The following is a 71,692-nucleotide window of genomic DNA, read 5'->3' on the forward strand; positions in this document are numbered from 1 at the left end:
GAAATATCATAGCACAGGATCGGGTCCAGGGCTCCTAGTTCTAAGCACTTGTTAGTACGCTTCTGGGCGTCCTTGCTCAGAAGTAAGTCTCAGCGAGGCCATGCAGCGCAGTCCTAACCACGTATACTCAAAAGTAAGTCTGGCTGAACGCAATGGGTCTTACTCTCAGGTAAGTGGGGTTAGGATTGCTGACTTGGAAAAAAAACTCCCTAAGTTCTAGTGGGGAGCATGGCCCTTGGGATCAATGGAGCTTACTTCCTTGTAAACACTATTAAGAACCAAAAAGGTTTAGGGTTCAATGATATTCTGCACGATAACTCAGGAGGCTTTAACGCCACCATGATCCCATTGAATTTAGCGAGACTTACTCCTTAGAAAAACATTGCTCGGATTGGCCAGTGGGCGGGAAACAGCAACACAAATCACCCTTTTTTATATAGAGAGAGGGAGACTGCTTTAGGACTCATTCCTTCTGGGATCTGATCAATTTCAGCGGGATTGGTGTTCATTTCGATGTGTGTTTTACAACCCCAGAGACATAAAAGCTCTTCCGTGGATTATCATTGTTTGTTAGTTAGTTTATTTGTTCGTTTTAACAATGCTGATCCTCCCCAAAATAATGCCCTTTTCTTCTCATGCCCTTACTGTTCTTTTCCATCCCCTTTAAAATGCGTTGGAATCTCTATGCGTCGTGTGAACTTTCCTGGGAGAATCCGGTAGGGCTTTTATCAGGCCAGAGAAGGCCGATCTGATGTCTCTTTCCTGAGAGGATATTATTCGGGGGCGGACACGGGGGTGGGGAGATCACACACTAAATCATGCAAAGGCTCTTTTGGACTTTAATGTAGCCATATTTTTCGTTGACTTCGAGCTGCCTTCCAGAGAGGTTGAGCGACGTGGGGGCGTCTCTGGCGCGCCTTCTGAAGTGGAGTTGAGAGGAAAGCGCCCCGGAACGTAGTCGGTTCCAAAGCTGTAAAAAAGGAGAGGTGGTAGTCAATGTTGGTGTTGTATAAACGGTATCTCAAAACGTGGAAGAAAGCGATGGTCTGAATGGAAGTGGTCCTCCTCCAATCTTAAATTCAGTTTAAGACATGTAAAAATTACAGTAAAAGACCCCCAGACCAAACACAGATTTTTTTAATTTTCTGTCGACGCAACTGGATCTTTCCTGGTCCCTTAGTAAAGCCTTCTTGGTTTCAAATGAACGGGCATCTCGTTAAGAATCCTGAATTGAGAATTCACCACCAGAGTGTCAATAACTTAAACAAACTAGGTTGGAAATTTTCCCGATTTTATTTTTCATTTTATTTTTCGGGGAAACAAGTTCCCTTGACATTCTTGGGACTTTCTATCTTTTCCAAACCGACCGTGTGTTTGTTATAGGTGTGTGATTGATGCCACTCTGGGTTCAAAAAAACATCTGTGCAAATGAAATGTGTGGATACAAAAATAAATAACTAAATAAATACATTTACTTGTCGGAGAATGCTTTGTTCATAAGTTCAAATTCAGGATCAAAATCATGGATTTTTCCTCAAGTATTATTAGCACCGTATGAACCAGCCACTGCCAATAAACACAGCCAAATCGTATGCATTTACTTGGAAAAAAGTCTCACTGAGTCCAGTGGGATTTACTCCCAGGTAGTTATGTATATGTGTAGCTTTAATTCTTACACAAACCACGAAGCATCTACCATCCGTTTACAAAACACCAGCTAAGGCTGGAATCCAAGACGACTTAGTTGGGGCCAACTCCAGTCCGGGGGATTGTTTTTTTTCCGAGTAAAAATTCCGAGCTGCGAAATTCAACCCTCGCTTGCTCTTTTAAGAATACAATAATCAATAGGATTCTTCTTAATCTTTCCAATTTAGGCCAGATAGAGTGTCGCCGATTATAGAAAATGTTTTGCTGAGGAAAAGGTAATGACGCCAAATGGTTTTTTTTTGGGGGGGGGATTGTTAGAACAATTTCAAAGAGCTTAAGTTTGTTTTTTTAAAAATCGCTTGCCTGGCTTTTGCTGAGCCCTTATATAATTATCCTTTTTCTGTGAAAACACGCACACACTAATATTTTTTTAAAAGAACTTTTATCAGCACGCATAAAGGGAGACAATGATTCAGCTAATTGTGAACCTAAAATAAGCAGTTTTTAAAATGCACCCAACTTCACACACACACACACACACACAAACTCGATCTCCCCCGCACGCACGCACACACCGCATTGCTAATAACCCTATTTAGAACTTCATCAGTGGCGTAATGATAGGAAACAGGGTGGAAATTGCCGGTTAACAGTTGGATCTGGGCTGTAATTAATTCAGTGTCTCTTTTAATCAAACCGAGGAGCGATCAAGTTTCCTTGGTGTGTGGCATGTGTGTGACATCACCCTAAAAGCTGGCCAGCCAATCAGGGGAGAGGCAGTGAGGCACGTGAACTTGGGTTCTCGGTTTTTAAAAAAAAGTAGAGGAGGAGGAAGAAGGAGAAGAATTCCAAACTAAACCCAGCAAGTTGAGAGGTGTGAGAGCTGATTAAAAAGGGAAGCACTTTCCGCGGGGCGGAGCTGAGCTGAGCTTGGTCCTGAAAGCAACGCGCCGTTCCTACTTCGGCTCCAACATCAGGGACTTTTGCTGGCAAGGCGGCTTCGGAAGGCGACCATGGGAAGCAGTGGCGCGGCCGCGGTCCCGACCCTCCAGTCTAGGCGCTTTCAAAGATGCTGAAACGTCCTTCCCACCTGCCGTTTTTAATGCGTTCGCCTTCTTGAGCAGAGACGGACCTCGAACAGAGATCGCCTGCGCTGTCCGCGGTCCTGAAACCTCCCTTTCCTTAGGCGCTGGTACGAAAAGGAGAGTTTGCTCTTCGTTCTATAATCCGTGCCTCTCGCTTGCCTCATTCACTGCTCTTTAAAAAATAAGATCTTGTTATGGACTCTTTAAAAGTTCATTGTTTGGTTAAGTCATTTCCTATAATTTAGGGCTGATGGATCTATGGTTAGCGGTGGCGATTGCGAATAGTTCAGATTAGGGATCTTTCTCCCTACAAGCAAACTTTCACTTTCGTCACCCCTACTCTGGCTCCTGTCTTTCCTTCCCCTCTTTCTCTCCCTTGTCTCCTTCCCCTCATCCCTGCAGCTAGCTTGACTGCAGGTTTTCAAGAAGGACAGCGCCTTGGATCGCAATACTGACCGGCGATTGTTGCTGTACTAACTTTGGATCCGAAGCCCTGCAGTTCCAAGGTCGCTCTTCTTTTTCTCGAGCCTAATCCGGACATCGGCTGGTCAATGTCACCCTGAAAGGCATGGAAGGTGCCAACGGATTTGGGATCGATTCCATCCTGTCCCACCGAGCCGGGAGCCCCGCCGTGCCCAAAGGGGAACCGCTCATGGGGGAAGGACGCTCCCCCTTGGAACTTAGTCCCCGCTCCGAAATCAGCAGCGGCTGCCCGTCGCCCCACTCTCCCGGGAGGGAGTGCTTGGAAGCAGTAGCCCAGAGACAAGGTGTGGCAGTGGGGCTGGAGTCTCACCTCCAAGCGGGGCAAATCTTGGCCCCTTCACAATCCAGAACAGTGACCTCCTCCTTCTTAATCAGGGACATATTGGCCGATTGCAAGCCTTTGGCGGCCTGCGCCCCTTACTCCAGCAGCAATGGACAGAGCGCGCAGGAGGCACCGGTTCGGATTCCCCCCAAATCCGGAGAGGACTTCCGGGAGAAGATAGACAAGAACAACAGCAGCAACTCCTCTTCGGACACAGAATACAAAGGTAAGGAGAGTTTATCCTGACTCTATACCAGCGCCTCTTAATTTCTGAATGAGCCCTGTATTTCTGAACGAGTAACACTCGCGCGCACATACAAATACCGGTAGGGTTTTCCCTTCCCGTTGTGGTATCTCCTAAGAACCAAAGCTGGTCGATCTAGCTCACCAGCGGCTTCCGGACAGCAAACCCGTGTATTGCTAGTCCTCGAGATCTGGTATTCAGAGGTGCATGTGGACATGCAAGTTCTTATCCCCACACCCTCTCTCTTTCTCTCTCAGAAGGTTCGACGACGAAGGACAGGATAACTTTCGGTTGGCCTGATTTGGGATATTTCCTCTTTTTCTGTTTTTCCTCTTTTTCAGTTTGTTTCTGTCGTCAGTTCAATCTGTCAAGCTCTGAATTCTGCTAAAATTATTATATTTGAAGGGGAGGAAGGTAATATGAGAACCTGGCGGAGATAAATACGAAACTTCTATATTTGCGCATTTAACTCCGCATAACCCAAACACTTGCCTGTTTAGATTGTTATTTCCATCTATTTTGCGCCAGCGATCCTCCTCCATGTCTCAGAAGCAAAACCCATTGAGCTCAATTGGATATAGGCCTGCTCTCAGGAAAGTGGGTATAAGGATTGCAGCCCGAGTGTTTCTACAGTCACCAGGATATTCTGGTCTGCATTCTGATTTAAAGTAGAGTCTACTCTGGAGAAAAGGCATTCCGACCCCACCCACCCCACTCCATATACACTGGATTTACTGGAATGAGATGGACGGGGTACCAATATTATCACATTCGTTAGGTTGCGGCACGAATGATTTTTGACACACAGATCAATACAAGTTGTCAGGCAGATAAGAAGGCCAAACTTCAGTGCAGAAGCTTCGCCTCTTCGCCTCTATCAGATTTCCTATCATTCGTAATCATCCCTTGAATGATCGGTGGTTCCCCTTGAGTCTGCCCCCCCCCGAAAACTTTTCGACGAGAGAACTCGTAATAACGCCAGCGGCGACCTTCAAGCTCCTGGTTCACTGGGTCGAGGAGGCTTTGAATCGCGCCAGTCCCGTTAAGCAAATGACAACTTTTGAAAAAATTCTGCTAAGGGAAATAGCTCGGAATTAAATACATTGGTGTTTGCAGAGACGTCGAAAGCAAAAGCAGATCTTCAGTTTAACAACTGGTGGGGGTGCTCGCCAGAGAGTGACTTTCCCTCTGATAAGAATTGTTTTGTTTTTACTTTCTTTGACAAATACGTTTTTCTAACGGCAAAAGCCACCCTGTTCAGGTCATTTCTTGCCCCGCCATTTGCCCCCCCCCCCGCCATGAAAAGTAACATCCTCAAGAGATTTAAAGCCTCGTTCCTCTTCAGGTTTACTTGGAAGCAAACCCCCCATGACGTCAATGAGTTCAATTTCCCCTCCGTAAGACTTTAAGTTCCTTGTGGTTAGTCGCGTGTAAGTCCAACTGAAATCCAGGGCGGTGGAGAATAATTTACGAGTGAAACATCCGTAAGATTGGACTGAGTTGGAGTTCATTGACAGCACAAACCTATCTACGCCTACTCAGAAGTAAGGTCCTATTGAGTGGGGGGGGGGGCTTACTCTCAAGCATTGCGGTTAGGCTTGTCGCCTTAGACAGAAGTCACTGAAAGCAGGAAGAAAGCCTGTTCCGAGATACAGAAATATATATATACAGAAATGCCGGATAGGAACCGAAACAAACATAGTTGCGTGGAACGGGAAAAGGCACAGCTTTATTCTGGAGCAAATCGCACTGAAATCTAGGAGGCTTGATACCGAGTAAACAACGCGGCCCAGGATGAAAGTTCCAAACGGAAGCTCTTTTTTCCTCCAGGCCAGAATAGGATCTGCAACGAGCTAGACCTCTGCAGTTCCTGGTGGGTTTTATGTTTCCTTTGGAAAGAGAAACTGACAGAATGGAAAAGCGGCCCAGATAAAGATCAGGTCGTTGGATCGAGGGAAGGCATCCCTTTCGAAAGCGGTTTTCCTGTACAGTAGCTCTGAATAGTGCGATTACATCTCCTGTTTTGCAAGTTAAGACCTACTTTGTTCAGTGGGGCTGGCTCCCAAGCATGGCTGCGATCCAGGTACCCCTTTACCCTATTGAACTCAAGCGGACTCACTTCTGCGCGGACGCGGTTAAAACTGCCGAATTGCAGCCCCATCCGAAGCTGGTTTACTCGGAAGCAACTCCCGCACGCGAGGTTCAATGTGTGGCTTCCTTGCTCGCAAACATGCTTAGTAAATGCAGGTTTAATTTAAATAAAATAAAACCAATAACATTTTTTAAAAAATATATAAAAAGCAACATTCCATCTTCGGCCTGTTTATACAAATGGCCAGGATCTTGGCCACGCGCTCCTCCTCCTTTTCCAATTTTGTGGGCGCATCCAGGATTAACAGCTGGGCTTGTAGAAAAAGGCAGGTGGTATTCTGGACTCAGGCAGGGTCTCCCACCGGGGAATTCCTGCCCTTACGTCCAGGTCTTTTCTGTTTACAACCCCACCCCACCCTATCCCCATTAACCAATTAAAATTTCAGTTGCTAAGAAAGAGAGACAGAAATTCTTTTTAAAACCTTCTTCATTTTTCCCTCGCCCCTGCCGTAAATTGTGTTGGATTTCAGCCACAAACATATAACGCCCCCCCCCAGCATTTTACATTACCATTCAACTTTTTTTTCTCGCTCTTTACTTGCTGTTTTTGGCCAAGTTGCTACAGTTAGAGCCACATCAGGCATACATTTAGAAACATCAATAGGTCTTCCTTCCCCCCATTGTCTCCTTCCTCACATTTATTTTATTTCTCCTTTTCTTCCTTTTCTTCCCCCGCTTCCTCCACTTTTCTCTCCTCCTTTTCCCTCCTTCCTTTATCTCTGTCTTCATTTTTCCTTTCTCCCCCCCTTCTTTCCCCCTTTCTCCTCTCTCTCTCTCTCTCTCTCATATTCTCTCCTTTTTCTCTCCCTCTTCCTCAGGGAAACTTCCCTGAACTTCAAACCCCTCTCTCCACTTTCTCAATCTCTCCCTTCTTCACCCCTCTTCCCACTCCATCACAACTCCAGAATCAAGTTCTCTGTCAACACAGCATCATCCTTAAAAAAAACATCGGTTCTTCCTTCTAAGCTCACAGTTCTTTGCACTGACTGGCAGCGCCTCTCCAGGGTTTCAGACACGAGATAATTCGCAGCCCTAGATGGAGAGACGCCAGGAATTGAGCCCGGCGATCTCCTGGAGGCGAGTCGGGCGCTGAGCGACGGTCCTGCCCTTAACGCCCCACCTTCCCCTCAGGTAAACAGCGCCAACTTTCTCTGTCCTAGCTAGCCCCCTAGTCTAAACTGAACATCAAAGCCTAAAGAGGGGTCTATTTTGAGAGAGAGAGAGAGAAGTAGGGAATGATTTCTTATTTAGCTTTTCAAATATCAATTTCATTTATTTGCCGCCGCCCCCGCGCAAATTAAACATTCTGTAGAGGTCAGTGCCACTAATTCCAGGACACCCCCTTTATTTCTTATAAAGAGAAGAGGGGTGAGGGGAAGAAGCAGGCTTGTTTGCGCCTTCCATCCATCAATGAAAGAGCACCTCATGTTTAAGAGATATTCATGCCTATCTGGACTCGGTTTCTGGTTGAAGGGTTTCCCATATCCCTGGTGGCTCAATTAAGTGGATTATTGTCTTCCTACAGAGAGAAATCAACGCGCGTGGAGGCTGAGCTTTGTCGCTCCTAAACCCTTCCACAATGAAATTTACCATAAACCCCTGTAAAAAAGCTAATGCGGCCAATTTATATAAACCGGAGCCAGCTTCCCCCCACCCTATAGATAAACATAATCTCTTTAAGAACAGAGATAAAGGGGGTGGGCGAGAGAAAAGGGGGGGAGGAACTGCAGGCCGTAGCCATTTCTTTCGGAGTTACCAGCTTTCACCCTTCATTTTTGCCTTCCATCAATCCGAAATGCCCTTTTTCTCGAAAGGAATATTCCTTGCACCATGGGGGGAGGGTCGGTTTCAATCCGGATTGAACAGGAGTGACTCCCATGCGATTGTTTAACGTAGAAAGGAAGGGATAATTTGGGGGGGGCGTATCACAGCTGAGGGGAGAAGGCAGAAGTTTAACCTCCCTTGCTACTTTTATTTGACAACTGCCCTGTTCAGTTGCCCGTTCAAACATCAGGCTCTCTGCCTACTCCGAATATATAACCAAATATATTGTACAGTATTGTGTGAATCAGTCAGAGAGATGGGCTCCCCTGCAGCTGTGACCTATCTCTACCGAAAGCCTTCTTTTCGGGCAACTCAAAAAGTTGACGCAGTTTTCTTTTCATTTATTGTGCGTTGAGAGAGGGAGGGGGGTTGCTGTTTGGGGGGGGGAGTCTGCACCTCTCAATATATATATAATATCTGGAGAGAGAGAAATGGGGAGTTTGGGGTTTGCTCCTTTTCCTTGGATAGATAGGCGATCCTTTGTTTTTGTTTTGTTTTGGGATGGAAAGCCTCAGGAACGCCTACTTGGGGGTGGTCTTTAGCGGGCTGGAGAGAGCTGTGGGTTCGAATCCTCAGTCAGGTCTCTGTGGTAGGACTTGAGTCAAGCCTACCTCTCAAGATGATTGTGAGGATAAAGTTGGATACCACGCGCAACTCTTCGGAGCGAGGGTGGGCTTCAAATGTGGTGATGACGACGGCAAAAAATACATGGATCAATGCCAGTTCTATCCCAAAACGAAGAAGAAGAAGAAGAAGAACAACAACAACAACAACAACAACAAACAACAACTGTAATACCATTTTCGTCCCGAATCCGGCTTTTGGAAGTTTCTCTAAGAATTTGAGGAAGCTGATCAGCCCCGATTTCTTTCAGAGCTAATCCCTGAAGCAACAAAATCTGGGTGCTGTCATAATTCTCAACATCACTTACCTGGGAGTCAGCTCCATTGAACTCAGTTGGTTTACTTCTGAGTAGACCTAGGTAGGGTGGCATAGCTTACTGTTCAGGGATGGAAACTTTATTGTCAGCGGGAGGTGAGAAAGTCTTGGGGGCGGCAGAACCCAGCCAATAAAATCATGGAGGAAAATAGGGATTTGGGGGGGGGGAAACGGGGGAAATTTGAATTTAAGAAAAGTCAGAGACCCAAGCACACTGATAGAGGCATGAATCCCTTAGAACTCACTGGGACATTTCTGAGTAGATCCAAGCAACTAAAATGATGCACGTTTAGGCTACAGTCCTCTACCCATTTACTTGGGAGGAACCCTCCTGGAATTCAACGAGGCTTACTTCTTCTGAGAAGGCATTTTAGGATTGCAGTAAATATCGGGGAGGGGGTTGGGGTGGGATTTGCTCTCAAATAAACGTGCACAGAATCGGGGCTGTACAGCACGTGCTTCGCTCTGGTTTGAAATCAGCGGGAGGCGGGCAGTGTGTGTTCACCGGGAAGAAACACCATTGACTTCATTGAGACTTATTCCCAGGTAGGAGTGCATAACCTGGCTGGCGCCCTTGAAAGTGCTCAGTTTTGTCCGCATCGCATCTTCAGGACAACGCGGGTGCCCTCAAACCAAGATTAAAATGTCAATTTTAAAATTTAATTAAATTTGACTTGTTTGGTTTATTCCTCTGCTTTTAACCCCGCAAAAGGAAGAATCGTTTGCCTCAGATACCGAAATTTATCCGGGTAGTATGCAAAGGTAGTGCTACTCAGAGTTGACCTATTGAAAATAATTAGTTTAAATGGGTCTACTCTGAGTATAATTTAGCTGGCTGAAACCCAAAGGCTTTGTTGAATCTGTATCGATTTAGGGTGGTGTGATACTTACTTTAGCATTCATTAATTCAGATTATCACTAATTCCAGTTGCAAAAACCTCGGATTTATTTCCATCATAGAGAACAAAATTAGAGCTGTCTCCAAATAGTTTTTACTCTGAGTAGCCCCACCGAAATCAATGGATCTAGTCACTCTCACGCCAGAGCTTGGCGTGCTCTGGTCCATGGGGTCACGAAGAGTCGGACACGACTAAACAAGAACAACAAAGTCACTCTCATTAACTTCAGTGGGTCCAGCCTGAGTACTGTAAATGGGAAACGTAGGTTACAGATCACAGTTAAAACGAATTAAAGAACCTGTAGTTTAAACCGGATTGCAAATCCGGCATCCCATAATTTTTGACACTCTTTGTTAGGAATAAGATGTTTTCTAAAATTTCCAGGTTCGTTTCGTATAGCCCGATCCTAGGCGTGTTTTACACAGAAGTAACTCCCATCGGGTTGAGTGGCGTTTACTTCCCTATAGTCTTCCCTGTTACTTGTGAGTAAATTGTACAGATCGTGTTGAGACTCCATCTCAAGCCCATACGTTTTTTCCTGTAAATCTAGTTGCCTTGCCTTCTTTTAATAATAATAATAATAATCCGTTTGCCTGAAGGATGCATTCTATATATTTTTGGGGGGGGGGGAACTAACTTCAGTAGTAGTTTCCTGGCATTTCTGACGTGCATCTCGATCCTACCCGTGTTTACCTGGAAGTAACAGTGCAATCTATTCCAGAATGACACAATGAATACCGAGTTTATTTTATTGGGGGGGGGTTGTTTGTATGAATGTCTTCCCCAGGCTGGATCTTTTCTTTAAGATCAATATTTATATATTATTCCGTGAAGAACATTTTCGACAACACCTAAAGTTAAGGGCTGTGACATCCCCTTAATTTCAGGGTTTGTACTAAAAGGCATGGGAACTATAAATATGTTTGAATAAATAAGTAATTTTAAGGGGAAATCTTTCAAGGGCTTGCTTAACTCTGGCACTTAAATCATGCTGAACTGGATCGCTGACTCCGACGACTGTGAACCCTGAAGCCCTGAAGTCGATATGATATTGGGCGGGCTATAAATAATTTTAATAATAAAATAAATAATGTGTACGCATGCATATAGATATTTGTGTTTGTAGTTAAATTTACTGTCCTGTTCCTACGCTGTTCCTAACTGGGCTAAAGAACGGACTTCTTTGACTTATCAATGGGCCTTACTTCCGAGTAAACGTACCTAAAAGGAGGATGTTAAGGCTGCAACCTTATCCACATTTCACTGACGAGGAAGCCCCATAGAGCGCTATGGAAGTTACTTCCGAGTAAACAGGCATAGGGATCTAATAGAAAGGGACGCGGAGCTGCGCAAGAGAAACGAGCAGCGGTCAGTGCCCATCGTCGTGGCGTCTGGCCACGGCCACTTGTCTTCCCTGCCGCCCTTGATAAGGGGACTTTCCCTTCTAAGCTGCCTGCACTGATTGTGGCAACGCCTTTTCTCTCTCCCCCCTTCCCCCCTGCTCAGTGAAAGAAGAAGGAGACAGAGAGATCTCCAGTTCCAGAGAGAGCCCCCCAGTGAGGCTGAAAAAGCCGCGCAAGGCCCGCACAGCCTTCACGGATCACCAGCTGGCCCAGCTGGAGAGGAGTTTCGAGCGGCAGAAATACTTGAGCGTGCAGGACAGAATGGAGCTGGCCGCTTCCCTCAACCTCACAGACACCCAAGTAAAGACCTGGTACCAGAACAGAAGGTAAAAGAGAGCGGGGGTGGGGGGAGAGCGGGGTGGGTGGGTGGCAAAGGCAAGGAGGAGGAGGAGGCGGGGCATCTTTCACCTCCCTGACTTCGGATTAATTACCCTGGAAAAGGGTATTGTTCCTCCCACTCTGGTTTTCGAAGAGGGCAGTTCTATGCAAGTTTATGCTCGAAAATTAAATCCTGTCGCTTGCAGGAAAGTTTGTTTTGGATGGCATCCTAAATCTTTGGGTGAAGGTTGGGGAGAGAGCCTACTTCAAGGGTTGCAAAAAAAAAGAGAGAGGAAAGGGTGGTATTTACTCCGCGGTAGTTACTCTTTTTAATTAAAATAATAATAACAATAATATAATATGTCATCTTTTTCTTTAAACTTCTTTGGCAAAATGCTGTGCCTCCCCAACGTATCGCTATATTGGGGGGGGGGAATCAAATCCACAAACTCGAGCTGTTACCGAAGTAATTAACACAGAGAAATTCTGTTTCTGCTTCAGTTTACTTGAAGGAATCTAGTTTTGAAAGATGCATATATATATATATATATATATATATATATATATATATATATATATATACACGCATTTGGGTGAGTTAACCCCACCCCCTTGTACTCCAACTCCAATCATCTCTGTCTATTGACCGTGGTGACTGGAACTGATGGGAATCAGAGTCCAACTGCATCTAAAGGACCAGTTTCCCCTCCCCTGACTTAATAAAATATTATTTTTAATATAGTCAGCTTCAATGCCACAGTGACACTTGCACATTTTTAAGCTACACAGAGCTCTTCCAAGGTGCCACAGTAAAAGCATGCAATGCTGTATTTCGAGCGAAATCTTAGTTGCGTGCGTGCATAGACAGAGCAAAGTTGGCTACAAGCCTTTTTTGGAGCGCGGGGGATGATGAAGGGCGAACGGGAAGGAACCGGGGAGGGTGAAATTAGCAGAACTACATATATCCTGTTTTGTCTAGTAACCAGGTAAACCACAAACACCCACAGATCTGAAACTGTTGGGCCCCGAAGCAAAACGCGCCTTTCCTGATATCTACCCGTGCAGCCCTGACACGTACAAAGAGAGTTTGTCGATATCTGGGGCTCCTGATAGTGTTGGTTGCTTTAAAAGACCAAACACGGATCCTCGATCTTTCCGCCCGCCCGCCTGAGCACAGACACAAGCACGCACAGTCCCCGGATTATTTTGCCTGCGCTGACTTGCACCTGAACGTGTGAATGGTTTCTGCCAACAGTAATGGCGTCGGAGGTGATTATGAGGCCCATCCCCCCTGGTTTTGGATCCTCATTGGCTGGCTGAATGCTGCAGCGATGACCATGCATACTGGTAACTTTGGGTGTCAAAATTTTGACACAAAATCTTCAAAATCTGCACGCCCAGCCACACAATACGTGTCAAAAACCGCGCCAGAATCTTCTCTTTCTCCCTGACAGGCGTTCAGACACTTGTCATTGCTGTCGGCTCCTGCGTTCAATATCCAGACTCGGATCCTGTTATGTGTGAAGCACTAGACTCAAAAGGGTTGTATCCAATTCACTTTTGCTCATAACTGAACGGTCATGACTCACCTAGGCCCCTTACTGTCCGTGGGTCTACTCTGAGTAAAGGTTAGTTGAATACAACGCAAAAAGTCGTTCCACACATTACCTTCCAGCAACCCCGAGTTTGGGCAAGGAACAGCAGCCAGTTCTGTGTCTCTGCATGGTAATTCGCGCAACCCCCCCCCCAAATCAACCCAACCAGCTCTGCTTCAGTCATATATCATATATCACATTGGCTACTTGTCCTGGGATGATGGGAGTTGGAGTTCTGCAACGTCTGAAGAAACAAAGCTTTCCCATACCCCTGGCTTGCACCTTAAAACATAACGTTTACAAACACCCACAGTTTGGGTGTTTGTAAACAGTCAAGATCCGATCTCGAAAATAAACGTAAAATTCATACACAGGCGCAAGCAAATCACCCCACTCTTTAGTCCCATCTCTTTCCCTAGCCGGCACCAGCTTGCGTGTTATTAAATCCAGACGTGCTGAAATGAAATAGAGCCTGGTTTCAAAATGAGCGAGATTTCCCCATTTGGAAATTAGCGCTTTCACAACTGGTTCAGATGGTTGTGAAGCTCACCTTTTGGTAGCCAGAGGTTCGAACCAGCACTTAGCAAATTTGAAGGTGCTGCATTCCTCTTATTATTATGTAGATTTTAAAAAAGAGTTAATTGCATTCGTTGGTTAGAACTGTCCTTTTCTTGCACATATCAGAGGCTATGTTTCAGTTGTAAATGAGCCAAGGAGGGTACCACGGTCTGATTTTGGGGGGCATTAACACAACCTGTTTATTGATTTGTTTGCAGGGAGATTAGACGAGGTCGCCTGTTTTAATGAGCATTAATTCTGATTTGTTTGCGGTGAGACGACGTTGCGCCAAAGCAAGTCTCATTCACACGATCTTCAGCTCACTTCCCCTACTTTCCTCATCCCCAGAAGTCATACATTTCGCGGGAAGTGATTCAGCTATAATTGTGTGCCTGGCTTGAACAGGCTAGTAGGTAGCTGAATTTCCACCTGAAAATAGCTACGGTACAACCTCTATTTCCTCATACGAACGTCCTGTTCATCGCAAACACCTTTCCTTCCCATTCGTCAACGCTGAGCTAATATTCATTCTGCAAGGAGTGTGAGAACACCCATACAGGGTTGCTAACTTTTTTTTTTTAATTAGGCCTGCTCTCGTGCTTTTCAGGGGCCCAGCCGGAGGAAGCTTTTTCCACCAGCCATCACCCTTTCAGGGAAAGGTATACGTACCTAAGGTGTGTTTGGGAGTCAGGTTGATGCCAAAGGGCAGAGGAGCAGGGGTAGCCGAGAAAAGGTGGCAACTCATTACATGGAAGCAGGGGCACGCAGTGCGAGGCTAGATATGGTTTACTCAGAAGTAAGTCTCACTTTGTTCCAGTTTTAATTTGAGCCAATGGGCTGTTTCAGCTTCGGTCATACCCAGAGCAGAGTAGACCCACTGAAATTAATGACCAACTTAGGTCCATTAACTTCAGTGGGTCCACCTTGAGTATAACCCAGCAGGATACTATCCAATATTTTCAGGAATACTGCTGGATGCAGAAAATAGGAATGGCAGATGAGGGCGCCTCTGAGCATGTAAGGTGTGCTCTTCTCGAAGGTCAGAGAACACATGCACCCACGTCTGCGTCAGGAAGAAAGTCATTTAAATCAAAATATATCAGTCAAAGAACATTTAAATCAAGGTCAAACTTAAATTTTCACTCCGTCCAGTCTCCTCTTCCAATAGGAGCTCTTAACACGCCCTGGAACTAGGTCCAAAAATCAGTGGTTGATAAAGTAAGAGATTTTAGGCTGTGGCAGACGTGAAAAGAACTGCATTGTTATAGCGTTTGGCTTCCACCAAACGAATACTGGGAACTATAATTTACCCCGCCACGGTGCTACGCTTCCTAGCACAATGAACAATCAGCAGTTCCCAGATTCATGGGGCGATGTCATGTTCTTTAAACTTATGGTACGGTATGTAGGTAGTCAGAAAAAGACCTTCTGGCGGATTTGCGGGGCAGTTCCAACTCGGCTTGTTCAAAAATAAGTCCCATTGAATTCCATGTGAAAACAGGCATATGGCTGCAGCCAACGCTGCCCTTATTTTTTATTGAGATCGCCTTCTTGCTAACCAAGACTGGAGAACACGCATTCCCAGTCCAGTATTAACCTCACGGCAAACCATAAATGGAACGCCAACTAAAGGAAATAAAGGCCTTTATCGAAAGCGTGTAGAATGCTGCGATAATGGAAAAGGAAATGTCCGTTGACATGTGCAAATGCATCACTCGATGAGCAGATAGCAAGTTAAACGTGTGAACGGTCTCTCCACGTGAGCTGACACGGGAGTTGAATCTTATTGGCAACAACGAGGCTTTTTTCCGAGTAAGCCTGCCTAGGAGCACAATTGCCTTCCTCCCTCAAAAATGCCCCCTTTTCCTGAGAGACCTGTGGCTTTAACCCACGGGTGTCAAACACAAGGCCCGGGGGCCAAATCCGGCCCGCCAGACCTCGTCATGTGGCCCGCCGAGCGCCCCAGCCAGCGGGACCCAGCAGCGGGACCTTGCTGCTGAAGCGCCGCACCGACAAAGCGCCGACAAACAGCTGGGGCGGGGGGTTAGAAAGGCGGCCAGAGCAGCGCTGCGTGGAGCGCCCCGAGCCACAGCAGGAGAAGGAGGAGGCAGCTTGCCGGGTCAGCGCCCAGCAGCGCCGCACGGAGAGTCCCGAGCCTCTGCGACGCAGCAGTGCTCTGTAGCACTTTGAATCCTCCTCCTGCCACGGCTCGGCGCCTGGAAACGGCTGCTGCTGCTGCTGCTGAAGCACAGACAAAGCACCCAGCAGCGCCATGTGGAGGAGGAGGAGGATTCAAAGTGCTACAGAGCACTGCTGCGTCTCAGAGGCTCGGGACTCTTTGCACGGCGCTGCCGGGCACCGACCCGGCAAGCCGCCGCCTCCGCCTCCTCTTGCCTCACCTCCTCCTCCTACTGCCGGGGCTCAGCCTCATGAACGTGAGCTCAGCAGCGGCTCAGCCTCACGAATGTGCAACTCTGAGGCTTTACGCACTTCTCCTAAAATGGACACCCGCTGCCTCACGCTGCACGGGAAATGCTTTTTGCCGCTGGGTCCCTTCGCGCTCTTTTCTGGCGCTGAATCAAGGCAGCGACCCCCCCCTTCCCTTTCTTTCTTTCTTTCTTTCTTTCTTCTTCTCTCTCGTTCTTATTCTTTCTTCCCCTCTCCTTCCTTCCTTCTTTATCTCTGTCTTCTCTCCCTCTTTCTTTTTATTTCCTTCTTTATTCCTTCTTTCCTACTCTTCTTTCTCTCACCTCTTTCCTTCCTCTCTCCCTCCTGCTCCCTCTTTTCTTCCTTTCTTCCTTTCTTCCTTTCTTCCTTTCTTCCGTCCTTCCCATCTTTCTTCCTCTCCCTCATTCTTATTCTTTCTTTCCCTCTACTTCCTTCCTTCTTTCTCCCTTTCCATCCTCTCTCCCTCTTTCTTTTTCTTTCCTTCTTTATTCCCTTCCTTATTTCCTACTCTTCTTTCTTTCCCCTCTTTCCTTCCTTCCTCTCTCCCTCCCACTCCCTCTTTCCTTCCTTCCTTCCTTCCTCCCTCTCCCTCTCCCTCTCCCTCTCCCTCTCCCTCTCCTCAGAAACATAGGATGCTGCTTTATACTTCTGGCCCTTAAACCCTGGAACCAGGAGAGCAGCTCCAGTGAGTCAACCTCAGCCAGTCCCTTTGGTGAAGGATGGTGGCTCACTGGCAGAACATCTGTCCTGCATGCAGAAGGACCCCAGCATCTCCAGGTACTAGTAGCTTTGCAAAGGTCCTGCATGAAACCCTAGCGAGCCTCCACCACCCAGTGCAGTTACCAAAAATCATTTTTCAATAAATTGTACAGTAATTGTACATTTGAATATCTACTTGCCATTATTCTGACTATGTTTCTGCTTTCAGAGCTAGTTATTACTTACATTATTACAAAAAACAGTAATAATTGAATGCAGTGACAATAATTTTTGATAATAAAGAGTGGACACATAGTCCTACAGATACAACCGGCCCTTTGAGGGTGACCAAACTGCTGATGCGGCCCCCGATTAATTTGAGTTTGACACCCCTGCTTTAACCCTTTAGTCCTCAACCCCTATGAAAAGAAACTAGTCTACACATAATTTGCATTTACCAATATGCCTCTCTTAACCGGCTCGGGCTTTTCCCCTGTGGCTAAATGCAGACTGTAAGCTCTTGGGGGACGAGACTTGTTACATTTCTTTGTGACTCTCAGAGGAGGGGTGTGGCATATACATTGATGGTACTATATAAATAAATAATCATTATTATTTAAATTATTTATTGCCCACTTTCCTCCCTAACCTCTTCATAAAAAAATCCCAATAATGGGCCAACGAAGTCCTTTTCAGAGTAGACCCTGTTGAAATGGCTGTAGCTAAACTAGTCAAGTCCATCAATTTAAATAGACCTGCAGTTGTTTAGAAGGTGTAATAATAATAATATCCATTGCTAATCCCACTCAGAGTAGATCCACACAAAAATAATGGACATGACTAATTTAAAATTAAATCCAATGATTTCAATGTGCGTGCTCTGAGTAGAACCCAGCAATAATATTTACTATTATTTTTATTGTTATTTGGCATATGGAGAAAATAAGAAGTTGAATACTCAGCTTCGTGCACGTACCCATTTCCCACATTACAAACAGGTTTCAAGACTCAACACGTGTTTTTTCCAATCCTTTCCTTCCCTCCACCAGTTTCTGGTTCTGGTTTTTTAAAGGTTCGATTTTTGTTATATGAATCTCTTCCCACAAATCGCAATTATTTAATGCCCGATGTTCACCTCCCACCCACCCCCAATCTTCCCTCCCCGCATTTCCCCTAGAAGCAGAAACTATTTCACAGCCGACACCAGTCGTTTAATTCGGGAGGGCAGAGAAAATAAGAGCGACGCGAGTGGGTGGGTGAGAGAGCAAAACTCTCCCGGTTGTTTTTTTTTAAGCTAAACACACACAACATTGCACATAACACACTGGCCCATTAATAATAAATACCAATTACTGCTTTGGGCATCAATAATTAAGAGCAGTTACAGTAATTACACAATTATTATGATGATGAATAATTTACTCAGGAAAATAGGTCTGAAAGCGCTTCTTCCGCAGCAAAACGGCGAGAGAAAGGGATTGTGGAGGCGGCTTTTGATGAGAGGCGGCGGCTCCCGAGCTCTTAGCCACCGTCCGGCCTGTGCTCGGCAGCAACATTTAGTAAAAGAATAAGATTTTTCCCATTTTGGCACCGCCGCACCTCAACGCGTGGGATACAAAGACAGGGCAACAGATAGTCCGGAAGATACCGCTCAGTTTCACCATTGGGTTGCAACTCTGGTCCATTTCATCTATCGTTTTGTGAGCGTTCCAGCCCCTCTACAGGGACAAACACAAGCGATTTATTTATTCCGCTCCCCACGCCCCCTTTCCTCTCAGACGCACAGATTTCTCTGTGTCTCGTTAACACGATTTCCTGCTTCTTTGCTTTTTCTGCGCCACCTCCCTTCATTGATTGGAGTTCCGTTTTTGTTTTTGTTTTGCAACTTACAATAATAGCGCATTGGCGGTGGATTTATACTGGGTCACCACTTTATTAGTTGTCCCACGGATGTTTTCCCAGTGCCACTGCATCATAGTTGTGCCGAGAGGCACTCTTGCGATATAGCACTACAAAAGCAGAACAGAAACAAAACGATATAAAGCAGAACATTTGTGGTATGAAGAAAGGCAAAGGATTTCACCCGGAAGCTACATGCATAGACGAGAAACAAATCAGTATGTCCACCCCTAAACTTTTGTAGGTGCAAACGATATTGAAATCTCAGGTGTGTATAACCACCCTGATATCATCATGAGCACAAACAATTGTGTATGCATAATAAATAAGATGTCCAAATGGTCCTTCTCTCACATGCAAAATATATTATTATTATTATTATTATTATTATTATTATTATTATTATTATTATTAATCCACCCTTCACCTTAAGGTCCCAGAGTGGATAACAGCATAAAAACACAATACTAAAACCAGTTTAGAACAACTTACAATCACATAAATCAGTTAGGTCCTAAAAATACTCATCTCAAGTGTCAAAAGCTGGGGTGAAGGGGTGCGCCTTCAGCATTCACAGGGGAGTTACACAGGTTAGGGGTTACCACAAAGAAGGCCCTCTCCAGGACTGTCACCTCCCTGCCCCCAGCCTCTGAGGGCAGAGGAACTAAAGGGCTCCCTCTGTCCATCTCAGCCCTAAGAGGGTCTCTAGGGAAGGAGGCAGACTTCCAAATATTTGGTACCTGAATCATTTAGGTCTGTGAGCACCTTGAATTGGGCTCGGAAATGAACAGTAACCAGTGCAGCTGTTTTAAAACAGGAGTTACGTGATGTCTAAATGGAACCACAGTCGGTAATCTGGCTGTTGCATTTTGGACTCACGGAAGTTTCCACGTTGTCTTCAAGGGCAGCCCCACATAGTGCACATTGCATTAACCCTGTCTAGAAGTTACCAGAGCATGGCATACAGTGGCCCAAATCATCTCTGTTCAAAAGGGGTTGTAGCTGGCAGTGTGTGTGTGTGTGTGTGTGTGTGTGTGTGTGTGTGTGTGTAACACATACATATTTTTCCTTGTTGTTTAGTATGCCTCTGAAAACTGGTTGCTGAGATTCGCAAGTGAAGAGTGCTGCTGTCACACTCAGGTCCTGCTTGCGGGCTTCCCGTGGGGGCATCTGGCTGGCCACTGTGAGAACAGGATGCTGGACTGGATGGGCCACTGGCCTGATCCAGCAGGCAGGCCCTTCTTATGTTCTTACATTATCAGAGCCAAGCTTCATGTAGTGGCTAGACTGCAGATTTAGATTTCTTTCTTCTCTTGGTGGTGTAGTGGTTTCAGAGTGTCAGAGTAGGACCCAGAGGTCCAGGGTTCAAATTCTCCAGTCATGGAGTTCACTGGATGGCTTTGGACCAGTCACCAACCCTCAGTCTACTCTAACCCATGGGCAGGCAAACTAAGGCCTGGGGGCCAGATCACCTTCTCAATCCATCCCGCCTACGGTCTGGGAATCAGCATGTTTTTACATTAGTAGAATGTGTCCTTTTATTTAAAATGCATCTCTGGGTTATTTGTGGGGCCTGCCTGGTGTTTTTACACAAGCAGAATGTGTGCTTTTATTTAAAATGCATCTCTGGGTTATTTGTGGGGCATAGGAATTCGTTCATTATTTTTTTAAAAAAAATTTAGTCCGGCCCCCCACAAGGTCTGAGGGACAGTGGACCGGCCCCCTGCTGAAAAAGTTTGCTGACCAACCTATCTCATACAGTTGTTGTGAGGCTATGGAGGAGGAGAATCATGTGCGTGCACACGCACCAAGCATCTTTGGGGATAAGGTGGGATAGAAATGCAATAAAGATATCCTGCCAAACTATCCATGCAGGAAGCAAAACAAACAAATAATACAAAGTCAATCACAGGCTCCACCCATGAGGTCTTTCATCCAGATCTTGTGTGGATTTCCTCAGAACTAAACCCCACTAAGTCCAACAGGAGTTAGCTGCAATTCTAAACCCACTTACCTGTAAGCTTGACTGAATTCAACTGGACTTAGTTCTGAGTAGAAATCGTTAGGATTGCTGTGTTAGGAATGTAGTGTGCTGCTTTCTGCTGAGTTAGGCCCTTGGTCAAGCATTGTCTACACACTGACTGGCAGTGGGTCTCTAGACCAGGCATCCCCAAACTGCGGCCCTCCAGATGTTTTGGTCTACAACTCCCATGATCCCTAGCTAACAGGACCAGTGGTTGGGGAAGATGGGAATTGTAGTCCAAAACATCTGGAGGGCCGAAGTTTGGGGATGCCTGCTCTAGACCTTCAGACAGGAACTCTGTCCCAGCCCTACCTGGAGATGTTGGGAACTGAACCTGTGACCTTCTGCATGCAGGGCAAATGCTCAGCCACTGAGCTACCGCCTTTGTACAAGTGTGGAATGCCTACGATTTGTAACCCTAGTTTGTTCTCCTTGCATGTACTTTTGATTCATCAGTATGCTTCTCCAATGTGGTTCTGCAATGAAGCAAAGGTGCATTTATTTGCTCTGAATGGAATCCCAGTGGACAAAGTGGGGTTTATGTCCCAGCAGGCAGGTATCAGATCAGCTTGCAAAATTAATCATAATGTTTGATGGGATAAAGTGATATATTGGGGGGCTTTGGGCTGAGGAGGGGTCAGAGGGTTCTGATGACCCTCAAACAGGAACTCTGCAAAGAATAAATTCTAACAAAAAAAATTGCTATGCTTTTTTGAGTGAGAAACTGAAGATGGGCCAGTTAAGCTGCTTCCTCCTTTGGATATCAATTCCTCTCTTTCTTTGTGTACAGTGTTTATTTTGAATTTCTTCCTATAGATTGAACCTGACAGCCACATAAATGCAGTTGGCTCCCTGTAGGCATTTTTTTAAAAAAGTTACATTAAAATGGAACAAAAAATATATTCCAGTTCCACTGTCCCCTCAAAACTCCTTACAAATTGTATGAGCTGGTTTCCATCTCACTCTTGAACTCGGAACAATTGTAACAACTATTTTAATTTGGTTTCGCTTCTTCGAACCAGACTTTTATGTCTAAATTGAAATGTAACACATATTTCCCACCCCACCAGCATTTTGTTAAAACAGGAGGCCAGAGGCATCTGAGAAGGCAAAAAAAAACCCCTCCCCTTATTTTTGTTCCCAACACCTGATATTCTGAAGTAGACTGCCTCTGGATGTGGAGGTTCTACCTGAATTATCACATACGTAATAACTATTGCTCAACCCATGCTGATTTTTTCCTTTAATTTTTTTTAAGCCGCTTAGGTTAGTGGCTATTATCATTTCTTGTGCTGCAGATTTCAGTTAATTAATTCTGCCTTGTACTTTAATTTGGGCTGGCCTGTAAGAACTCCCATCCCAGTATGCCAGTTATGTAATTTTAGACTCCAACTTAATTGACTTGTGGAGCCCCTCTCTTTTAGATGGTAATGCATGTAATTTAATTTGCTTCAAAATGCACTGCTGCATTTCCACCCCCACCCAGCTCCTCCCACTGAATGGGGGCCATAAAGACCAACCTTGATGGTGCCACAATCTCCATCAATTTCATTGGCCGTTCAAAATTTCATAAGCTTCTGGTATGCCTCCCTTCTCTGTAAGTTATCTCTCTGTGAAATGGCCCAACCTCCTAAGCCTCCAGTCCTTTGCTCTGTAGCAAAGTGCTGCAGAAGAGTGCTCCCCACCTTGACCCAACATACTGGACACAAATTAACCCAATTTCCATGCCATGGATAGCTTGATACCATGTTTTCTTCCATCCAATGTTCGCCCTACTTAGAGAAGACCCATTGAAATTAATGGACTTGACGAATTTAGGGTCATTAATTACAATGGGTACTCTGAGTGCATGGGGTGTTAGGGGTGGGAGACACTTCATGTTTCTTCTGGGGTAGTCCACCTTTAGTCCCCACCCTGCACTCAGTTTTCACCTGTGGCTTCCGGAAGCTGTCAGCAAGCAACAGTGGCTACACCCCAGATACATATTTGACTGGCCGGCTAAACCAGGTGAGGGTAGCCAAAGGTCTCAAATCTTGGGTGCGTTAGGGACTTCCCCTGCACATGAAGACAGTCTCTGGTGGATAGAGCTGACAAGGCCAGCAGTGGGGCCAGTGGTCAAGAAGGAAGTTACTACACAAGCTGTAGAGGGGAGTGAGAGCCCGATGGGGCTTGTCAACCTGGGAAGGGAGCCCATGTAGGAGAAGTGAACTCTGATCCTAAGAGGCTACACTCATTCATGCATGAGAAAGGCTTCAAGAGTAAACCCTGGAGGGAAATCCGTACCCTTGCCTTGTGGGACATCTTTTCAAGAGAATAAAAGGCTAAGGAGTAAACCCTAAACAAATCTGGAGTTGATTCCCTAAGATCAGGCATTCCCAAACTTTGGCCCTCCAGATGTTTTGGACTACAATTCCCATCATCTCTGACCACTGGTCCTGTTAGCTAGGGATCATGGGAGTTGTAGGCCAAAACATCTGTAGAGCAGCAGTTTGGGGATGCCTGCCTAAGATGGTTGGATGGTGTCTTGTGCACCTCCTTTTGGCAACTCCTGCAGCCAAGCTGGTGGCGGATGCATTGTTCCATTTTCCTTTGGACCACATCAGTGAAGCTAAGAGGAAGTCTTTCTCTCTTGGCCACCCAGGACCTCTATACACCCTGCCCGGGCGTGTGCTTAGGTCACTTTGGTGCTGTTAATGCAGCAAAAACAATGTGGGAGGCAGCAAGTACTGTGATTCTTCAGCAGTTTGACTCCGCCCCTGGAAGCGCACTCCATTTGTGCCTCTAAAGCCATTTTGGGTTACATGTTATGATCTAGGAAGAATGTTGGAAGGGCATCAGTAACCCATGCAAATAATACACATTCAAAAATAGGAGCTTTGCTGTGATTCTCTTGGGGAAATGATATGTTTATTTTAAATTTTCAAACTTGAATTTCAGAGCTCTTGTAAATGCTGTTCTCTAGCTCTTTCTGAAGTATTATGAAAAACCTACACAACTGTTCAGGAGTACTGTTGCTTGTGCAAAGTTTACTCAGGAATAAGTGCCATTAAGTTCAGTGAAACATACCTCCAGGTGAATACGCATTCCATTGCAGTCCAAAGTGTGACATATCTTTAACATTCTGAGTGTGTGGCTGTTTCATAAAGGAGCATAGGAAACTTCCTTCTACCAAATCAGACCATTGGCCCATCTACCTCAGTACTCACAGACTAACAGCCGCTTTCTAGGATTTCAAGTAGGAAACATTCCCAGCCCTAACTGCAGATGTTTCTGGGGATTGAACCTGGAACCTTCTACATGCAGAGCAGATGTTATACAGACAGACAGACAGACAGACAGACAGACAGACAGACAGACAGACAGACAGACAGACAGACAGACAGACAGACAAATGGCTTTAGTTGCTTTTGCTGCCAAAGATTTAACAGGGCTTCTCTCCAGGAAAATGTCTATTCGAGCTCTGTCTCTTGGTCACAGTAGAATGTGACAGAATGCTTGGGACAGGCTTTTGCAACTAGTGACATGGACTGATTCTCTCATTCCATGGATACATAGGATTATAACTATACGGATCTGAGAGCTCGCAGAGTGTGATCCTGCCACAACAACAAAAAAGTTGTTTTTTTAGGGAAGACTTAAGCCCATGCTTAAGGCTGAAATCTCCTACATATGCTTATAACTCAGTAGGGCTTACTTCTGAGTAAACATGCAAGTTGCATAGTTCCAAAACTGAAAGCAATTGGTCTGAAAGCTGCCGACTCAGGCACAATTACCTAAGAGCTTTTTCTGGGGGTACACGGTACTGGCACATCTGAGGATGGATCATTTCCTACTGAAATCAGAAGTATTTTAAGGGTTTCCCTTTGCTTGGATCCTGTCCACAGCTATTGGTTGCTTAAGTGGGTGGGGCTGAAGACAGCAGTGGTCAGGACCAGAGGCAAAAGTGGGAGAAGACACCCCTTTCTCCTGCCTGTCTCTTTCCTTCCTGCCAGAGTTCTGAGTGACAGCTTGCAGGAGGCTTTGGAAATTAAGCTGGGGGCCCAATATGTAACATACAAAGTCTTTCTCCATGCACTCTTGATTTGTCAACTCACTGTCAATTCTAAAAGGGGCAAATCTGAGAGCAAGGAGGAAGAAGCTGGCAGCCCGGGCAACCCCCTGGACTGGGTGTAAGCAAGAAGGCAGGCAGGTGGGGGCTGACTAATGGCAGAGGGAGGTAAGCAGGGCAACGTCCCATCTGCCCTAACAGATCGACCTCCTTTGCAGCTATACTGAATGTGTGCATCACACAAGCACCTGCCAGTACGTAATAAAAATAACAACAATTTGCGATCATTATGCTCAACGGCAAATCCTTGTGTATGGAGCCACAAGGCTCATGTTACATTGATGACAATCCTCGGTTGACATGGCACCTCCTGTCATGTCCTACACAGACAAGGAAGTCACTTACATATGTCTGTTTATGCCTCACTTCCCCAGACTTAAGATTGAACTTCTCAAAGGTAATGTGTAGGCTTTTATCGGGCAGAGGCAGCCTTTATAGCACAGTCTACTCCTGAAGGGAAGTTTTCAATTGGGGCTTTAAATATAGTCTTGAAAGCCTTGAAGTATTAGCTGCTCCTCACGAGTAAGCATGTGGCCCTGTTGATGCTGGTTGCATTGATCGTGCTTTGGGCTGCATCAATGTCAGATAGTGGGGATCCTTTTAATTGGAAGGTTAGCACTCTTTTACAGCGTGGAAGGGGGACCTGCGTGGACTTCCTAATGCTGCAGATTTCTGACTCCCATCAGCCTCGGCCAGCATGACCAATGGTTAAGGATGGTGCTGATGACCATGATGATGATTGAAGCTGAATGATGGAACATTCAGGGCAAATAAAGGATAGTTTAGAGACAAGGAAAGTGAGAGCTGATACGATAGACATTTATAAAAAAAATTATGCATAAGACTAGAACTTGTGGGCATTCAATGAAGCTGAATGTTGGAAGACCGAGGACAGATAAAAGAAAGCCCTTTTTCACACAGCAGCACAAAGTATAGAACAAGAGAAAGTGATGGCCAACAACTAGGATGGCTTTAAAAGAGGATCAGACAGAGGGCTACTAGTCACAATTGTTATCATCTGCCTCCACAGTCAAAGGCAGAAATGAATCCCAGTTGCTGGAAACTATAGAAGGGAAGGGGGCTCTTGTGCTCATGTCTTGGCTCCAGGTTTCTAGATGGTCCCTGTAAAAACAGGATGCAGGAGCCTGAACTAGGTAGGCAATTGGCCTGATCAAGCAGGCTCTTCTTATGATGAAGAGAGTTGTAATCCAGCGACATCTGGAGGGCCACGCGTTCTCCACTTTGGCATTTGGGGAAGGGCCCCTGTGGCTCAATAGGGCCAATCTCCAACAGCATCTCCAGGTAGGGGTGGAAAGCTTCCCTGGTCTGCAGCACTGTGGAGCAGATGCCAATCAGTGTAGACAATACAAAGTTAGATGGACCAATGATGATCTGACTCAACATAAACCAGCTTACTATGTTCCTATGTTCCTTGTAATGTGTTGTGGCCAGGGTTGAACATTGTACAGATGTTGCGCCTGCATCTTGTTTGATTTCTGACTGCTTGATCCTCTGCAAACTGAATGTGTTGGCTTGCCGCTTTGAGTCACAAACGCTTGTTCATATTGCATTGTTCACATGGCTATGTTCAAAGCAAGAGGGAAAAACAAGGAAGTAGTAGGTCCTCTGCATGGAGAAGACAGAGAAATGCTGTTGGGTAAGAGAGAAAAGGTGGGACTGCTCAACACCTACTTTGCCTCTGTCTTCACCCAAAAGGAAAGCAGTGCCGAACTTGGTGATAACAGAATAAACAATGCAAGATAGGAAAAGAGGTGGTGTGGGAAAACTGGGTTGCTTTAAATGAATTCAAATCTCCAGGGCCTGATGAGCTGCACCCAAGGGTACTAAAGGAGCTTGCTGATGTAATCTCAGAGCCTCTGTTTATAATCTTTTGAGAATTCTTGGGGAACAGGTGAGGTCCCTGCAGACTGGAGGCATGGAAATGTTGTTCTCATCTTCAAAAAAGAGAAAAAAGGAGACCCAGGTAACGACCGACTGGTGTGCCTGACATCGATGCCAGGAAAGGTCCTAGAACAGATAATTAAACAGTTGGTCTGTGAGCACTTAGAAAAGGATGCTGTGGCTATTAAGGTCTAGTATGGGTTTCTCAAAAACAAGTCATGCCAGACAAATCTCTCTGTGTCTTTTTAATAGACCTACAAGCTTGGTGGATCAGGGGAATGCTGTGGATGTATGGTATCTTGATTTCAGTAAGGCTTTTGACAAAGTCCCTCATGATATTCTTGCAGAAAGCTGGTAAAATGTGGGCTGGATCAGGTAACTGTTAGGTAGATTTGTAGGTGGTTGACTGACCAAACCCAAGGAGTGCTCACTAATGATTCCTTGTCATCCTGTAAAAAAGTGACAAACCGGGTTCCACAGAGTTCTGTCCTGGGCCTGTTGTTGTTTAGCAGCTTTATAAATGACTTGGATGAAGGAATTGAGGGAATGCTCATCCAAATTGGAGATGACACCAAACTGGGAGGGGTAGCTAATGCCATGGAAGACGGAATCAGGATTCAAGATGACCTTAACAGATTGGAGAACTGCGCCCAAACTAACAAAATTATTTTCAGTAGGGACAAATGTGAGGTTCTACACTTAGGCAGGAAAAATCAGTTGCACAAATATAAGATGGGGGACACCTGCCTTGCCAGTAGTACATGTGGAAAGGATCTTGGGGTCTTAGTAGACCACAAGCTTAACATGGGTCAATAGTATGATGCAACAGCAAAAAAAGCTAATGCTATTCTAGGCTACATCGTGTGCAGAGGAGGGCAACTAGGATGGTCAAGGTTCTAGAAGCCAAGCCTTATGAGGAATTGTTGAAAGAGCTGGGTATGTTTAGCCTGGAAAAGAAGAGACTGAGAGGAGATATGATAGCCATCTTCAAATATCTAAATGGCTGTCACATGGAAGCATAGGCGTAGCCAGGAGGGCAGAAGGGGGCAGCTGCCCCCCAGAAGCAAAAAATTAAATGGTTAAGGCAGCAGCCGAGCGAGGAAGGCAGGCATCCCTCCGGCGACACAGCCGCCCAGAAGGGAAAGGACTCGGCTCTCGCTCCGACTCGCCCAGCTCCAGACTAGGGAAGGGGGCTGCAGTTCCTGAAGCTGCCACTGGGGGAGCGGGGAGTCCTCAGGCTGGAAAGAACTTGCAGGATGATGCGCTTCCCTCACAGGCACACACACTTTCTGTCTCTCTGCCTCTCTGTCTCTCTCTCTCACTTTCTGTCTCTCTGCCTCTCTCTCTCACACACACACCACCTCCTGCGTGTAAAAAAGATGAGTGATCCTTGCTGTTGCCCCCCCCCCCCGGTGTTTTGATCCTGGGTACGCCCCTGCATGGAAGATGGAGGAAGCTTGTTTTCTTCTGCTCCAGAGGACAGAACTCAAACCAATGGCTTCAAATTACAAGAAAGGCGATTCTGACTAAACATCAGGAATAACTTTCTGACAGTTAAGAGCTGTTCAACAGTGGAACAGACTTCCTCGGAAAGTTGTGGACTCTCCTTCGGAGGTTTTTAATCAGAGATTGGATGGTCATCTGTCGTGGATGCTTTAGTTGAGATTCCTGCATTGCAGGGGGTTGGACTAGATCAGGCATAGGCAACCTTGGCTCTCCAGATGTTTTGGAACTACAACTCCCATGATCCCTGACCACTGGCCCTGTGAGCTAGGGATCATGGGAGTTGTAGTTCCAAAACATCTGGCGAGCCAATGTTGCTTATGCCTGGACTAGATGATGCTTGGGGTGCCTTCTAACTCTATGATTCTATGTGTGGCCGCCAAATTTGAGTGTCTCAGATTGAGTTGGAGGAGAAGCAGCATGATAGGAAAGTTGTGGTGTCAGATCTGTGATTAACACTTCATATGTGCAAGTAAACAGCCCGTTACAATTCTTTCAGTTAATGTGAACATGAGCATGATTTTGTCCTCCTAAATTATGCTTCTCCTCTGTGCTGGGTCTTTTAATCCCTGCTTAATCCCCACATGCTGAGCAGGTCCTCATCAGGTGGTGGCTTGAAGTGTGAATCTGCAACCACAGATCTAACATCCCAGGCAGATACTCTGATGACCACTTAGAACACAATGGTTTCTGTTTTGTTTTCCCCTGATGCAATCAACCAACAAGGTTTGGTCCATTCAGTGAGATTCTGTTCCTCTATTCTCGAAAGTTAGTGAAGCAAATAGCCCTTGCAGGTTGAACATCATGCTAAATACAAGAGCCTTAATCCTATTTGTAGAATATATTGTGCTTTAAATATACTCTGAATCATGAAAAGGGTTGTGTGTTAATTTATATTTATTCTTTAAACAGTATTACTTTTGTAATACAGTCTGGTATGGAAACAAATAAAAAAAATGATATTAGCATTTACTATGATGATTAATAACACTTAAAAACACCAGCTTTTCCAAGAGGGTCCTTTCCCACATGCAGCTGTACACACAGGTGTAGACTATGCAAGTGGACGTGTGGAACTCCCTCCCCAAAGAGAGCAATCACTTTGTCAAACGCTGAGACACATGAGATGGATTTTCTTAAAACGGTCGAAAAACGTGATCCAAGTGTCTTGACCCCCGAAACTTTTTTTCCCCTTACCCCAGGACCAAATGGAAAAGGCAGACCGCGGTGGGCCTGGAGCTGCTGGCCGAAGCCGGGAACTACTCGGCGCTGCAGAGGATGTTCCCGTCGCCTTATTTCTACCCGCAGAGTCTGGTGTCCAACCTGGATCCCGGCGCTGCCCTCTATCTCTACCGCGGGCCCAGCGCCCCGCCGCCGGCCCTGCAGAGGCCGCTGGTCCCCCGGATCCTCATCCACGGACTTCAAGGGGGCAGCGAGCCCCCGCCGCCCTTGCCCCCCCTGGCCGGAGTCCTTCCCCGGGCGGCTCAGCCGCGGTGAGGCGAGGAGGAGGGACCGGGCGCAGCTTCTGGAAGAGACAACGTGGGAACGCCGGGGGGTGGGTGGGAAATCCCTCTTTTGAACGGGCGTTGCTTTGCTCAAACACACACGCACGCACGCACGCACACGCACACTCCATCACACATGCAAGCGAACAAATTTGGTCCAGTTTGACTCTTGAAAACGGGAGGGGGAAATCAGATCCTATTTGGGGAATATACTATACCACGATGCACGCGTTTTAGTGCTTCCTTCCAGAGGCGTACCTAGGCTCCCTTGCGCCCTTGGCAAGGAGCGGTATCGGCGCGCCCCCTCCCTCCCCCCCGCTTCTCCAGCCAAAAAAAAAAAATTAAAAAATTGACGTAATTCAATCGTCACAAATTACTCTTAAACTGGGCGTTTAACAGCCCAGTCCTATAAATGTCTAATCAAAAGTAAATCCCACCGAGTTTAATGGGGCTTACTCCCAGGAAAGTGGGTACACCGGTCTCCTGCAGCCTAAAGGTGGCAAGCCAGAGGCAGTAACTTCTGACAATACCTCGCTTGCCTTTTTGTTTCTTATGGCGCCACTTGGAGTTGCGCCTTAAGTACACACTTTACTCGGAACTAAGCCCCGTTTAAGTCAATGGCCCTTGCTCTCTGGGGTAAACATGCAGCGGCGCGGGCTGGAAATTGGTCAAAGCGGGAAGGAAACCAGGGGAAAGTGACTCGGCTTTGCAAAATTAAGAGCCTCTCCTGACGTTTGGCGTCGTCAGCGTCCTCACGGGGAGCTCCGCTGCACAAACTAACCGGCAGCACTGCCGGCTACCTGGGGAGGGGGCTCTGCAGGGCTGCTGCGACAGCCTATGCCTCCACGCCGCGCCGAGAGAGGGGCACTATTTTTGCGCCTCCGCCCCACGGCCTGCGCCCTTGGCGGGGGCCAACATGGCTGACCCCTAAGTACGCCTCTGCCTCCTTCACACGACCTATTGCACGGTGCTTTGTTCCCTCTACACACCCGGATTTGCAAGCCGAGCAACAGCAAATAGCCAAAGTATTATCAATAAATGTATTTCAAATAGGGGAAAAAAAGTTTTTAAACAGTTTAATCAGACTACAGCCACAGGAGTAGGATGGGCCCTGTGAAAATTTAAAAAACAAAAACCCTACAAAAGATGAAACAAAATTAAAAAAATCCTTCCAGCACCTTAAAGACCAACTAAGTTTTTATTTTGGTATGAGCTTTCGTGTGCATGCACACTTCTTCAGTGTACAAAAGACGGTCTCTCCCATGCTGCCTCTTGTTTGCATGGGGGTTCCTGCTCTTCAGACCCATTGCCTTTCATAAACTCCGTTTACCCATGTGCACAAGTGTTCATGCCTGGGCCTGACACAGTCCTTTCCCGCAGAACAAGGAGGGTCATCCCTCCCTCTCTCCTGAAGTTGCCAACCTCCCCAACCCTCCCCAGAGTTCCTTCAATTTTTTATAGCACTGTACAACAGGTAGAGATTCAGCAGGTGCAGTTCCCCCCTCCCCCAGATTGCAGGGAGAACTTCTCCTGGTTTGATATCACAGCGGAGCATTGATGGACTTATATTCTCTCCCCTCCCACCTGTTTGAAAGCACCCCCTTTCCTAATAAACTTTTTTTTGTTCCAGCTGAGGGCCACTTGTCCTCATAAGCAACCTTCTGGGGGACGCATGGCAGTGATGGGCAGGGCCAGGGGCCCTCACCTTTGTACCACAGGGGTGCTGCAAACCCCAGAGGTTTCTACGCACATGTGGACATCTATACTCCAGCCAGGTAAGCAAGAGTTCAGGGACTCATTCCAGCCAGGTAAAAGCATCTAAGAAAGGTGCAGAGCCTGGCCTGTGAAGGGCATGGCCTGGGGAGAATTTTGAGGGCCACATAGAGAGGTCTGGAGGGCCGCATATGAAAGAGCCTCATCCTTGCTCTGCATACAGACCCAAACACCCTTTATACACATGGCTTCATGGACACATGCAGCCCACCAGAGTTCTACCATAGTTACAGGTAGGTAGCCATGTTGGTCTGCCGTAATCGAAACAAAATAAAAAAATTCCTTCCAGTAGCACCTTAGAGACCAACTAAGTTTGTTATTGGTATGAGCTTTCATGTGCATGCACACTTAAGTATCTGAAGAAGTGTGCATGCACAGAAAAGCTCATACCAATAACAAACTTAGTTGGTCTCTAAGGTGCTACTGGAAGGATTTTTAAAATTTTGTTTAGCCCACCAGACAATATATCATCTCACACGCACACATAACACATTGACAGGGCCCTTCTGTCCTATTGCAGCATTGCTTGATTTCCTTTGCGTGGTCTGGCAAAGTTAAGCACTTTTTAATAAAATAAAATAAAATAAATGCCCCTTTGTTTTCAGATGGAGTGAAAAGAGTCAAGCAGGCAGCTTCCCCCAAATAATCCTGGGAAATGTAGTTCCCTCACAGGGCTACAATTTTCAGCACCCCATAACAAACTTCAGCTTCCAGGATTCTTTTGAGGAAAAACATGCTTTACATGCACCTGCCCACAGAACAGCCCACCCTTCTGCCTGTCATTTCCTGTCATCTTCCTGTTCAAGAGGGGCTAAGCCCAGGGCAGTAATTGATAACAGGCAACCTCCTCAATGAGACGGCAGTTTGGCCTTTCAGTTACTTAATATATATGATATACTTCATGGCACTCCAACATACCCCAGCCCCACTACCAGTTTGAGACTGAGGTCACATCCACACCAATAAGCAAATTGTTTGGGAGATGTCCTCAGAGGCAAGACAAGAATAAGAGAATTTTTCACAACTTGGCAGCCCTGCCACCCCAGCCACAAAACCAGCAGCAGACATATCAGATCTGGGTTATTGATGGCTATTTATTTACACACACACACACACACACACACACACACACACACACACACTTACAGTTTGCTTTCCTACCCAGTCCAGCCACACCAAGAAAAGAGGAGATCTGTCCTCTGCTCATCTCATTACAAGCTGACTCTGTTGCTTTTCTCTCAATGCAGGAAAAGGGATAGAGTGAGCTCGTAAAGGGGAAAAAAAGTCTGTATGTATTCAGACACACTGAAATCAATGCACACTAGGTCCATGAACTTAGTGAACACAGGTCCATTTGTTTCAACTTATTTTATTCTGTTCAGCAGGATTAACATACAATTTAATCACCAACACCTCTAAGTGGTTTACATCAGGCTTCCCAAAACTTCGGCTCTCCAGATGTTTTGGACTACAGTTCCCATCTTCCCCGACCACTGGTCCTGTTAGCTAGTGATCATGGGATTTGTAGGCCAAAACATCTGGAGGGCCGCAGTTTGGGGATGCCTGGTTTACATCATTTCAGTTGGCCTTCTCTTAGTTTTATACAACTCTATATATCTGTGTTTTACTTCTTTTGCTTCTTAAAATCATTTAAGAAATATATATATTTAAATGGAGATGAGACCTGGCTCAGTGGTACAGCGTGCAGAAGGTCCCAGGTTTAATCCTTCACTCTTTGAAACCCTGCCAGTCAGTGTAGACATTACTGAGCTAAGAAGACCAATGGTCTGACTTAGTATTTCTGTATTCCTGGTATGTGAAACACCTACCAGCCCAATTTTGGGAAGGTATGTAAAGATTTTTTTAAAAATTTCATTTTATAATGTATATAAAACAGAGAGAACAGTTACAACAGATGAAAATTGTTATTATTTTTGAAAAACACTAAACAATAAGCACGTTGAATGGGTTAAAAGAACAGAATCCAATTTGATTTCAGCAGATGAGACTAGACTTGCAAACCTACCTATGAGTAAGCCCCACTAAACCCAGCAGGGATTACGTCTGTTTTAGGCCTTCCCCCAATTTTGGAAATTAGTTGCTGGCGGACCACCAGCCTGGCTCGAGGTACAGAGAGATGTAGATTGCTCCCTCCAACACACACACACACACACACGCACACACACACACACACACACACACACACACACACACACACACAGAGCAAAAGAAATAACTATGTTTTATCTCCCTGTAGCACAAGAGGACTCCTTTTATGGTAGACCAAGAATTTTCAAAAAGTATGTAACTTTATTTTTTTTCCTTTTTGTAAATAACTTTGGTGCACAAATGTATATGAATTATTTATTGGTGAACCCAGAGGGCGTATTTGTGTAAGTGAGTCTCGTAAGTCTGTATATCTGTAGGATTCTCTTTTCCGGACTTTGTAATGAGGAAGAAGAAAAGGAGGATTCTTGCTTTAGAAGAGATCAGGGGGAGGGGAAAGCTTCCTCTCTTGCTTTCGCTCTCTTTCCCTTTCCCTCTCCCTCTCTCTCTTTTTTTAAATGTGGAAATAAACTTCTTTACAAACAGATTGAGTCATTTCCTAGCCTTCTTCACCCACCCCACTTCGCTACAGATACATCAAAACATGCTGGAAAGCAATGAGAGAGAAGAGGCAAGAGGAAATCCCTAAAATTCTCGCTGGAGGGGAAAATAATTCTGGTTACGTGATTAAGGAATTGGTTTAATGTCTCTACCCTGCTTTTCAGCCCAGAAGGATGCTTCTGGTGGCTTAAGAGCTGGATCTGGCCAATGACCCATCTAGTCCAGCATCCTGTTCTCACAGTGGCTAACTAGATGCCTGTGGGAAACCTGATAGCAGGACCCAAAGCACAAGAGCCTTCTCAGCTCGTGTGGTTCCCAGCAACTGGTATTCAGAAGCCTTGCTGACTCTTGGTTAGTAGCCCTTTATAGCCCTCTCCCTCATGACTTTGCCTACAGTAATCTTCTTTTAAAGCCATCTAGGTTGGTGGCCACCACTGCTTCCAGCAGGAGAAAGTTTCATTGTGCTGAACTATGTGCTGCGTTGTATCTGTTCTTAGCCTATCAACATTTTACATCTGTGTAAAATAAAAGTAAACAAAAGCAGCTCAGGTAAGCCTTCCAATATGTTGCTGGTTTCCATCATACATGACCCATACACTTGTAGGCAAGGATGCAGGAGAAATTTGATCCTGGTTTTTATTTACAGGTGGAACTTAACTAATTCGCTGTTTCTGAAATGCCATCTTAGACGGCTTTAGAAGAGGATTAGACAAATTCACGGAGGAGAAGCCTATCGATGGGCTACTAGCCATGTGGCTATGCTCTGTTCCCAAAGAAAATCCAAACAAACTGAAAGCATGGAGGTTGCAGTCAAACCATTTGGTAAAAGGTAGCAGTGCTTAGCCTTTGATGGTGGTTATCCTGGGGTTATGTAGATTTAGTACCAGGGTGTGCATGCTATCCAGCAGCAGTTGGTGCGCTTTGGGAGTAGGAGCACAGAAGGCAAGGAGTAGGCAGAGCCAGAGCCAGGTCTACAAGGGGCACCTCTGAGGTGAAGGAAGAAGAAGCGGACAGGCAGGACTACTCCTTGGACTGGATATAAGTAAGGAAGGTAAGGGCGGGCTGGAGAAGGATGGAGAAGAAAACTTGGGCTCTGCCTGTTGGCCACCCTGCCTTCCGCATGATCATTCTGAATAGGCACCAGCCACTATGCCTGGCTCTTCACATCTGAACATGTGCCTCCCTACAGAAAGCAGCCTAGGCCAGACCAGTGACTCATGCAGAACTGCGAAAGAGGTTCTCCTCTGTGGGTGGTGCTTGGTGCTTGGTGCTCATGCTACAAGGGACAATACTAAGGAGGAGGAAGCTGGCAGCCAGAGCCACCGCCACCCCTGGAATGATTGCAAGTAAGAAGCAGGCGGGGAGTGGGGAGCGGCTGAGAACGGGCTGACAGTTAGTAGGGCACTTGCCCCAGTGGACCAGCCGCTACTGGTGGGGCTTATTTTTGGTTGTTTCTCTGCCCTCTGTACCTTCTGAAAGCAGAGTCGGAGAGCTGGAGAGGGTCAGGGATGCGGGGACTTTGCCAGCGACAGTGAATTATTAACGCTCATCTTGCAAACAGATAATGGCCTTAAATGATCGCTTTGGTGAAAAAACAAAAAAGAGTGCCTTCCACCCTCCAGCAATAATGAAAAGGGGAAAGGGGAGGAACAAGAGAAGGAAAGGACTTAAGTTGCTCATCTGCCTTTGGCCTGCATCTCCCCCAGCAGCTGGTCACCGGGACAAGCCTGGGAGCTGCTCTCTGTCTTGGGAAGCTGACAGATGGGTTGCGAGGCTTAGCTCTTTACATAGAACCAGGCCTCTGCCAGACCAACGTCACCCCCCTCCTTGCACACACACACACACACACACACACACACACAAAAACACACAAAAACACACACACAGAGATCTCCTCCCCAACCTGAAGGCCAGACTGCAAAAAATATATGCATGCAGGTCAGACACTCAAGCAGAGGGACACAAATAGTGATAAATGAAAGAGCTATGCAGAGATCCTCAGCAGGGAGGAGAGAAGGAGGGCCCTAGGGTTGAAAATGGACAGGCATAGAAATGATCTAAGGAGCTGCAGAAAATATTTGCTTCTCTAGGGATGGGAGAATTTGCCAATTTGCCAATCTCTTTCCATTTCTCGTCTTACTGTCCACTGTCCATTTTTTTTAAAGTTCTCAGAAAAACTTTCTCAGTCTTTAGCATGACTATCCACTTGTTAGGGTTTCAGTCTTGTTTTTAATGTATCAGTTGTTTTAGTTTAACTGTTCTTAGATCTTAACTGATCTAAATCTCCTGGAGGCAGTGGTTTAGAAGGCAGTGAATAATCTGTGATGTTGATGATAATATTCATCAGCATTTTAGTGTGAATTTCTCCTAATAGACTCATCTTTGTAGGCAGTTTTGCCTAATATACACATTTATTTGCAAGCCATATCCCCCAGTGTGATATTTGTGTATGCCATTTTCATTATTATATGCATTTTTATGCACACTTTGCCCCAGTACATGCATTTCTGTACCTGCAAGCTGGAGAATTGTGATGCAAAATGTGAACGCTATGATGATACCACTTTAAACAGTCATGACTGCCCCAAATAATTCTGAGATCTGTAGTTTCATAAAGGTGCTGAGAGTTGTTAAAAGAGACCCCTGCATTTCCCTCACAGAGCTATGATTCCCAGAGTGTTTTAGCAGTCAATTTGTCCTCATGGGGAATTCTGGAAATTGTAGCTTTGAGAGGGGAAATGGGGGGGGGGTTTGTTCCTGAGAACTCTCAGCACCCTTAACAAACTACAACTCCCATAATTTTTGGGGGGAAGACTTGACTACTTTAAGTGGTATCATAGTGCTTTACATGTATGGCGTGAATCTGGCCTCTGTCTTCACTCTTACTCAGGGCTGGGAAGTCTGCAGCCCTTCAGGTATTGCATGACTCCACAGGAGACAGTTATAGCCACCACCTATGATGTCTTTAAAAGAGGATTGGACAAATTCATGGAGATAAAGACTCTCAGTTGACTAATAGGCAGACCCAGATGAAAGCAACTCGAGGTGCCGGACTAGGAGATCTTGAGAGGCCCAAACTGAATAGCATCTGATCATGAGAAACAAAACCTTGTTCTCTTCTTTATCAACTCAAAAGTAGAACATTGCTGAAATTTTAGTACTGATTAAAAGATTGTTTATAAATTTATGGAACTAATGAAGACATCCACACAGAACCTTCATAGGGGAATCATAGCTAAGTTACAACATTACACTAAAGAACAGTTTCTTTCAAGGTCTTTTACAGTGGAACCTCGGTTTATGAACACCTCGGTTTATGAATTTTCGGTTTATGAACGCCGCGGACCCATCTGGAACGGATTAATTCATTTTCCATTACTTTCAATGGGAAATTTCGCTTCAGTTTATGAACGCTTCAGTTTATGAACAGACTTCTGGAACCAATTACACCCATGCTTCAGTTTATGAACGCTTCAGTTTAAGTACTCTGCGGACCCATCTGGAACGGATTAATCCACTTTCCATTACTTTCAATGGGAAAGTTCGCTTCAGTTTATGAACGCTTCAGTTTAAGCTGTCTGGAACAGATTAATCCACTTTCCATTACTTTCAATGGGAAAGTTCGCTTCAGTTTATGAACGCTTCAGTTTATGAACAGACTTCCGGAACCAATTGTGTTCATAAACCGAGGTACCACTGTAGATGCAAACTTAATCAATTATATCATTAAGATCAGTGTTACGGCTTATCATTTTATATGCAGAGAATGCTTAGATCACACAACCAATCTTGGGACATTGTTGAGCATAGATCATTCTGTATCCTTTTCAGTCTATAAAATGATGTTTCTCCAGTACAGTTTGTAACCATTAAATACAGGAACAATCTGAAAATTGTTTCCACATTTGGAAAAGCTGTCTGAATTTTTCCTGGAATATTACTTGGTACATATCTTGGTGGGTGAAATTTTCTTTTTCAGGGTGAGCTGGTTTGACATACAGGTGGAAGCGCAAGAGTTCATTGACTAGACTAAGGTCAACATCCTTTGGATACTTTGCACCAAAATCACAATGCCACTGTGAATATATTCCTTGGTTGCTTGAAGGTTCACCGCACAAGAAAAATTGTCAGCTCCTATACACCGTTGCCCTTTAGGTTGGCTTTAAGAGTGTCCCTGACAGGTATAAATGAATTTACCCTTAACTCTTTGAGAAAGTTTATTTAAGGCTTCAGGTGCTGTCCCATCACCCCCCCACCCCCCCGGTATCTTCTTTTGACAGCTTTGTACTCTACCTCTGGTAGATTAAATTTTTCTTGCTGTTCAGTTTCATCAAACTTAGCCTGGGTGTTCGATACGAACTATAATAGTGAGCTGTAAATATTTACATATGTGCACAATAAAATTTGCAAACTTGGGAGTGCCTTGCTAACTTTATGAAATTGGTCTAGCAAAACTGTCCAAAGGTGGAGCATAAACATGAATTCAAAATCTTCCATTTTCTGCAGAAGATTTGCTGCGTCGTTGTCTAGTATCTCCTTTTTCGGTTTCATCGCAGTAAATATGACAGAGGAATTCAACAATGTAAGTATAACTTTCACTAATAGCTGCAGTAGTTTTGGCTTGAGCCTCTCCTATTGTGTCGGATAAATGTTTAGGAACTTTTGACCCGAAAGCAAGAATTATTTTAGCACTGCCCATCTTTCTGAAGTAGGTGAGGAAAAAAATAAAGTTAATCTATTGGGGGGGGGGGAGAGAATCACTGCAACTAGGCATGAGTAAACTGCAGTTCAGCCAATGAGATTTAGGGTATGTCCAATGCATGGAATAATCTTTGCAAACTTGTTCCTTTCCAGCATTTTTGGTTGAATGCTGTTATAGTTTTCAGCCATATTTGCTGCAATGTCATATGACTGTCCCTCTACATTTGCTGGAATCTATTTCAAGTTCAGGATCAGCTCAGCCATACTTTCACTGGTGTGATCTTTCAGTTCTAAAAGACTCAGAAAGCATTGAGCTGGTAATCCATCGTGGGGAGAAACATATCTGACAAGTGACAATGACGGTAAGCTGATAAACATGGGAAACATCAGGGGTTGAATTGACTGATAAACTAAAATAACCTGCCTATTTGAAGTCGCTCGGTATTGCTTCTTGAACTGTATTAGCCATCATCACCAGGATAACCTCGTCGCATATGGCTCTGGATAAGTAAGGGTGACCAAAGCCTTTACCTCCATACCGATTTATGTGAGCACACAGGAAGGGATCGAATCTGGCAATTAATTCAAGCAATTTCAGAAAGTTACCATTATTTGGTGAACTGAATTCCCGAATTTCATCATTACATCATTTCCCCTAAATGCCAAGCCACGGTCTGCCAAAAGAGAAATCAGTGCAATGACTCACTGAAGTACGTGCCTCCAGTAATCCTGTTCTGCTTTGATTTGCTCTTTGAGTTTTGATGTGAGCATCTGACCATGCTTTCTTATTAAGCATGTTAGCAGAGTTACTATGATTTTTAGAGTTTCTGTGGGTTCGAACAATATAAGTGTGATGTCAAGAATGCTTTGATGGTGTTTCCTGCTTGGCAGGGGGTTGGACTGGATGGCCCTTGTGGTCTCTTCCAACTCTATGTTTCTATGATACTAATAATCAAAGTCATTAGAAGCTAAAACTGTAGTTCAGGTAGTTAGGTTAGAGAAAAGTTTGCACACAAAACAGTAGCCATTCCTGAGGGTAGGTTTTTTCATTTACTTTTGGTGGAATAGAATCAATCCAGAATGATATTTCCTCGTTATTCAACATGGTCCATAAACCTACGTCATTATTGTCTCTGAAATAACTAGTTGGTAATTTTGTGTCTGCGGTGCTGGGGTTTTTTCGCTGAGATCATTTGCTTTGTTTTCCAATTCTTTAAGATTGCATTGAGCTTGAACTGCTTCCTTTGGTGTAACTATCTCATGGCATGTTCCTTCTGCACCTTCAGTGGCGGACCATGGGGTCTCAAATTTCAGAGGTGCCCTATGCAACACCAAGATTTGGTGCTCCTCACCTCTCTCGCTCCATTCTACACCATAATTGCAGCATCCCTTGCAGTGCTCTCAAGACGTGGCATCCAGTGCGACCAAACCAGTTACCTAAATCTGCCCCTGGTACCTTGTGTTAGTCTTTGTAGGTCCAGTCACTTCATTGCCACTTTCCTTAGAATTTTCTGTACTTGTGGCTGTAGTCACTGAAAACAGTTCTCAAAGTTCTTGGGAGGCTGTGCTCTGTATGTAAACTGCTTCTTCTGCCCTCAGACTGCTTAGTGCCGTCTACTCGATTTTCTTCAGTTTGTAAACACGAATGTTCTGTATCTGAGGGATTATGTAGGGCTGTTTCTCCCGGCTGTACAAAGCCATATGAAGTGATTGGCTTTAAATGGAGTATTTCCTTCTGCTTTTTTTTTTTTGTCGCTTTCATTTACTAGCACCACTTTCATATTGCTTGCTCGTTATTTTCACAAAAAAGGTGAAAAATAAATATTGCTATTCACAGCGATATAAAAGGATCCTCACTTGTTCTTAAAACACACACACTGTAATGATAAGACAGTGATCTGAACACTTGCATTGCTTCATAGTGGACGATATTATTTGATTCTGAGTAGCTTTAAAGCCTCCACGAATTTACTAAACAATAAGTATTCACTTGTCACAGACTCAAGTGTCACATGTTTAATGTTACTAAAGAACTGGGCCTAGATTGTTAAATCTGCCTTTTTTTTTAAGAATTGGGGGGAGGGGGGAGGCCCTCCTAGATAATGAGGCCCTGGGATGCAGACTCCTCAGTCTGTATGTAAATGTAGCCACGACTATTTTTTCTAGAAAAAAAGGTGCCGGAACCCACCTAAGAACAGACCCTCCAAGTTTCCCTATTTTCCAGGGGTGTGTCCCTGATTTTGAGAAGCTGGCCAGGTTTTCTGATTTGATCCAGGAATGTCCCGCTTTCCCTTAGGACGTCCCTATTTTCATGGGAGAAATGTTGGAGGGTATGGAGTTATCTGGCCGCCGAGCCGTCTGAAGGCAATCCTGTATAGGGAAGTTTTTTTTAATAAAAAAAAAGTTTCATGTTTCATTATGTTTTTATATATGTTGGAAGCTGCCCAGAGTGGCTGGGGCAACCCAGTAATATGTGTGGGGTATATATAGTAGGATAATCATTATGAAAGGGGACATCGGAGAAATGTTGGAGGGTATGCCTGAGAGGTGCTGGAACTGAGTTCCTGTGAGTTCCCCCTGAAAAAAGCCCTGAATGTAGTACTGCTACTAGCCATGGTGGCTGCACCCCTGTGGGAACATCCTTTGGAAAACCAGTTGCTGGAAACTGCAGGAAGGGAGAGTTTCCCACTGAAGCATTTGTTTGGTCATGGTGAGAACAAGACGCTGGACCCTTTGGCCTGATCCAGCACTTTCTGGAGGTTAATGGTTGAAACTTGTTAATGGTTGAAAGTAATACCTCAGCTCCACCACTGTCCCTTTTTGTCATAGCCATTGACATCAGAAGAGGCTAAACTGTGGCCCCCTGGATGTCGCTATGTGACAACTCCCATAACCCCTGACAGGTGGAGGTGCTGTTTCGTCAGTCTGCCTCAGGGACTAGGGTCTGACCTGCTGTGGAAAGGGTTGTACTCCCCCTTGAGCCATCAGCTTTGTAGATTAGGGGTGCTCCTTGATACTGGCAGCTGTGGTTGCAAGGAGTACATTTACACCAGGGCATTTTAGTGTACCAATGATTATGTCTCTTGTGTCAGTCTGATTTAGCACTAGTTATCCATGCCCTCACTGCATTGCTGTTCGGATTACTGCAAACTGAGTTATGTGGAGCTATCCTAGACGACTGTCTGGTCTGTGCAGCGCTTCAAATGATGCAAAATGTAATGGCCAAGCAGTTGTTCCCCAGGCTCAGGAGTAGATGTTTAAAGCCCTAAGCGGCTTAGTTCCTCTGGGGCTGCATGCCTCATTATGAACCTGCCCACTTGTTAAGAGCTGCAGGAGAGACCCTTATGAAGATATGACTGCCAGCAGAGGCCCACTTGACAGGCATGTGGGGGAGAGCTTTTTCCTCCATCACCCCGAGATGAAGGAATGCAATCACACCCACCCACGTCTCTGTTGTTAGGAAAGGTATCAAGGCACAGTTAAAACAAAAACAAAAAACCAAGCAGTTTTCTATAGACTTGAGATTTTAATGTTCCCACCGCCCCCCTACAGAAAGCACAGATTTTGGCTAACATTCCCAATGTAACATGGTCATGGTCTAATTTTAATCAATTGTTTTTCTTTCTGTTAAAACCATGTATAGCCATTCAAGCAGACCGAGAGTTGACTGCTTTTGAACAACTTATGGTCAATGTCCCTGCTACAGAGAACAATCAGAGAAAATTCTTTGTTGACATTTATTAAAGACTGGAAACTTCTTATGGACTTTTTGCGTGAAAGAGAAAATGAACTTGTAATATCTGGATTTGAAGATTGAGAAAATGTTGGCTTATAGAAAATAGAATAGTTGGATGTCAATTTGAGTGAATACTTTGAACTAGTTGCTATATTTAGCTGACAAGAGAATCAGAAGTCTCCCCCCCCTTTTTAAATTTTCTTTTCTTTTTATTTCTTGTGTTTCTTTTTTCCTTCTCCCTTCTCTTTGCTTCTGTTTTTTTAAATTAGATTTTTAAAATATTTCTTTTATTCTGGTATATAATAAAAACATGTTTTGTAATGGGTATAAACTTTTGTACATCTTTTGATGAGTATCAATTAAAACAAAATGTGTGGAGAAAAAATTGTTCCTGCTACATCAGTGGGTGAAGTACCAACCATATACAAAATATTAATTGAGGTAGAATTTGGCCATCTTATGGCCACAAAAATTCCTGGGAAATGGACCTTGAAGCAATAATCTCTAATGGAAAATGGAAAACGCTTTGAGGTTTTTTTTGGGGGGGGGGGAGAGGACATTTTAAAACAGTTTCGGTCCAATTAATGGAATTCTCTTTGAAATGCATACATACTGTAGGTGATATATTTTCTGCTTGCGAATAGCCCACAAGGTACCAGGGGCAACATCAACCTGTTGGAAGGGAGGTGGGAAGACTGGATCTTACATGTATTTGGATGGTTTTGCAAATCTGTTTACCCATTTTGGGTTTTGATATTTAAAAAATTGAAAAGCGGACCTACAACCTTACCCTCTAACTTGCTTTACTTGAAACAAAGGACATATCTACTCCACCAATTGTTCATGAAGAACTTTTAATGTTCCTCCTCACAGTGGAAAACATGGAAATAGCCATGCTCTTGGGCCTGAAAACTGAAGTGTGGTACTGTACTCCATAGCATGGACAATAGCCCTGGCTGAAAAGCAGATGTGCCAGATTTGTGCTACCAAAGGGAATTCTAACCAACAGCTTTTCTATATTGCGTGGCAACCGTTTTTGGATGATATGAAGAAGACTGAGTTCTCATGGTAATATATGGAAATATTTCTTGGAGTGATTTGTAATAATTTTATTTGATGTTTTTAAGCAACATGGTTAATGTGTTTTGACTTATGTTTTATGCGTGATGTGAAGAATGAAAATGAATAAACATATTATTTTAAAAACCTGAGCATTTAACATTTGCAAAATTTTATTTTTAATTAGTTCATATTATGGTTTGTTGTTAGGTTTTGATTTGTTATACACCACCATACTGATTTTCATAAAGGCTGTGTAAAAGGATAATAAAATCAATGGATAACTTAATTTAAAATGAGGCCCAGCCTTTCTCCTGTTGCAGCCAGACAAGATCTATCTGGTTGCTCACAGAACAAAACACCTCCCATGGCTTATTCCTGAGAATTCAGGGGGGGTCTCAGGTAGACAAGTCTCTGCATATGAATGTTCCATTTAACTGATGCTGCAAACAACTGTTGCCTGGCCCATCTTCCATGAATTTGCCTATTTGTTTTGTATAAGAATACAAAATGGGGCCTGCAACAGGTGTGGAGTGTTGGTGGTGGCTGGTGGCCCTTGGGACCAGTGAGGCAGAAGGCAAGGAGACCAACAGTAGGCAGAGCCAGAGCCAATGACAGGCAGAGCCAACTCATTCAAGTTTTATGCCCACCCTCCTCCTCCTCCTTGCAAAGTTCTGCAACAGCGAAACTTAGACTGACTGGAGGAAGCTAACAGGCAGTGCCACCCCCTGGACTAATTATTATTAGTTATAATTAAGGAAGGAAGCCATCAAATCTAACACATTAGGGGGCCACTTTAACTAAATTGTATAATTTGGTATTTAAATAATCGGTATTAATAATTGTATTAATTGGATAAAACTGGCATTGTTTGAATAAGGCTGTTATTGGAATGATATCGGAAAAACTGATCTCTCTCTCTCTCTCTCTCACACACACACACACACCGTATATACTCGAGTATAAGCCGACCCGAATATAAGCCAAGGCACCTAATTTTACCTAAAAAAACAACAACTGGGAAAACTTATTGACTCGAGTATAAGCCGAAGGTGGGAAATGCAGCAGCAGCTACTGGTAAATTTCAAAAATAAAAATAAATACCATCCTATGCCTTTCCCAGCTGTCGGTGGCGGGATGGGGGAAGCGGCGAGGAAGAATCCCTTCCTCGCCGCTTCTCCCTCCCTGCTGCCTCACACAGAGCAGGCATAGGACAGGGGTTCGGAGAGTCGCAGTGCAGCGCTTCTCCGAACCCCCGGTCCTGTGCCTTTCTCCGCTGCTGCCCGCCTCACTCAAATATAAGCCGAGGGCGGCTTTTTCAGCACATTTTTGGTGCTGGAAAAGTAGGCTTATACTCGAGTATATATATAATTGATATATAAGAGGCATCGATCCTCTTCATGGATCAATGCCTTGTCGTGCCGAAGGGGCTTGAATAACTCAGAGAAGCTATGAGCTATGCCATGCAGGGCCACCCAAGATGGACAGGTCATAGTGGAGAGTTTTGACTAAACGTGATCCACCTGGAGAAGGAACTGGTAAGCCACTCCAGTATCCCTCCCTGCCAAGAAAATGCCATGGGCAAAGACAACAGGCATATAATAATAATAATAATAATAATAATAATAATAATAATAATAATAGGAAGAAGAAGAAGAAGAAGAAGAAGAAGAAGAAGGAGTTATAATTATTTGTTGTTATTATTATGACATTTCTATCCCAGCTTTCATCCAAGGAGCTCAAAATGAGAGTTGTTAGGAGATTATTATTCCCCACAGAACTACAGTTCCCAGAAGGGTTTAATAACCAATGCCTCTTCCCAGGGAACATTGGGAACTATAGCTGTGTGAGAAGGGGTCTCCTAACAATTCTCAGTACTCTGAATAAACTACAGTTCCCAGGGTGGTGTTTTTTTTTGGTGGTGGGTTTTTTTTGGGGGGGGGAAGTAATGCCTGTTTAAAATGGTATAACGGCGTTTCAAATACATGGTGCATATGCAGACTTAGATTACCATTAAAAGTTCCCGTTGTTGATTTTTTTTCTTTTAAGAATGGAGTTTTCTAGTGTTCTACTTGGTGGATTCTTTAAAAAAAAAAAAAAACAACCCACAAAACATCAAGGAAGCAGAAGCAGCTCATTAAGTCAAACATCTCCCTTTTGAAAGGTGTTGGTTTTACATGAGAAAAGAAGCCCAGAAGCCCAGGTCAGGGGCTGAATTTGGTAAATCTCTAGGGTTTCTTTTTCTGTGTGTGAGTGTGTGTGTGTATAAGAAGGTTGTGAGAGGGCGGAGGAGGGGATTGTCCCCAGCTCTGGGGTTAATAAAGTGGGAAAAGAGTCTCTTTCAGAGGCACTGCAAACAAAGTCCCCCCCCTCCCCTAAAGAAGCCCTCTGTCCAAAGGCCTACATGGATTGACTTAAACCCAGGGGATAAGTGCTTTAAATTAATCTCATTGCCTAAGAATGAGGCCAAACAAAACTCTTTTAAAATCATATTAAAAATCTATCAAAGGAACAACTTGCGCTTTTCATTGGAAGAGAGAGAGAATAATCCAGCAACGGCCTTCCTTACATTTACACAGCCCAGAAATGCAAATCAAAGACGTTCTGTGCTATTTAATTGCCCTTGTAGCTCCCAGCGATGCCATCTCGCACGTTAATGAACGACAACCCTTTCTAACACGACAGGAAAATGGCAAGATTGAAATTTGTCCTCGCCAAGACACATTTGGGAAAGGAGTTGAAAGGTTTCACTTCGGCAAAGGGATTTTTTTTTAATAAAAAAAAATCAATTTGAAATATTGTAGGTGAAAGCATACAACCCTAGAAAAAAAGGTTATAGACCAAAGCTGCTGGTGTAAATCAAAATATGAAGGCAATAGGAATTGATAAAATAGTCGTAAGGCTGAAACGCTCAATGGGACTTACTATTTCTGTGTAGATATGTAGCGAACACATTGCATGAACAGATGTCCTGTGATAAGAGTTTGGAGGCTATCAGGACAGTTGCAAATAACATGGGGCAGAAATTCCAGAACTATTGAGCCACAAGAAATAAATGGATTTGAAAAAATCATGGAAATACAAAAGCAAGCACATGGAGGATGCTGTCAGTTGCATCTCTGTTTAAGTCACTGTTCTGGTCCTAGCTCAGTGGTGAAGCTTCTGCTTTGTGCGTAACATCCTGGAAAGCCAGTGCCAGTCAGTGTAGACAATGCTGAGCTGGGTGGGCCAATGGTCTGACTCAGTATATGGCAGCTTCCCAGACCTCTTAACTTGCCTCTGCTAGGACAGTTCTGTTGTGTATCTGTATACCTGGATCACTCAAATCACCCTCAAAGATGCAAAAAATAATCTGCCGTGTATCTCTGTACGACTGGCTACAGTACCCTGTCTGGGGTTGGGGGGGGGTGTCGTACCCTCTGCTGAAAAACCTTTAGCCAAGAAGAGTCCACCACCTTCAAGGCACTCTGTGTCACAGCTTAACAGCCCATCCTTCTAATCTTTTAAAAATAAACATCCTCCTTTGTACAATGAATGGGGAACCTGTCGCCTTCTTGATGTTGCTGGACTACAACTCCCATCATGTAAAGTACTACACTTGGGCAAAAAAAGAGGAAAGGCACAAATACAGGATGGGTGACACCTGGCTTGAGAGCAGTACATGTGAAAAGGATCTAGGAGTCTTGGTAGACCACAAACTTGACGTGAGTCAACAGTGTGATGCAGCAGCTAAAAAAGCCAATGCAATTCTGGGCTGCATCAATAGGAGTACAGTATAGCATCTAGATCAAGGGAAGTAATAGTACTACTGTATTCCGCTCTGGTCAGACCTCACCTGGAATACTGTGTCCAGTTCTGGGCACCACAGTTCAAGAAGGATACTGACAAGCTGGAACGTGTCCAGAGGAGGGCAACCAAAATGGTCAAAGGCCTGGAAACAATGCCTTATGAGGAACGGCTTAGGGAGCTGGGTATGTTTAGCCTGGAGAAGAGAAGGTTAAGGGGTGATATGATAGCCATGTTCAAATATATAAAAGGATGTCATATAGAAGAGGGTGAAAGGTTGTTTTCCGCTGCTCCAGGGAAGCAGACACGGAGCAATGGATTCAAGCTACAAGAAAGAAGATTCCACCTAAACATTAGGAAGAACTTCCTGACAGTAAGAGCTGTTCGACAGTGGAACTTGCTGCCAAGGAGTTTGGTGGAGTCTCCTTCTTTGGAGGTCTTTAAGCGGAGGCTTGACAGCCATCTGTCAGGAATGCTTTGATGGTGTTTCCTGCTTGGCAGGGGGTTGGACTGGATGGCCCTTGTGGTCTCTTCCAACTCTATGATTCTATGATCCCTGGCTTTTGGCCTATGCTGGCTGGAGTTGATAGGAGTTGGAGTCCCCCATCCATCCTTTGTAAAGCAGACTGAAGAAGTCATAGAAGTTTATACATATGTATGCACACACACATACACACACACACACTTCCTTTATTTATTTATTTATTTATTTATTTATTCATTCATTCATTCATTCATTCATTCAATATATTTCTACAGCATCCTTCAAGAATAAAGTTCTTCCTAAGGCGACTCATGTAAGGTAAATATATAAAAAAAATTACAATGAATATAATTAGGAGGACTACCGCTTTCACCATTACCACTGTTCCAGGGGTTGCAGGCTCCACTCTGCATTCATAACCCCACCCCAAAAGAAAGTTTTGGTTAAAAGTTGTTACAACCAGCACACCTTTAAATTTCATACAGGACAATGCTGTTCTGAATTTTGCTTTCCCTTTCCCTGGAGTAGGCTTTGCAAAAGGGGTTGGTGGGGGAAGAAGCACCTCAATTTTTTGTGATACTTCCAGATTGCAGCTACTGTGAGTCTCAGCTGTCTTGGTAGAGGCTGAGAATTTCTGGCTCATCTTTCAGTTCCCAGGCTGGCCAGCTTTTTCTTCCTCTTGACCTTAGATGCAACCATGTCCAAGCCACTCGAGTATTCAGACTGCAAGATTTCGGCCAGACGGCGCTTGCCCCGAGTTTTCTTGAGAAGAAACTCACGCCTGGGCAAAAGAAAGGAGAGAGATAAGGAAGGAGAAAACTGTTTTAAAAGGATTTGGTTTTACAAGGATATATTGTTGGATTTTAAGATTTAAGTATGCACTCCTCAACGTTCCCACCAAACTTAGTGGAATTTTGGGCCAAGCTAGATGTGCCATTCATTACATAACAGATCCAAGTTTGTTTGTTTTTCTAAAATTAAATAGCAGTTGTGGGGATGGGGGAGATTAGGACTTTCGCAGTGCATGCAGAAGATCCCAGAATCATGAAGGCTGGAGCATTACTTTATTTTTAGATGTAGAACAATAATGGGGTGACAGAACACATGATTTGCAAGCAGAAAGTCCCAGATTCAATCCCCAGAATCTCCAGGTAGGGAGCTGGCCAAGGATGGAATGAGGTTGGTGCGGAGAAAAGAGCGCCATTCATCCTGATGGATCAGACTCCACTGGCTGAGTCTCCTTCCTTGAGTTCTTACCTTGAAAATCCATCTCCTGAATAGTCATACATTTAGGGTCAACAGGTTCCTAGTCAGTCTCTGTCTGTCTGTCTGTCTGTCTGTCTGTCTGTCTGTCTGTCTCTCCTCTCTCTCTCTCTCAAAAGAGATGGTAAGATACAGCTCCCTCTTTCAAAAGCAAGCCTTATTGCAGACCCCCTTGAGGTGTGAATGCACAACAGGTGTGCAGGTGAAAGAGAACAGTAGTTCACACACAAGGAAAGAGCAAAGCACAGCTGAACCACGGAGACATTTCATATCTTCGCTCAACTCTCATGTTTTAAAAAAGAGCTCCCTTGTTTTGCCAATAGTAAATATATGGGTTGTGATATCCTGCACCTGCCCACCAGCCCCTCTCTTCAGAAACACATCCATATATTGTAGGATTCCCTCCCAAGAGGGGTCAGACTGGCTCCCTCTTTGCTTTCCTTCTGCTGGCAGGCAAAGACCTTCCTGTTCAGATGAGCCTTTGGAAACCAAGGTGCAGGCGATGCTGATCACTGGGCTACGGTTGGGGCAAAGTAGATTTGAATGGCTGGCTCTAAATGTGCTATTGTTATTAACTAGTTTCTTTTTATCACTTTGCATTTCATAAAGATGTTTTTAGACGTTGGAAGCTGCCTTGATCCCATCTTGGAAGAAACATGAGTATATAAAAACAACAAAAACAACAAACAATGTAAAATGGATTTTTCAGCTGCCTCAAAATGGCAGGAACAATATTTTTGCCTCCTTAGGACAACTGTTCTTCCAGTGATGAAGAGAAGCAGGGACAGCCAACGTGCTGCCTCCAGGTGTTGCTGGACTACATCTCCCACCATCCCCGACTGTTGGCCATGCTGGATGCTGGGGCTGATGGGAATTGGAGTCCAACAACATCTGGAGGGCCAATTGTTCCTCCATCCCTGCTCTGGAGCAGAACTACACTGAGGAGAGGGTGGGAAATGAAAATGGGAAGTCAGATCTTGCATGGAATGCCTAGCTGAATTTTCTTTAAATAGGCTTACAGAGGGGTCTTGGCTATTTCCCTGGAATGGCAGGCATTGGCGCAGCACCTGCCTCAGCCTACCCCATATGGTTGTTTTGGGGAGAAGATGGAGACCACAGGCTTAAAAGCCAGTGGTTAGGGTGTTGGGCTAGGACTCAGGAATCCCTGCTCAGCCATGAAGCTTGCTGGGTAAAACTCACTGACCCTAGGCCTAACCTACCTCACAGGGTGAGGATGAAATGAGGTGAGAGAGAACCTTGCATGCCATCTTGAGCTCCTTGGAGGAAAGGTGGGATATAAATGTAATAAATAAATATACACCACTGCAATCTCTTCCTAGCAGATTTTAGAGTGAGACCCTCAGCAGGCTGCAGGGTCTTTTCTGTTGTGTCCCCTCATGCTTTGGAACTCCCCCAGGAGGTCTGAAAGATCTTCCCTTCCCTCTCTGCTGTCCTATCAAAAGGCAGGTCAAGAACATTATTTCCCAAGTTCCCAAGTAGCTTTTGAGCTGGCTGGGATATGAATTCTGCTGCTTTTGAGTCGTCATTTATTTTTACGTGGATTTACAGGGTTGCATTCAAGTTAAATTCTACCCAGAGTAGATCCACTGAAATTAATTTACCCGTATTAGTTGATGGGTCTGCTCTAAGTCTAACATCACATACCACTGATGGTCTTTAAATGTAGTTTTGTACATTACTTTGGCAGGTATTAGCTATTGAGTGCAGGAGAACGGCTTTTTCTAAAAAAACAAAAACAAAACCAGACTGTTGCAAATAAGGGTGGGAAGCGACAACAGCCCTGTGGTGGGCTCAAACGCTCTTTTTGCTGATGCACATGCAGCAACACAGCCAGCCCTGAATTGCCAAAAACTCATCACAATGGTGACGCTCGCCCCTCTTGGACCCGTGGTGCATCTCTGAAGAAGAGGCCACCATTTATCAGGGACTGTTTTCAACACGGATCATGCCGTCAATCCATTTGACAGAGGTTCCTCACTGCTTGCCCCATCCGGTGGCTGGCAGTGCCAAGCAATGAAGCTTGGATACTTCTGGCTTAATTCTATCTGAACACCTGCTTTTCAACCCATTGAGTCAAATGAGCCATCTGTGGCTGATGTGTGCTGTGAAGGGGGGGAGGATGGGAGTGTCTTATGGGGAGGGATGGTGGCAGCAGCAGCAGCAGCAGCAGCAGCAGCATAGGAGTGGGGTATAGCATCTATCAACTGAGATATGCTCCATCAGACAACCTAGCAGATGTCTCCACTACATGGCAAAGTTGGCTGACGCTGAAAGCCATATCCCGGAAAGATTTATTTATTTATTTTTTAAAGTATGATCTCATCAAATCAGGACACAGTATCAACACACTTTGGTGGAGGCGAAAGGGGCAGCGTTCAGGGCAAAAGGTCCAGTAATGCTGCAATCTGGGACCCCTTTGTAGGGTCAGGGGTGGGGAACATCTGGACCACGGGCCAAACTGGGCCTGAGAGTCTGTTTCCTCACAAACCTGATGCCATACGGTTGGAGGGTGTTTTGTGACTCTGGGAATTAGATGAAGAACTTGTTCTCAGAAGCAGAGACATACTTAGGCTCCCATGCACCCTTCACAAGGAGCTGTATTGGCACATCCCCCTCCCATCCACTGCGCCTTGGCAAGGACATGTTGGCTGCCCAGAGCAGCACAGGGAGTACATGGGTGGGCAAGTGGGCTCCTACCCACTCCGAGCCAGGGTGGAGAAGCACATTTTTTTTGCACCCCCCTGGGCCTGGGCCCTTGGTGAGGGCCAACCTGGTCAACACCCAGGTATGCTCTAAGGGGCTGTACATCGCTTTGAGTGGAAAAATACATAGACTGGGTGTGCTCCTAGATTACATCTTGTCCCTGGAGTCTTGTGACTTCTGTAAATAGGAGCGCTTATGCCCAGTTTAGGCCACGCCTGAACTGGGATCGCCTGGCCTCAGAGGCCCATGCTGAACTCCAACACCCACAATCCCCGGGTACTGGCCATGCTCTTTAGTGGGGTTTGGGGGCTGACTGGAGTTGGAATCCAACAACATCTGAAGGGCACAAGTAGAGGTGCAGTCCAGGGGAAAAATAATGGAAATAGAGTTGAGAACATTACATAGGGAACCTTGAGGCCCAATTTTGGTGTTGTACTCCAAATCCCTTCAGCCCCAGGCCAACAGTCAAGGATGATGATGGGAGTTTTGGGACTGCAAATTTGGACTGCCCATGATCTAGACACCTGCAGATTCCCCATCCAGGTTGAAAAGAGTGAAGAAAGGGGGAAATATGAAGCAGAACGTTTAGGCAGGAAGCAGTGCACTGATAAAAAAAGAGCTGTGGGTCCCCTAATGAGGCTCAGTGGCGCAGATAGCTGCTTGGTTTCCTGGGGCGGCATGCACCCTGTACCCGGGGACGGGGCAGGCCAAGCCGGGGCAGGGCACGCCGCGGTGCCTCCGAGGAGCTGAGGGGGAGGCAGCGGGCAGACGCAAGTCCCACACTGCCCTTTTGGGCAGCCTAGAGCCTGCAGGCGCCCAAGCCACCGCGTCACTCCCAGGAGAGAAGTGTCACTTGGGTGCGCTGCAGGCCCCGCTGTAAGTGTTGCCCCCTGCGCACCCCCCTAACTACGCCTCTGTCTCGAATCACCCATCAAGCCTCTTGTATTGTAAGAACATGAGAAGAGCCTGATGGACCAGGCAAATGGCCCGTCTAGTCCAGGATCCTGTTCTTATAGTGGCTAACTACAAGCCTGTGGGACACCCGCAAGTAGGACCCGAGCACAAGAACACTTCCTCCTTAAGCGGTTTCCAGCAGCTGGCATTCAGAAACATTGCTGCCCCCAACTATGGAGGCACAGCATAGCCACCGTGGCTGGTAGCCATTGATAGCCCTCCCTCTCCCTCCATGATACCAGCCCTGTCCCTTGCAAAACGAACCCCCCTTTCTTGATCTTGCACTTGGCCCAACTATGCTCTAGTCTCAAAGCTTCCCCCCCCCACCCGCTGGACTCTATTTATTTCCGCAGCAGAGCACCATCCAGAGGAGGGAAAAAAACACCCCAAATTCCTCCCTGGGCCAGGCTCCAAGCTTTCCCTGCCACTAATTAAGTGATATTAAGGAAGCAGCAAATGCCACAAGGAAATTGGCAGCTGAAAAAGGACTCCAATCTGACGAGGAGGAGATTGCTTTGCAGGGGGAAAGCTCTGCAGCTGCAGCCTGGCCTGGGAGGGCTTCTTTGCCTGCGAGAGCCTGTCCTCTAAGGGGGCTGTGCCAGCCTCCCCCCCCCAAAAAAAATCTGGCCAAAGAGAAAAGTTCAAAGAGCGTTAAGATGTTAGGTTTGCTCATGCAATGTACTTCTCTGTCTCTCTCACACCCGTCTTCCACATGTTTGTCCTCGACAAGGGCCAACTTCTCTCTCATTACTCAAAAAGCAATGCAGAAGAGGCTGTATGTGACTTGCGTTTAATTAGACCTGATCGTTCTGTATTGGGGGCAATCGGGAGTAATCTGCAAAAGCTAAAATTTGAGACCCGCTCCCATTTCGATCATGCAAGCTGAAGGACTATAAACCCATAGTTGTTGATTTTGTTTTGGTTTTTTTAAAAAAACAATTTGAGAAGAAATATTGGGTTGTATAGAGTGCTAGTTATACTCGGTGCAGACTGGTTGAAATGAACAGACATGGCTGACTTAGGCTCATTAACTTTAATGGGTCTACTATGGGTAGGTTAACTGGAGACAAGCCGCTGATTTTGTACTCGTAGAATATGCCTAGTCTTGGGCATCTTCCTTCTTTTTTAAAATTAAGAATAATCAGGCAAAATTTCAGGGCCAGATTTCAGATATAGAAAAGGACTCTGCACTATGCGGATCAGACCTTTTCTGAGGTCTTGATTCTTAACAAAGGGAGGGAAATTACACATTCCATAGCTGTGCCAACTCCACGCAGGCTTACCTGTGCAGATAACACCGCCACCACTGAATATGGTTCTGGGTGCAGGGTGCAGCTTCTGAAGAATATCTGCTTTCATTAAAACAATTAAAAATAATAAAAACTGAGGAAGTTTCTAGTCCTTATGGAGGCCAAACTATGTTATTTGTGTGTGAGAGAGTGATGTAGAGCGTTGCTCTGTTTTTTAATCTAGTTTTTAGGATTTTTTATTAAATGTTATTGGGTATATTTTTATGCAAACTGCATAGAGACCTATTATATTAAGCAGTATTAACATTTTATGACTGACTGACTGAATAAATAAAATTACCTAAATAACAAAATAAATTAGGCATACTTCCAAACCTGTGAGCAATATGTAGGGAGATCTAGGGAGCTGGGATAGATAGTCAGGTAGATAGAGGGACTGAATAATGTTTTCAGAGTGTGGGGTTTCATGCCTCTGACTAATTTCTCTCCCCACCCCCATCCTGTGCATAGGCAAGCCAGAATAAATTATGCAAAGCAGCAAAAGTTTCGGAATATAAAATACTGTAAAAATAAGGAAAACAGCAGGCAACAGGGGTTTTTTTTTGCCAGACCTTTCAGCTTGGAAGTATAGCCTCCAGAAATTCTTTTAAAAATAATGGTGCTGTTGTTACCCACTTAAAGAAATTTTAGACCAATTAATCACAAGTCTTAGACCATCTATCTATGAACAATTCAATTAAAACCCGCATCTACTTGAATATGAATTAAAAACTGAAAAACTACTCATGGGGTGGAGGGGGAAGCATATTTCCATAATGCTTAACAGGTGGCACAACCAGATCCACACCTTATGTTTAAAGTGCATAGCTTCCCCCAAAGAATCCTGGAAACTGTAGTCCCACCACAGAGTACAATTCACAGCATTCTTAGACTACAGTTCCCAGGATCCTCTGGGGGGGGGAGAGAAATCATGTGCCTTAAATGCACACTGGGTCTGCTTCAAATGTATGAGGTGGATCTATCAGGATCTGGTATTCTGACAGTGACAGGCAGAGAGAATAGGAAGGGGGGGACCCCCTTAGGTCAGGGGCATGGAACCACCTGCAATGTGAGGGCTGTATTCAAACCCAGTCAACCTTTCAGGGGTTGCATTCCAATGACAGGTATGGTCAGAGGGAAAATTCATCAGGATTAAAAGCTTTGTTTTACTTAAACTGCTTGGAGGGTTTTGTTGATTAAGTGGTAAATAAGTCCTGCTGCATGTCTTTTTAAGCAGCCCAGTGCCCTCATCCCCCAAACCAAAGGAATAGACCTAATGTAAGCCCTCCTCAAGAGTACACCCCCTGAAATTGATTGGCACAACCATCTTATGTACATTAATTTCAGTGGGTCTACTTTGAATAAAATACGGCTGGATATAATCCCATAATCCACTAGACCCATTGCTCTTAATGTTTTAACCTGGTTTATTTATTTATTTAAAGAAAATAAATGTACTGAGCTCTTGCTTGCACTAAAAAGATCAATCTGGAAACACCTCTGATCAAAAGCACACACCCCTCGTGAAACTACTACCGGTATATTCCTACAGGGAGAAGGGAAGTACCGTATTTTTCGCTCCATAAGACACACTTTTTTCCTCCTAAAAAGTAAGAGGAAATTTCTGCGCATCTTATGGAGCGAATGTGTGGTCCCTGGAGCCGAATTGCCCAGCATAGCTGCCAAGTTATCCCTTATTTTAAGGGATTTTCCCTTATGCTGAATAGGCTTCCTCGCGAGAAAAGGGAAAACTTGGCAGCTATGTTGCCCAGGGGCAAAAGGCAGAGCGTGCTTTTTTTTTTTAAAGAAAGAGCTAAAGGCTAACAAGAGGGGAAGAGAGTGTTGAAAGGACCCGCTCAGCAGCTGATTGCAAGAGATCGGGGAGGGAGATAAGCTCCCTTCCCGCCCCGCCCAGGCCCCTTGCCCAGCCCTCAATTGGTGTCTGCAGAGAGAGGTTGCTTGTTTCCCCAGAGACATGTGACTGGCTGATTAGATTATCTGTCTGGAACCTGTAGAAATGGGTCCCTTTCCTTTCCTAGAGAAGCTGCAGAACTGTGAATTGAACCCCATTAAAGCAGGATTTATTCCCTTTGCAAGGTAAGCTCAACAACTTTGAGCTGATCCTCAAAAATGAGCTTTCCCCCTTTGCAAAAAAAAATGCACAACTATGAGCTGACCCCCCCCCCAAAAGGGGCTTTTCCCATTTGCAAAAAAGCTGCACAACTTTGAGCTGATCCTAAAAAAATTGAGCTTTCCCCCTTTGCAAAAGAAGCTTCCTCAAATATTTAATTGGGGGGGGGGGGGCAAAAGCACCTAGGCCTCTAGGAGTTGGCTGCTATTCCTCGGACAATTCAAGAAAGCAAAATATTTTTTTCTTGTTTTCCCACTCTAAAAAACTAGGTGCGTCCTATGGTCAGGTGTGTCCTATGGCGCGAAAGATATGGTGCTTCCATGAATGTCTCTCCCAGTGGGACGAAACAGCAGCTTGGAGAAGGGGGTGGGGCATAATAATAACCTTTACTCCTAAGTTTTATCCTGCTCTTTGTCCAAAGAGCTCAGGAATGCCGAGATGCTTTCTCTCACCTTTAATCTTCACAGCCACCCTGTGAGGTAGGTTAGGCGGATCAGGCATGGCTTTTTTCCCCCAGCCAGAAACTCACTGCAACTCAGATCCAGCACCTCTCAGGTGGGTGCCATTGCCATTCTAAGAGAATGAGGGAGGCATTCCTCTTTTTCTAGGAAAATAGCACTGGTTATAGGGATCTTAACTTGGTGGGTCTCTTTGTTCCAATATGCCACCCACTTGCTCTCTTTAGACCAGAAAGGGGGGGGGTGGAAGCAGGTTGGTTGGAAACATTAATCACCCCTCTACTCTCCTGATAGCTCCCCAGCTGCTGTCCAGTTTTTGCTCTCTGCTAAGTTTGTGGAAATGGCAATGCAAGCTTTTCTCTCCCCGCTGCCACACACCCCGCCCCCCGCAACTGGGAGGGATGGAAAGGGCCCCCTAACAGGCCACCTCTGGAAAAGAAGGGGAGGGGGAATAGCTTTAACAGAGAGAGAACATCTCATGAACAGAGGGAGACATTGTCACCACCTGCTGTAATCCAGCGAGACTGTTGGTGTCAGTCATCACCCCGTTCCCTACTGGGCTAAGGAGACATCAAAGCCTGCCCCATACCATCTTACATGCTCTTTATCAGCTAATCAGGCTATTCTTAGCTAAATAAAGCTCCGTTAAATCCCCTGCTCGCTGGGGCATTGCTGTCCTGCTGCCCATCTGCTGGTGAGGGTGAGCAGCAGCAGTCCGCAGGGGGAAGAAATGCAGGGACAATATGGTTCACCCTGAATCCCCTTCCAACAATTGCTCTGTGGGGCCCCCCCCCAATCCTCCTGCACACACAACCCCGCCAAACATACTTCGTTTCTTTAATTTTGCTTCTCGGATGGCCCGAGCTAAAGATGTCAGCGGCCCCAGCAAATCGTGACACGGATTAAGGGGGGCCTTTAATTGCACAGCCGACGCATTGCGCAGATTGGAGCATTGTTGAATCAATTTTGCAGCAACGGAGCATATATGAAAAAAGAGGGACCCAAGGAAAGAAATAGAAAGGGAAAACTGAGAAAAGCAACACATATTTGTGAAAAGGAAGGCAGGCTTGGGAGAAAAGGTCAAGAACAAAACAGCAAAGAAAGAGAAAGGGAACAAATTGAAAGAAAGTGAAGGAAAAGAAGAAAGTAGTTTGGGAGTTGTTTTTTACCATGGTTTTCTTTGAATTAAAGCAAAGGTGGTTTACAGAGCAGAATATGCATGGATTAAAAAGTATGATTTAGAAAAAGAAAAGCACACTTAAAAAGAACACCCCACAGTTTAAGATTTGTTTAAAAAGAGCAATCTGATAGGGCCTCCTATCTAAACAGGAACGCTAAAAGTGGAGAGCATTCATGGCTTGGCAATGAACATGGTGGATTCAGAACGGGGAGGATTCAGAAAGGTGCAGAGAGACTAGATTTCCTCACATTCTAAAATGATGATGATGACAAAGAGCAGGTCCCAGGGCAGGTTGCAACGCTTTAAAATTCAGGAGAGATGCATCTTCAGCATTCGCCTGTAGAGTGAAGAAGCCAGGCTCACCCCTTTGTGGAGGGAGTTCCACAGCTTAGGTTCTGTTACAGACAAGCAAAGCCCACCTCTCGGCTGCCACCCATCACAACAGGAGTGGTGGTATAACTACCAAGAGCGTCCCCCCTGCCAATTTCAGCAGCCAAGAGGGTCTGTATAGAAGGAGGCAGTCCCTCAGATATTTTTGGCCTAAGTAAGTGATTTAGGATTTTATCCACTGAATGGTAGAGCCTGGGGTGACGCAATGGCATTGACAGGCAGCAGGAGAGGCAGACACATCACTCTGGACCATTGGACATCTTGGCTGGAGGCTGACGGGTGCTGCCATCCGAAACTGCTGAAGAGCACCACACTTGGCTACACCCCTGGTAGACAATACAGAGCTAGATGGACCAGTGGTCTGACTCAGTATGAGGCAGCTTCCTGCACTCCTAACTCTGGCAAAGACCTCCTCCTGGTGGCAGAAGAGAGGAGTGCATGTGTGGGGTCCTTTCTGCTCATGCACCAATCATGCCTTATGCAAGCACACAAAACAAGTGTCAACACAGTTTGGCTTCCTTTGGGTAGATGCATATTGCTATATTGAGAGGAGGAACAGCTGAAACAGGGAAGGGTCTTGCCCAGGCCACCCTATGGCTCTACAGGTTAAAGCAGAATTGGGGAATATCTAGAGCAGGCACCCCCAAACTTCGTCCCTCCAGATGTTTTGGCCTACAACTCCCATGACCCCTAGCTAAGAGGACCAGTGGTCAGGGGTTATGGGAATTGTAGTCCAAAACATCTGGAGGGCCGAAGTTTGGGGATGCCTACTCTAGAGTATATTGAATCCCAAACTCCTATTCTCTTCTAGCCATTGGGCCATGCTAGCTGGTACAGTTGGGACTTGGGGTAGTCCAACCACATCTAGAGGGGCCGCAGGTTCCCCACCCCTAATCGAAGAAGAGGTATCCCCCCCCTTTTTCCTGAAGGATTGTCACTTCTAAACAGAGACATCCCTCCATTCGCTCTATGCAGTAGGCAATGCTGCTGCTTCGATCTGGAATGGAGGAGCCTGTGACCCTCCACAGGCTCCCACGTTTCAGGTTCCATTATCCCCGGCTGCTCGTCATGTTAGCTGCAAGGGCTGATGAGAATCTGGAAGGCCACCGGTTGCCCATTATTCCCATGTCAAACCCACACATGGAGTTGGAAAGCACAGTTGAGCCTTTACCTTTTCTGCTTCTGGTTCTTTGCTTGCTTTGGGAAGGCAGAGGTGGCACTGAGATTCTTAGGGGCGTCCCGGAGCCCAAAGCTCTTTGCCACATGGCCCAGATGGAGAGACTTGACGTGGAAGATGTGCTTGAGGCTGGCTGGGTAGGTTGCATACGACCGAATGAAAGACTGCAGAGCTGGAGGGAAATGGGAGGAAGAAAAATGAAATGTGGCAGTTGGGAATTTTCCTTTGCAAAAGGGATTACGTGCCATCGCCTCTCAGGTGAGATTATCTTCCTGTTGGGACACTCTTCACTTGAGCTCAAGATCACCTCCAAAACAGATAAGCCAATCACATACTATCAAATTACCAAAATAAACCCCCTGCACTGGGCAACATTTGTGTGTCACAACAGCAGTTAAAACATGTGTGGTTTTCAGAACCTGAGCCTGCAATTCAACACTAATATACCAAGGAAAGAGTCCCTCTGAACTCAACGGGGCTTATTTCTGGGTAGACACATAAAGGATCACATTTTTATTGCTATAAAAAAAAACCACAAGTGCATAAGATGTGGTTTGATGTTGGGTTTTTTTTCTTTCTGATTGGCATGGCTTAGGGACTAATTTTATTACATGTGCGAGCCGGAGGTGCAGCAGAGCTGAGTGCAAGGAAGTGACTGCTGCTTTGCTACCCTGCAAAGGTAGTCAGCTGCTAGACAGGGAGGCATCCTGCTCATGAGGAGACCCTCCCCAAAGTTTGAAGAGAATGTCTTCTCCAGGTTCTGGGGAGGGTCTCCTTGCAAGTCAGGAGGACTCTCCAGGATGCTCCCCATTTCCAGGATCCATTTCTGAGTTCCCAGCATTGCATGTGTGCATGTTCCTGTACAAATACAGCATGCACATATGGGAGGTTGTCTGTATTCATATACACGTGTGTGTGTGCGCGTGTGTGTGAGAGAGAGATCTGTCTCAAATAATTAGTGATAGCAGGTTGTCCCCCATGTTAGTCCTACTCAGAGTAGGCCCACTGAAATCAAAAGATGTGACCAACTTAAGGTGTGTTAATTTTAATGGGTCTACTCAAGAGTACAATTCAGCCCTATGCATATTATCTACAATCTGTATTATGAATTATTTATTTGTAACGCTTGAATTATCACCTGTCCTTTTCCCGTCATAAGGTATTGGGCAGCTTACTACTTTTATTAAAGTCCCTTGTATCAGTAGCTCCCAAACTCACCCCACCCAACTTGGAGACCGCTGAAGGTCTTGGCAGGCGACTTAGTAATTTTTCTGCCTGTTGTAGCAATTGCCAAATGGCGTGCTAGAGCCTGGATGGTTTTCAACTGTATTTTTATTGCTCCTTTTGTTTCTTCTATATTGAATTCTACTGTGTTATGATTTGCATCCCACAGAATCCAGGCAATTCCAAACTGTGATTTGATAAAATACAACAAGAAGAAATAAAAGGAGAAATCAAAATGCAATTAAAAATCAATGCGAATGTTTAATGTGATGGAAGGTCCGCCTAATGTCTTCAACCAGAGATCCGCAGACACACAGTGAAGCTCACGGACATAGTTCGAGAATCCTTGTCTTACAGTTTTCAGTGTCATTCCGAGGCTTGCCCTTCCCTCTCGGTTGAGCCCAGATGGAGAAAAATCAGCTGTAAAGCAGCACAAACACTTCTTTAAAAAAGTTTTTACAAACCAAACAAATGCCTTGTGTTACTCTTGCAGGCCACCATAGGGACAAGCTACTGCAATGTCCACTGGGCACTTCTAAACTCTCGGCTGTGAGTCCTGGAAGACTTGCAAACCATTTTCCTCCTGGCCTGGGGGTATAGCCCAACTCCAGATAAGATCCAGGGGCTGAGGCTGCTTAACAGATTCCTGGCCTGGGGTGTTTTGGGGGGTTGTTGCTGTTGAGGTTTTTTTTAATCTTTATTTTAGATCTTGTTACGATTTATGTGGAAATTGTTCAGTCCGGTTGTGTATTTCTAAAAATGTTTTATTTATTGTTCATGACTACTTCTACTATGTTGTAGTTATGAATTCGTTTCATGCTGTAAGACGCCTTGAGCACGGTTTGAACTGTGGAAAGTTGGCATACAAATAAAACTATGTAGGTGCGTATACTTGCAAAGGAGGCCAATGAAGATTTCATGCTTTGCAGGGTTAGCCCCCAGTTCTCGTTCTCCTCCAATTCTCACTCCAGAATTATCACATTTCTGGTTTTTAAATAAATACCAGTGATGCAGCTCAGGACCCCCTCCCAACTTTCTCTCCCTACCCTCATCTCAGGCCCCTGCCTCCCCACCCCAGACCACCCCAGTCCCTTAACTGCATCAAAACCTAACACTACTCCCCCACCAGTCTTTTTTGCCCTTCCTCACTGAGTCAGTAGACCAGCACGTTTGCCCATAGCTTAAGCCTAATCTCTCAGGGGTGGCAGGAGATTGGGGTTTACGAACAGTAATAAAAATGTCATTTTAGCGAGATCAGTTCCTGGAAGGACTCTGGGAATCCATCAAAGCTCTGTTTGCCAAGCAAAGCGAACACCATTTCCCAATCAATGAGGGAGTAACGAAGGAGAGAGCGTTGCAACCCCTTCTTCTCATTTCACATCATCAATTTTTTAGAGACCCGTCTGGTGGGGGAGGGGGAATACAGGAAGAAAGAGAGGGGGAATTACCGGCGGGTGTGTGTGTGTGGGGGGGGTGAGTTGCCAACCTTTCTAAAGGTAATGTTTGATATTTTAAGATGTTCAGTCACGACTTCAGGCCCAACTTCATCATACAGGTGGTTCAAAAGCCACATGGACAAGAGTTGCTCAGATCAAAGCACAGAAATGCTCCGGGCTTCATAGCTGCCAAGTTTTCCCTTTTCTCGCGAGGAAGCCTATTCAGCATAAGGAAAAATCCCTTTAAAAAGGGGATAACTTGGCAGCTATGGGGCTTGCCTACATGTCTCTGCTTCTTTCCCACTCCACCACACAAAGCAAGTTCCTAGTCCATATTGGGCGGCGGTGGTGGCCAGGGGGGTGGGGAGCAGGAAACAGAAGTCAGAGTCTGCCATTTTTGTGGCGTGTGTGGATATGCACACCTGTGTTTTCCCTTCCTCAGCTCAAGGTGAATGACTGCAATACAGAAAACACCAGGAAAATCTTTATCTAAAAACCTTATATATAAAAAAGCAAGAGGCAGAGGTCTATGAAAAAAGCAGCCAGCAGGTTCAGAGCCACTGTCTCCCCTACTCAACAGCCTGACCGTAGGTCCGTAGGTGGTCACAAGAGGCTTACAGAGCAATCAATAAAACAATTAATCAATCAGATTAATATGGCGTTTAAAAAACAACAAGCCAAGTTCATAGGTAACCCCCACCCCATAAAAAGGTACAACACAACTCTGAATAGGAAGGTCTACATTAAATATCTGAAGTTCAGCAGAGAGGTGGGGGTGGGGGGGGCCTGTCTGATCTCAGCTGGAAGGGGGATTTACAATAATGAATGCACAGTTTCTAGTGAACAGGAGCTATGTGGTAACAACCAATAGAGACTCTGACCTGAATAGCAAGGAAGCTACACGGCTGGCAAACCTCCTTTAGGAGGTTATTCTGGAGCTACCACTGAAATGGTCCCTCCCTTCTCATTGCACCCAGTTTGAATGTGCATCCCACCAGAACACAGAATTGAGCATGCCGTGGTCAACCTTTGTGGGGAGAGCAGCAACTACTAATGGTAGCTAATATGACAGATCCCATGAATTGCAGGGTGGAGGAGTATCCAATGTTAGTCCTACTCAGAGTAGCCCCATTGAAACTAATGGACATAGCCCACTTAGGTCCATGAACTTGAATAGGGCCACTCTCAGTGGAACTTGGATATATGCAATTCAAAGTAAACCACCTCTGACAGATTGGTTCTGGGGGATCTGGAGTACAGCTATAATGCATAACTTTGCATATTATATTTGGGCACGTAAGAATAAAATGTATGAAAAGCAGTGGAAATTGTCAATTTATCATCAAGGTTTGGAGTAAGTTTGTTGATTATGCACATTCCCAATCCATGCTAAAACTAGTATAATTAATCTCAGATTTTCAGGTTTCTTCTTCTTCTTCTTCTTCCTCTTCTTCTTCTTCTTCTTCTTCTTCTTCTTCTTCTTCTTCTTCTTCTTCTTCTTCTTCTTCTTCTTCTTCTTCTTCTTCTTCTTCTTCTTCTTCTTCCCTCCTCCTCCTCCTCCTCCTCCTCCTCCTCCTCCTCCTTCTTCATCTCCTCTTCCTCCTCACTTGTTGGCATCCATCTTCTCGAAAGACAACGGAGTGCGCCTCTGGGGGTGAAGTCAAACAACTGGAGAATCACACCGCCTGCTATGGCTGCGGAGACTGGTAATTCATAACTGCTGCCTGCTGCATTAATTTTGTTGCAATAGCAGCACCAAAGTGACCTCTCTGGGGTACAAGCCTAGGCAGTGTAATATGCGATTATTATTATTATTAATTATTCATACCCCGCCCATCTGGCTGGGCCTCCCCCGCCACTCTGGGCGACTTCCAACAAATACCAAAATACATTAAAATATCACAGATTAAAAACTTCCCTAAACAGGGCTGCCTTTAGGTGTTTTCTAAATGTCAGGTAGTTGTTTATCTCCTTGACCTCCGATGGAAGGGCGTTCCACAGGGTGGGTGCCACTACCGAGAAGGCCCTCTACCTGGTTCCCTGTAGCTTTGCTTCTCACAGTGAGGGAACCGCCAGAAGGCCCTCGGCGCTGGATCTCAGTGTCCGGGCTGAACAATGGGGGTGGAGATGCTCCTTCAGGTATATAGGACCGAGGCCGTTTAGGGCTTTAAAGGATCCCCCTCTTGGTCTCACTGATATGGTCCAAAGGAAAGCAGACCAATATATGTGGTACCAGCCTGGCTGCAAGAGTTGCCGGAAGGAGGCGTACAGGACACCATCCAACCACCTTAGGGATTCCACTCCAAATTTGTGTAGGGTTTACTCCTTAGCCTTCCCTTCTCCCAAAGATAGCCCACAAGGCAGTGAGTATGGATTTTTCCTCGGGGTTTACTCCCAAAGCCTTTTTCATGAATGAGTTTAGCTGGAGGCACTGGAGATTTAGGATCAGAGTATTCCTCCTAGATGGGCTATCTTCCAAGGTTGACAAGCCCCACTCACAGCATGTGCAGAAATCACCTCCTTGACCGTTGGACCCACTGTTAGTCCTGTCCGCTTAATCCCCCAGTCTGTCTTCACATGCAGGCAAAGTCCCTAAATCACCAAGGGTTTGAGACCTAGTTTAGCCAGCTAGGTTTTACTCAGCGTAGAGCCACTGAAATTAGTGGACTTGCCTATGAACATTTCTCTCGCAATCCCACCTGGGGATGCTGCTGTAGATTGAACATGGGATATTCTGCATGCAAAGCAGGTGCTCTACCACTGTACTGCGTGGTAACAACTACCACATCCCTGGCCTCATTGTCAAGAAGATACAAAAAGTGTCAGAGCCCGCAGTCTGCAGGAGTCTGCATGCATTCCACAATGAGACTAAAACTCCACACCTAGGTGATCCAGATTCCATGCCAGTCACAGTTTCTAACGACTATATAAATTAGGCAGATTTGCAGAAATCGCTTGCATTCTGCATGACTCACTCTGGCTTCACTAGTCACGGTAGGAAAGGGCACTGAGGGTCCACAGCCACCAAATACACTATTCTGCCACGCCTCTCTATGTGCTTCTCAGGGCTAGAAACTTCATTTCTTTACAATAACAACAAAGCAAGAGATTCTCATGAAGCTAAATCCTGTGTCTCTTCTACAACCTTCCCCTTGGGGCCTTTGCAGAGCACCAGCAAACACCCCCTTTGAACCAGCAAGTGCCTGCCATTTTAAGTCTGCCCCCACAATTCCCAGTGCCTTATACAGAGTCAGCCATTGGTTCATACATCTCAGTGTTGTCTACACTGACCGGCAGCAGCTCTCCAGCAACTCTCAAACAGGAGGTTTCACCCAGTCCTACCTGGATTGGAACCAGGACCTTCTGCATGCAAAGCAGGTGCTCTGCAATGAAGCCATGTGCTTTGAAGAGGAATGTAGGAAGGTCCTTCATAGTCAGGCCACTGGTCCATCTAGCTCAGCACTGTCTACACTGACCGGCAACAGCTCCCCAGGATTTCAGACAAGAGTTCTCAACCATCTGGAGATGCTGGTGATTGAACTCTAGGGACTTCTGTGGGCAAAGCAGATGCTCTAAAAAGGACCCTGACAGTTAAGTCTAGTTGCAGAAGACTCTGGGGCTGCAGTGCTCATCTCGCTTTACAGGCCGAGGGAGCCGGCGTTTGTCTGTAGACAGTTTTTCTCGGATCATGTAGCCAGCATGACTAAGCCGCTTCTGGCGCAACAGAACACCGAAACCAGAGCAGCGCACAGAAACGCCGTTTACCTTCCCACCGGAGTGGTACCTATTTATCTACTTGCACTTTCTAGCGTGCTTTCAAACTGCTAGGTTGGCAGGAGCTGGGACAGAGCAATGGGAGCTCACCCTGTCATGGGGATTCGAACTGCCAACCTTCCGATTGGCAAGCCCAAGAGGCTCAGTGATTTAGACCACAGCGCCACCTGCATCCCCCACGGCCACAAGGGAAAGAGTTAGGAAAACAGTGGTGGTCAAGTTTCCACATGGCTCCCAAACAGTTCTACAGAAGGAAACACAGGCCTCGGACTGCAAGAAGGGTTTCCATCCTGGCTCTAACCACTGAGCTATGGGCCCTTCCTAAAGAACAGAGTGAGGATGAACAGCCAGATATTTTTAAAAAGTAGCCGCTCCTTTAGGAAAGGGTTCTGTGAGGCAACGCTGGCTACCAACAACATCGACCAGGTCAAAACATAAATTGAAGCGAAGAGCTTGGGGGGGAGGGAGGGAGGGAGGGAGAGAGAAGGTTAAGAAAGAGAGAAAGAGAACTGTGCATTTGGCATCGTTTCCGTTTGATTTCCTGCCATAAACAGGAGAGCCAGCTGCCGCGTTAATTATTCACCATCCTTGGCTTCAACCGAGGAGGAAGAATGGAGGGAGGTTTATGGAAGCCAGCCGGCGTTTGGAAATCCTACATATGCAGACAGCAAGAAAGATGGGGCGATGGAGGAAGGGCAAGGAGGAGCCACCTTTGCACGGGATGTAAAAGTGGGAAAACACAGAGGGCGAGGGAGAGAGAAAGGGAAGCGTTTAAGATATTCATGGGAAATGCGGGGCTGGTATCTCCCCCTCTGCAGCCATCCAGCATTGCATAAAGGTTCAGGCTCTGGCACAGGAGAAGAGCATCACATCTGCCTTTATGGAGCCCTCAACTGCATAAACTGCGAGCACCAATATGGGTTTGGTAATGGAAGAGCCTCTTCCCACCCCCACCCTTGATATCTCATGCCACTGTTGATGGTGTAGAACACGGCCAAGATGCCTGCCGGCCAATTATGCCCAGTCCCACCAAGCAAATCCTGAAGACTGCAGAATTTGGAGGGTCACTGTTTCTTTGTCCGTAAAATGGGAGGTGGGGGGGGGGGGAGAAATCATATTCCAGACTGGTTGTATGCCAATGGTTCCACATCAGAGTAGAAAAGGGGGGGGGAAGGGGGGGAGCGGCCTTGGGTTCAAAATTTAGAAGGTTTCTTCCTGGCTCCTCCTCTTGCTGAAAATGGGCCTGAAAGCAGCATTCTCTTGCAGCCAGTAGAATATGTTGCTTTTTGTGATTGGTTGTTGTGTTTGCAAATTATGACTGTGATGTTTGCAAATTCACTCTTGGGCTCAAAACGTTCAGCAACCCCCGTGCTGAACCACAGTCTAGCACAGGCATCGGCAACGTTTTCCGGCCATGGGCCAGATCATTCCCACTGACGCTGGTCCGTGGGCGGGCACACGTCGGACTTGCGCAGAAGCGATTTCCAGCTTCTGGGCATGGGCAGCGCGGCAATGGGAATTGCTTCTGCGCATGCCTGGACATGCGCAGAAGCGATTTCCAGCTTGTGGGCATGCTCAGAAGCTGGAAATTGCTTCTGCGTGTGCAGATGCCATTTTTGGCACCACTCAGTGAGTCCCCGCGGTGCGGGGATTTGCTGAACGGGCGGCTCGGTGACCAGGCGGCTCGTTGGACTTGCGCAGAAGCGATTTCCAGCTTCTGGGCATGGGCAGCGCGGCAATGGGAATTGCTTCTGCGCATGCCTGGACATGCGCAGAAGCGATTTCCAGCTTGTGGGCATGCTCAGAAGCTGGAAATTGCTTCTGCGTGTGCAGATGCCATTTTTGGCACCACTCAGTGAGTCCCCGCGGTGCGGGGATTTGCTGAACGGGCGGCTCGGTGACCAGGCGGCTCGTTGGACTTGCACAGAAGCGATTTCCAGCTTCTGGGCATGGGCAGCGCGGCAATGGGAATTGCTTCTGCGCATGCCTGGACATGCGCAGAAGCGATTTCCAGCTTGTGGGCATGCTCAGAAGCTGGAAATTGCTTCTGCGTGTGCAGATGCCATTTTTGGCACCACTCAGTGAGTCCCCGCGGTGCGGGGATTTGCTGAACGGGCGGCTCGTGGACCGGATAAACGGCCTCTGTGGGCTACATGTGGCCCATGCCTGGTCTAGCATGATAGAAAGATGTTTCTGAGATGCCCAGAAGAATATGATTTTGCTTCTGATTTCAACTAACCATAGTTTAGTTGCAGTGTTCAGCTTTAACTGTGGTTAAAACAAGAGGGTGGAATTCATTCTCATGGCAAGGGGGGGGGAGGGTGTTCATCTAGGAACATAGCAAGCTGCCTTATACAGGGCCAGACCATTGGTCCATCAAGCTCGGTGTTCTCTGCATTAACTGGAAGTAGCTTTCCAGGATTTCAGACATAAGGCTCTCTCAGCCCTACCTGCAGATGCTGGGGACTGAAGCCGAGACCTTCTGCATCCAAAGCAGATGCTCTACCATTGAATGATGGTCCTTGCCCTATGGCATTTCACCTAAACCTATTAGCTGGTTTTAGAAGGTTGTTTTTAAACAGTTTGGGGTTTTTTAAATTGTGTTCTGTTAGTTACCCTGCTTGCTGCCCTGGGCTCCTTCAGAAGGAAGGGCGGAATATAAAATATAATAATATTTTAAGAAACACCACTCAATGATGCAATTGTAAAAATAATAATAAATGTTTTTCATCACCCCCTCTCTCCTGCTAAAACTAAAAAAAAGGACTACATTCTAAGATTATCAAAAACAAAAAGACTCCTAACCTTTTTTGGCCCGCTGAACAGTTTCTGCATTAGAGTGGACGTAATTCTCGAATTCAGTCTGCAAGATGGTGGCTCTGCGTCGCACTTCCTGGGGGTCATTGCTGTGGAACTTCTATAGCAAACGAAGAAAGTGGGGGCGGGGAAAGAAGAAAGACTGAAGCAGTTTCAAAAGAGATTTTATACCCAGTTCTTCAGTTCTGTTTATTCAGCTTATGAATCGCTCTGTCATGGGGACAGAGCTGGGGAAAACGCACAGTAAAAAACCATTGAAACGAAACATCCATTAAAACAGATCAAATGTACCAAAAGTGTCAATTAAGGAAGTCACACATTAAATGCCCCAAGCAGAGGCTACCCTTTCCAGGTTGCCAGATTTTCAAGGGGGGGTTGGAACAAATCAGTTATTTAGTATTTAAAAACCTTTATGAGCTAGCTGCCTTTCCAACCAATTTTTATCATTATCAGCCCAAGCTGAAGAAGGTGGTGGGACAAATAAAGAGGCTCTCCTCTGCTTATCTTAATGCCTGAAAGTATCAGTAGGGAAGAAGGTAGTCTTTCAGGTATTTGGGGCCAGGGAGGGGAGGGGTGGCGTGGGGAAACTCCCGAGGGCCAGAGAGGGACCCAGAGGGCCACATTCAGGGCCTGTGCTGTCTTATCCTTGAGTTTGCACGGATAGCCACCAAGCTCTCTGGGGTTGCAACTCCCTTCTCCTTCCTGAGATGTGAACGAAGCTAGACAAATTCAACCATACAGCAAAAATGTCTAAAACAAAGAAAACCTCCCCCAATATCATAAAAACCTGCTGGATACAGCCGATGGTAAATCTAGTCCAGCATCTTGCTCTCATAGTGGCCAAACAGATGCCCCTATGGGAAGCCTGCAAGCACAGCCTGAGTACAACAGCAACTCTCCCCTCCTGCAATTTCCAGCAGCTGGCATTCAGAGGAACACCATGCAGGTGGAAAAGAGCCATCATGGTCTGTATGACTGGCAGGCGAGATGATGTTTCTGGTGCCGCCACTAGGGGCTGCTTGGTTAAGTGGTGACCTGTGTCAGGGCCTTATCAGTGGCTGTTCTCTGTTTGTGGAATGCCCTCCCTGTTAAGATGTGCTGTCTCCATCAGAACGAGGAGGAATCTAAAAGCATTCCTGTATTACCCAGACATTCAGTGGCTGAAATATACTGCTCCTGGCATCATGTGATCACTGTTGTTGACTGTTTTTAAAGGTAAAGGTAAAGGGACCCCTGACCATTAGGTCCAGTCGCGGATGACTCTGGGGTTGCGGCGCTCATCTTGCTTTATTGGCCGAAGGAGCCAGCCTACAGCTTCCAGGTCATGTGTGACTAAGCCGCTTCTGGCAAACCAGAGCAGCGCATGGAAACGCTGTTTACCTTCCCGCTGTAGCGGTACCTATTTATCTACTTGCACTCTGACGTGCTTTCGAACTGCTAGGTTGGCAGGAGCTGGGACTGGGCAATGGGAGCTCACCCTGTCGCAGGGATTCGAATCGCCAACCTTCTGATCGGCAAGCCCTAGGCAGTATGCTTCTGGATGCCAGTTGCTGGAAACCACAGGAGGGCGAGTCCCTTGCGCTTGTGGGTTTCTGACAGGCACCCAGTCAGCCACTGGCCTGATCCAGCAGGCTCTTCTCATGCTTTTATACATCCCTATGTAAACAAGTGCAAGGAAGACTTAGCTAAGGATTTTGCAATCGAATTGTTAAGCAGCTTCCATTTTGTCTGAATTGTTTTCTTATATAAGCATTTAATAAAATGCTAGTGTTTTTGGAGAAGGTGCCTCGCTAGACGAAATTAATTCGTTTCACGGGTCTTTTCTTATAGCGAAAAATTTGTCTAGCGAATCCCATAGGAATGCATTGTATTTTTTTTGAATTTTTTTTTTTGCCCATAGGAACGCATTAATTGAATTTCAATGCATTCCTATGGGAAACCGCGATTCACTAGACGAATTTTTCGTAAAACGCATTCGTCTAGCGAGGCAAGCTCCGCTCGAAAAATCCTTTCGTTAAGCGGAAATTTAGTTAAGCAGGGCATTCGTTAAGCGAGGCACCACTGTACTTGCACTTGCGCCCCAGAGTCACTTCAGTACTGCTACAGCTGCAGAAATAATGTGTGAGGCAGCAATTATGAGCTACTGGCCTCTGCAGCCACAGCAGGTGCTGTGATTCTCCAGCAGTTTGACTTCACCCTCAGAGGTGCACTCCATGGTATCTCATGATAGACAGAAGTGTGTGTCACTCACAATATAGTTGGGGAGTGACAGACAATACGGTGCCCTCCAGATGTTTTTGGACTCCATCTCCCAGGAGCCCCAGCAGATGGCATGGCCAATGGCCAGGGGATGAAGGGGGTTGACAGTGGGCACTACATTGGCTGCTCCTGTAGGAAGGCATGCTTCAACCAAAGCTGAACACTTCCAACAGTTCACATTGAGTGCAATGGGGAATGGCCAAGTAGGAGCTTAACAGTTCAAAGGTCGTAGCTTGGTGGTAGAACATTGTCCTTTGCATGTAGGCAGTTCCAGGTTCACTCCCAGCATTTCAAGGTACTGTAGAGTTGGAAATGCCCCCTGCCTGAAACCCTGGAGAGCTGCTACTGGTAAGTGTAGACAATCCTGAGCTAGATGGACCAATATTCTGATGCCACATAAGGCAGACTCCAAAAGTAAGTCCCACTGAGTTTAGTGGGGCTTATTTCCAGGTAAACTGGTATAGGATTGCAACCCAAATCCTACTGATTTATCAGGAGGACTTTGAAGTGCATGATTCTGGGCTGCACTTTGCCTGCACTAAGCATAAATTTCTACTCAGGAGGGAGTGCATTTTTCCGAGCCTAGATCTGGATTTGCAAACCATCGTTTGTGAGGAGACAGCATTAACTGTTCCAACTAAATCCAGGTTGCTGGCTGGTCTCACCAAAAGTGGAAAAATCTTAACACTCTCAGACACTTCCAATTCCATATATTCCAAAAAGCACATTCTGTGGCAATGGCTCGAGGAGTGTGCTTTTAAATGGACAATTTCTGTGTGGCGTTTACGTTGTTTACAATGCAATCCTGAAAACCAATTCAGATTTCAAACAACTAAGGGTGCTTGGCTACATTGTTTAGCAATGAGAAAAAGTTTTGCAATATCCAGTGGTCCCTTAACTTATGAACTTAATCCG

General features: G+C 45.6%; 2 protein-coding genes across 2 annotated transcripts in view; one reads left to right on the plus strand and one right to left on the minus strand.

The window, feature by feature from the left end:
• The first annotated feature begins 3,300 nt into the window (after positions 1–3,300).
• BARHL1 (BarH like homeobox 1) lies at positions 3,301–29,669 on the plus strand. The gene is made up of 3 exons (XM_035102223.2): positions 3,301–3,763; positions 11,101–11,323; positions 29,253–29,669. Exons 1-3 carry the CDS (start codon positions 3,301–3,303, stop codon positions 29,545–29,547), a joined length of 981 nt encoding a protein of 326 aa, XP_034958114.2. The 3' UTR covers positions 29,548–29,669.
• Positions 29,670–47,906: 18,237 nt separating this feature from the next.
• Positions 47,907–71,692, minus strand: part of DDX31 (DEAD-box helicase 31) — a 70,065-nt gene continuing 46,279 nt past the window's right edge. The window contains exons 18-20 of the mRNA XM_035102204.3: positions 68,507–68,618; positions 59,262–59,439; positions 47,907–48,482 (exon numbers count right to left, since the gene is read on the minus strand). Of these exons, the coding sequence (XP_034958095.1) occupies positions 48,341–48,482; positions 59,262–59,439; positions 68,507–68,618 (432 nt within the window). The 3' untranslated portion in view covers positions 47,907–48,340. The remainder of the gene's footprint in view (positions 48,483–59,261; positions 59,440–68,506; positions 68,619–71,692) is intronic.

Source organism: Zootoca vivipara, chromosome Z2 (genome assembly GCF_965207765.1).
Source record: "Zootoca vivipara chromosome Z2, rZooViv2.hap1.1, whole genome shotgun sequence".
In the NCBI taxonomy this organism is placed as follows: domain Eukaryota; kingdom Metazoa; phylum Chordata; class Lepidosauria; order Squamata; family Lacertidae; genus Zootoca; species Zootoca vivipara.

Bases quoted from the DNA above. Each gene is read 5' to 3' on its own strand.
- BARHL1 (XM_035102223.2), top strand. From the start codon at position 3,301: ATGGAAGGTGCCAACGGATTTGGGATCGATTCCATCCTGTCCCACCGA. The intron at 3,764-11,100 runs GTAAGGAGAGTT...CCCCCTGCTCAG, and splicing joins TTCGGACACAGAATACAAAG to TGAAAGAAGAAGGAGACAGA. The intron at 11,324-29,252 runs GTAAAAGAGAGC...CCCTTACCCCAG, and splicing joins ACCTGGTACCAGAACAGAAG to GACCAAATGGAAAAGGCAGA.